At 46.1% G+C, this 70794-nt stretch overlaps 4 protein-coding genes and 1 long non-coding RNA gene across 6 annotated transcripts; 1 reads left to right on the top strand and 4 right to left on the bottom strand.

Moving 5' to 3' along the window:
• Window positions 1-38377: 38377 nt before the first annotated feature.
• On the bottom strand, window positions 38378-40588 carry LOC122014119. Its single transcript, XM_042570303.1, has 2 exons — window positions 40289-40588; window positions 38378-38488 (listed from the first exon to the last, which is right to left on the bottom strand). Exons 1-2 carry the CDS (start codon window positions 40586-40588, stop codon window positions 38378-38380), a joined length of 411 nt encoding a protein of 136 aa, XP_042426237.1.
• A 1029-nt stretch (window positions 40589-41617) lies between these two features.
• LOC122014118 lies at window positions 41618-45035 on the bottom strand. The gene is made up of 6 exons (XM_042570301.1): window positions 44227-45035; window positions 44073-44155; window positions 43573-43806; window positions 42762-42912; window positions 42340-42662; window positions 41618-42237 (listed from the first exon to the last, which is right to left on the bottom strand). The coding sequence occupies exons 1-6, from the start codon at window positions 45033-45035 to the stop codon at window positions 41618-41620; spliced, it is 2220 nt and encodes a 739-aa protein (XP_042426235.1).
• Window positions 45036-47228: 2193 nt separating this feature from the next.
• Window positions 47229-48825, top strand: LOC122014117 (transcription factor MYB10-like). The gene is made up of 5 exons (XM_042570300.1): window positions 47229-47494; window positions 47580-47841; window positions 47937-48139; window positions 48488-48604; window positions 48666-48825. The coding sequence occupies exons 1-5, from the start codon at window positions 47229-47231 to the stop codon at window positions 48823-48825; spliced, it is 1008 nt and encodes a 335-aa protein (XP_042426234.1).
• An 8518-nt stretch (window positions 48826-57343) lies between these two features.
• On the bottom strand, window positions 57344-62848 carry LOC122016211. Of its 2 annotated transcripts, XR_006121088.1 has the most exons (5): window positions 61055-62848; window positions 59252-59398; window positions 58562-58678; window positions 57691-58466; window positions 57344-57592 (listed from the first exon to the last, which is right to left on the bottom strand). XR_006121088.1 is itself a non-coding variant. In XM_042573441.1 (4 exons), exons 1-4 carry the CDS (start codon window positions 62564-62566, stop codon window positions 57828-57830), a joined length of 2415 nt encoding a protein of 804 aa, XP_042429375.1. In that variant the 5' UTR covers window positions 62567-62848; the 3' UTR covers window positions 57344-57827. The 2 variants fall into 2 exon arrangements, 1 of the variants encoding a protein (XP_042429375.1); XM_042573441.1 differs by having other exon boundaries at window positions 57344-58466.
• Window positions 62849-64930: 2082 nt separating this feature from the next.
• On the bottom strand, window positions 64931-66065 carry LOC122017434. The gene is made up of 2 exons (XR_006121349.1): window positions 65418-66065; window positions 64931-65355 (listed from the first exon to the last, which is right to left on the bottom strand). It is a non-coding gene; the product is annotated as an uncharacterized LOC122017434 (long non-coding RNA).
• Between the last annotated feature and the right edge of the window lie 4729 nt (window positions 66066-70794).

Here is a 70794-nt window from a genome sequence, read left to right as displayed (position 1 = left end):
ATTCCTCATGATGATGCACTGATCATCCGAGCGGTAATTTCCAATTATACAATTTATTGAGCTTTTGTTAATACATGGATCTCGGTGAACATCATATACAAGAAGGCATTCAATCAATTGCAAATCGACCAGAGTGAGCTGCTGCCAATGACAACTCCGCTTTACGATTTCATGGGCAACGAAGTGTTACCGATCGGCCAGACCAAGCTGGCCATCTCACTCGGCGAGGAGCTTCTGAAGAGGATAAGGACCACAAACTTCATTGTGGTAGACGCACCGTTGGCCTACAACGTTATATTAGGCCGATCGGCTCTTAATGGGTTCCGAGCGGTAGTGTCCACTTACTGTGAAAATATTAAATTCCCGGTGGACAACATGGTGGGAGAAGTCAAAGGTGACCAATTTGTCGCTCGGCGATGCTACGTCGAGATGGTGAGATCAGAAGCAAGGACCACTAGGAAAAACCCACGCCTGGAGGTGAACACCATCATTGAAAAGTCCCCTACGCTGGTTTATTAAGAAAAGGAGGAGGTCTAGATCCACCCGAGCCGGTCAGAAGTGACCACCTTCATTGCCGCCGATCTGGAGAACGAGAAAAAGGCAGAACTGTCTGTCTGCCTTAGGCAGAATCATGGCGTGTTCGCCTAGTCAACCCACGAGCTCCTCGGAATCTCACCGAGTGTGGCTCAGCATGAGCTTCATGTCCAACTGAACGCCCAGCCGGTGAAGCAAAAGAAAAGGGACTTCAGCGCGGAGCAAAACCTGATCATCCAGATGGTGACTTGAATAAGGCGTGCCCGAAGGATTTCTATCTGTTACCCCGGATAGACCATATGGTGAACTTTATGGTGGGCTGCGAGTTGATCTGCATGCTTGATGCGTATCAAGGCTACCACCAAGTGTCGTTCGCCAAAGAAGATCAGGAAAAGGTTAGCTTTATCACGAACGATGGAAAGTTCTGCTACAAAGTCATGCCGTTCGGACTAAAAAACGCCAGCGCCACTAACCAGAGGCTCATGAACAAGGTGTTTCAGAAGTAGATTGGCCGCAACTTGGAGGTATACATCAACGATATATTAATAAAGTCAGTCCAAGCTACTATTTTGTGTGCAGATATCGAAGAAATATGCCGAACCTTGAGGACATACGGGATGAAGCTAAACCTAAGCAAGTACATGTTCAACATGAAGAGCGGACGATTCTTAGGGTACATCGTCACCGAGTGGGGGATCAAGGCGAATCCGAGCAAGGTCAAGGCCCTGCAAGACATGCCACCGCTGTGCAGCTTGAAGGAGGCCCAATGAATGACCGGATGGATCACAACGTTGTCCAGATTCATATCCAAGTCATCCGACCAAAGCCTGTCGTTCTTCAAGGTGTTGCGCTGAGCGACAAAATTTCATTAGGATGCGGAGTGCGATCGGGCGTTCAAAGAACTCAAGGAGTATTTTAAGTCCTTGCCCATCTTAGCTAAACCCAGCGTTGGGGAGCCGCTCTGGATCTATCTGTCATCCACCGAATATGCGGTAGACTCGACATTAGTTAAGCAGAACGACCATGAGCAACAACCCTGTATTTTTTAAGCCATATATTGCAAGACATCGAGTCCCGCTACACCTGTCTTGAAAAGTTAGCTTACGCTTTGGTGCTTGCGCTCGGAGACTCCGTCCATACTTCCTCACTTATCCGATCATCGTGATGACCAACAGTGCCCTAGGAAGAGTCCTCATAAACCCGAAGCATCCGGACGGCTAATCAAATGGACAACTAAACTAAGCGAGTTTGATATTCAATATCAACCCCAAAAGGCGATCAAAGCTCAAGTCTGGGATAATTTCGTCACAGAGGTCCAAAATGCCTAGCCAGAAGCAACTTGGAGAATATATGTTGACGGCTCGTCCACCTGACAAGGTTGCGGGATTGATACACTCCTAATTTCTCAACGAGAAGATCGGATGCAACTCTCTGTTCAACTGGATTACCGGGCTACCAATAATGAAGATGAGTATAATGCGTTAATAGTTGACTTACAGGCAGCACGACATGTGGGAGACACAAAAATCTTCATTCACTCGAATTCTCAGTTGGACGCTCAACAATTATCAAGGACGTTCGAGATAAGCAGCTCTCGACTTTGTTGGAACCCCAAGGTATTTTGATGTGATCAAACAAGTTAAGTTAGGTTCTATTTTGTCTGACCCTTGTTTCTAAGTGTGCAGGAGCTTAGGAACACAGGAATTCGAGTGGAAGACGCGGCTAGCGAAAAGGACGACACGGGAGAGAGCCGACGGGCTCGGTGTGTCCGAGGGACAAGGTGCTGCGGAAGAGTACACTGGTGGACGAGAAGAACATACGCGAAGTTCGAGGGACGAGAAACCGGGGAGGAAGGCTGCTCGAGGAGAAGGCCGGAACTTGGGTTCGGGTGAGCCCTATTCCGGATGGACGAGATCACCCAAGCTAATGGAGCCGAAACGAAAGACCCGGACCGAGACATGCTGAACAGGAGCAAAAGTCGCGAACAGAAAAAGTCAACTTCTGTTGACTTTAGGGCTTGGGGTGCCCGGAACCCTTCCGGGCGCTCGGGGCGCCCGGAACCCTTCCGAGCGCCCGGAATGAAGATTTTGACCAGATTGATTCTAACGCGATCTGAACGTTGGGGGATAAAGTTTTTTCCCCCCTAAGGCACTCGGAACCCTTCGGGGCGCCCCGGCCAGTGCTATAAATATAGCACTAGTTTGCACAGATTATTAAAATCAACTTGTAATCCATTCTCTCTGTGCTTTAGTATTCTTTTGTGTTATCAACGCTGTAAGAGGCTACTCCGCCCAAAAAGATCATCGATAGTGCACCATCATTTCCTTAGATTAGCAATCCTCTGATTGCAAACCAAGTAAACCCTCTGTGTCTGTTTTAGCTGCTTTTAATTAATCTCTATTTTTTATTACAAGTTCGATTAGTAGTTGAAAATCTGAGAAAGGTCAGTTTTATTTTTTTAGGGCAATTCACCCCTCCCCTCTTGCCGGCCTCTGAAGGGACCAACAGACTTAAGTTATATGTGGAGGCCTTCAAAAAGCTAAAGGCAAATTTTCAAAAGGTCACTGTACAGAAGATCCCTTGATTGGACAATCAGGCAACAGATGAACTGGCTAAATTAGTTAGTTCATTATCACCGGTCGGAATTAGCCAGCCGATCGAACAGGTTTCATTGGTGTCACACGTCGACTGGATGGAGGAAGTGGTCTTTCCAAGTGATTGGAGAACGCCTCTGATTGAATTCCTGCTATCGAGTAGCACGTCGGTCGACCAGGAGGCAGCACGACTATTAAAGAAGAGGGTCGGGCACTTCACCCTGATCCAAGACCAGCTTTATAAGAGATCTTTTTCAAGGCCGCTGCTCAAATGTGTGGGCCAAAAGGGCGTGAAGTATATACTCCAAGAAGTACATCCTGGCTCCTGTGGAAGCCATCCTGGCAGCCGCTCGCTGGCTCAAAAGATTCTCCTGGCAGAATATTTTTGGCCAACTCTCCAAGAGGATATCACTCGGACGGTAGCCACATGTATGTCCTGCCAACGGTATCACAACATTCCGCACCGACCAACCGAGGAGATGAAGGCATCCACTGTATCTTGCCCGTTCGACCAATAGGGCATGGACATTCTGGGACCGTTTCCTATGGCAACTAGTCAACAGAGGTTCCTGCTCGTCGCGGTGGACTACTTCTCAAAGTGGGTGAAGGCCGAGCCACTAGCAAAGATAAGCGAACAAATGGTCATCAAATTCATCAGGCAAAACATCTTGTGTCGGTTCGGCATCCCTCACTGGCTCATCTCGGATAACGGGAGGTAGTTTGCGGGTCGAAAGCTCAGGGAGTGGTGCAAAGGCTATGACATCCAATAGGCCTTCACCTCAGTGGCCTACCCCCAAAGCAACAGCCAGGCAGAAGTCACAAACTGGAAGATCCTTAGAGGCTTACGAGCTCGACTCGACCATGCCGGGGGCAGCTAGGTTGACGAGCTCCCGAGTGTCTTGTGGGCACTTCGCATGACTCCAAAAGAGGCAACTGGTGTAACACCATTCTAGTTGGTGTATAAAGGGGAAGCGGTGGTCCCCGTGGAGGTTGAGTAGAATCTGACCGAGTGCGACTCTACGACGAGGGAAACACCGAGCGGAGGTTAATGGAGCTCAACTTGGTAAATGAAGCATGGGATAAAGCTTTCGTTTTGCTAATGGCATACCGAAAGCGGATGCGGCAGAATTACAATCGAAGGGTGATCCCAAGGTCTTTCCTGGTCAGCAATCTGGTCTGGAAGAAAATCAAGCCAGTCAGGGACGTCACCAAACTCGAGAGGCCATGGGTGGGACCTTACAAGGTAGTACAAAAACTTCGCTCGGGGGCCTACTACTTGGAGGACAAAGACAGAAGACGACCCAAGCGGCCATGGAGCACGAATCATCTCCAATCCTACAGGCCCGGGTGAGAGGTGCGTGAGCAAATATAGATGTACTTGTGAATATGCCTTCTAGATGCAAAACAAACATGAATAAAAACCAAAGTTTTCCAGACTCGTGAGCCGATCAGCCAAGTTAAAAGTCAAGTGGCGACTATGAACCCCAGTCTTCATCAACAGTCGAGCGACGACCTTAAACCCTAGTCATCATCAACGGTTGAGCGATGACCTTAAACCCTTGTCGTCATCAACGGTCAAGCAACGACCTTAAACCCTTGTCATCATCAATGCGAGTGGTGACCTTAAACCCTTGTCATTATCAATGGTTGAGTGGCGACCTTAAACCCTTGTCGTCATCAACAGTCAAGCGACGACCTTAAACCCTTGTCGTCATCAACGGTCGAGCGACAACCTTAAGCCATTGCCTACATCAATAGCCGAGCAGTGACTATAAACCCAAGACCGACGAAAAATAATTTATTCAAACAAGTAATATGACGCCAATCAGTGGGTCACGGAGCCACACTAATTTTTCACTTCATGGTAAGTGGTTCGCAATCCTGACCCTAGTAGTAGCAAGGAAACAAATCGACAAATATGAAAAGAAAAGGTCAAACGGCGCATGACGAAGGATCGACATTAAAAAGGTCTGCCGAGCGGGCGACCATTCATGGATACTTCACATACAATTTACAAGCACATGAAGGGCAATACAAAATAACTCAGCATTTGTTCGGGCAAGCTCACTCTAGATAATCCAAAGCATCATCGGGCAGTAACTCAGTCAGTTTATCCCGACTGATGACCTTGCTTGTCAGATCAGTGGGGATGTAGCCGTCTTCCTTCAGTTTGTCGAGCGTCCCGTCGATAGCCAGGTTGAATAGACGGAGGGCCCGATCGGCGACCTTGTCATTAAAAGCGTCCGAGCGGATGTAGGCCCGCTTCATGAGCTCGAACTTACTAGACTCGACCCCTTGATACGTTGCTAGGGCCGATCGGGAGGCTTCCAGCTCTGCCTTCAACGCCGACAACTCCTCATCTTTCGAGGCAAGTTCTCCATCTTTCGCAACGAGCTGGGTTTTCACAGCGGTCTGCTCGGCTGATCGTCCCTCCTGCTCGGCTTTCAGTGCAGCATCAGCCTCCTTTAAGTTCTGGGCCAACAGCCAAAACTGCTTATTTTTAATCTCCAGATCTTTGATGGCCCGGAGCTTCCTGGCATTGGCCGAATTGACCTTGGACTCAAAGGTGCTCGCCTGTTTATTGAGTCGAGCTAATTGTGTAGCATGCTCGGCGTTTTTGCTCTTCTTCGCCTCCAGTTGCTCGAAGCTCTTACTCAGGTTGGCTCTTAATTGAGTCATCTCTACGCTCATTTGCTCCAACTACGCCTGAGAAGCCGCTTCCGGGCCGCTCAGGGTGCGCAGCTGTTTAACCTCTTGTTTCAAAAATATGAGCCTTTGGCATATGACTAGGCTTTCTACCCAATACTGGGAGGAAAATAGGAATTTATTAGGGTCGAGCGACGATAAATAGGAACATATAAGTAAAATACTTACTCCAGTAGACATCTAGGTATGACAATCGGAGAGCGCCCTTAGAGGCATAACCTCCGCGCAAGTCCGGGCATCGACCCATATCTGTGCGAACGACCCCTAAATAATTATATGGTACTCGAGAACTCGGGATTCAGCACTGTCAGAGTCGCGCCACTCATCCGTAGCCAGATGAATGACTGTTGTTATGTGGTGTCGTCCACTTGGAGCCAACGGGGCTGAAGTTGCCTTGCCAGCCGACTGAGGTGCTGACGCCAATCGGATTTGGGACACTCATGCCGTCGGTAGAGAGAGTGGCATGAAGGCGACTGGTGGAGGGTTAGTATCCCCTTAGGCAACTTGGACAATGATGGTGTCCAATCGAAGGATATGGAGGCAGGAAGCGGAGCAACTTCCTGATCGGGAGCGGGCGCAGAAGTCTCACCCCGCTCAGAAGGGGGCCGAGAGACGACCGGTGTTGAAGTATGTAAGGCGGACGTCGCAGATCGGGATGAACCCCCATCCGCTCGGCGCCTCTTGTGTTCTAGCAGGGGCTCGCCGGAAGTTGTTGACTCTGAAGCGACCGTTATCGGGACCATGGATGGTCGTTCAAGTGGAAGATTCGCTGTTGCCGCTACTGCATCGCTTGTGGCTGTCCGGCTTCCCCCAGCACCACTCCCTAGCGCTTGAGGTCCCTCCTCTTCGCCGAGCGGATCTTCGTGGGAGCCGACCGACTGTAAGCCTCGACTCTCCGCTTGGCTGCGGGCGCAAAGTTGATCTCTGCATCTGCAAGTTTGAATTTGCCCACCAGACATGCTCGCAACATAACTCGAGCTGCAAGAGAAAGAGAGAAATCAGTTAGATTCAAATGATAGACTAAGAAAGAACATACCTAGGCTGGACGAAATCTTTGTATGGATCGGGCTCAGGCTAAACACATAGAGGACACCCTCCAACAGCAACTTGTGGATGTGGTACTTCTGACCGGCCATATGCGAAGCCGCATGGAGGTAGTCCGATCGGCTCTTATACTTCCCGAGTGATGGCAAATTTGCAACCTCTAGCTGCCAGCCGGTCGGGAAATCGTGTCGCTCGGGGAATTTAACAAAAACAATAGTAGTCCTTCCAATGCTTATTGGAGGATGACATTTTATCGAAGAAGACCGAGCCTACTCAGGCTTGGAATAGGAAGGTCCCCGGCTCGGACGGTTTAGGATAGTAGAAGTAGTGGAAGAGTCGAGGGGTCAAAGGAATGTCGTGCAAGCGAAAAAGAATGACGACCCCACACAGCAACCTAAAGGAGTTCGGGACTAATTGGTGAAGAAGAATACGAAAATATTTACAGATTGCGGAGAAGAAGGGATAGATAGGGAACCGCAGACCGGTGGTAAATTGGTCCCTAAAGAAGCATACAAAGCCCGGCGGTGGCTCATTCGGGCGGTCAAAACCCGAAGGAAGACCGATTTGATAATCGGATGGAATTTCAAAGGCAGCTCTCAAACTCTCAGCATCGCCTCCATCAAACTTGGACTCGATGGACGTGTACCAGAGCCTAGGGATGGAGACAGGAGGTTGAGAGGAGCTTGCCATTGGAAATAAAAGTCAACGGGAAATAACGAAGAAGTTCAATTGCAAGAGAAGACACTAAGAACAATGAACAGATTCGATTGAAGGGAAACGAAAGCTTACAAGAGAGATCGCTAAGATCACCGGAAAGGGAGAAGAACGTAGTGTCGCTGAAACGCTCGAAGATGACGATGCAAAGTGAGGAAGATGGCGACACACGCGAGGTTTATAAACCTCATGGCCGATTGACCTCAGTCGTCCGATCCAAAGTTACAGAAACCTAGAAGCAGATCCAACCGTTGATTTTGAAAAGGCGCACATCTCGTCGCAAGAGGATATCTGCCTGTCATATCGAGCATGCGGCGGCAGTGAGGGACACGTGTCCTTCGGTTACCGGATAACATTTAATGAGCTTAATTAAAAAGGTATGGATGCGCGCTCGCCCATAATTATCACGGATTTGCATGGTCTTCAAGAAATTTGGATGACGTCAGCCAAAACAGAACTCGCTCGAGGAAGCGCAAGGAAAGGAAGAAACTTTGCCAAGTGTTGCTGCTCATCTTCTTGATCGGCTCAAAGAATGGATCACAGGGCTGACTCGGCAATGGCAAAATGAAGTCGAGTGGTGTCGGCTTGTGGGTCGATCAGTGATTAAAGACCGAGCACATTTCGTTCGAACACTGAGCATGTGGACCGACCGGCCTTAGAATCGCCGAAGGCACATCTTGTCTAGTCAGTCAGACTTGCGGCCTCCTTCGACTAGACTTGAAGGGGAGGCTTATGATGCTGCGATAATTAAGGAGGAGCCTACCTGGCATGGGTCAATTGCTACAGTGTAGGTCAAAGTCAAGGCGGTCAACATCAGGACTTAAGCAAGACTCGTCCGCATAACCCGAGCGGGAAGTGGCTACACCCACCGATCGGAGGGACCACTGTCCGACCGATCGTCTGGATGAGCCAGGGTCTGGTTAGTCCGGCCGGCAGAAGAGGGTATGACATTGGCACTGTGCATAATAACAAACCGATAAAATAATAAAAGAGGAAAAAACTGAGATGCTTAATAAGGGGAAGAGAAAACAAAAGAGAACACTCTATCTCTCATTAAGAAGCTAAGATCAAGATATCTTCTGTCGGTAATTTATATTATTAAACAGGAGAAGATGAAGGGTCATTAAGAAAGATATAAAAGAGTATGTTAAGTATGAAGAAAGGTAAGATTCATCTCTCTCTCTTATTTTCGATTTCCCTTTTTATTATCATTTCTAACTTGAGCGTCGAAGTATCAACGTGAAAAACCCTTTCCCTGATTTAATTTATTTTATAGAGAAAAACAAGGTCTTTATTCAATTAACAGAGCCGTCATATTCCTGATTTTTTAATTTCATATTTTCAGATAGGATCAATATAGATTCCTCCATTCGACTAACCTTTCGGACAGACTGACCGATAATTAGTTTTAAGTCGAAGTGAATGGTTTTGAATTCTAGTTTTGGTTAGTAATATAAACTAACCTCGACACGCACGACCTCAAACTGAATCGACAAAAGCATAGTAGAGTAGCAGTTTGGATGTACGGACGGTCAGATGTATGGCACACATCAGATGTATGGCCCACATCAGATGCCTAATAAAGCATATGTTTTTAGATGTACAGACAGCAATCTCCTCAAAGTCTATGATGTCAGACTTTGAGGAGACATCATAGACTTTGAGGAGATGGGCTGATTGCATACTATTTGAGGAGATGGGCTGATTGCATGACGCTACTATTTGAGGAGATTGGCTGATATTTGAGGAGATTGGCTGATTGCATGACGCTATTATTTGAGGAGATTGCACGACGCTATTATTTGAGGAGATTGGTTGATTGCATGACGCTACTATTTCTGAGTGATTCCAGTGCAATAACGGTATTCACAGTGGTTAAAGTTCATTGAGTCTGTCCCATATTAAAAGTTAAAAATCTCATATCTTTTTTTACTATCAATAATTTTTTCAATAATTTTTTTATGGATTCTACATTTTTCACTATATATAATTTCTATTTTTCTTCCATATTTTACATTATATACCATTAATTTTTTATAAAATTTAAATTTATAAATTGCTAATGATCCGGTCCGGAAGCTGAGTCAAACGGACCGTCGGATGAGGTGGATGAGATGTTGACTGAATCGCGACGTCCCGGAGGGGGGTGTGCTGAGATGGCTCCCGTGTTGACCAAGTCTTCAAAAGTCCTCTGGTCAACGCTACCTGCAGCCAGCGACTGGATTGACCCGGCCCCCGGTACCCCGAGTCTCGAGGCAGATCCAACGAATATATGAGTAACCGGCTAATTAATATAATAATGAAATAAATAAGGGGTGAGTACGGAAAACGTACCCTGGCCCAGGGGGGCGCCCTCGGATGGGACGCGACTCGAGTTGTCACGACCCGGAAGAGCAGATAACTCCGATCAGGCTGGATAACTGGATCTGACGACGAAGAGCTGAACGCGGCACGAGCCCGAAAGAAGAGCTACAGACCGGGATAAGACACCAGCACGCAGGCCGGGACGCTGGGTCGGCACGCAGGCCGGGACGCCGGGTCGGCACGCAGGCCGGGACGCCGGGTCGGCACGCAGGCCGGGACGCTAGGTCGGCACGCAGGCCGGGATGCTGGGTCGGCACGCAGGCCGGAACGCTGGGTCGACACGCAGGCCGGGACGCTGGGTCGACACGCAGGCCGGGACGCTGGGTCGACACGCAGGCCGGGACGCTGGGTCGGCACGCAGGTCAGGAAACAAGACCGGCACGCAGACCGGAAAACAAGACCGACACGCAGACCGGGACACAATACACTATTGTCATACAAGCCAAGACGCGACACACCAATCAGATCAAGGCACATGTCAGAGCATAACACACACAAATTGACGCGAAGGCCAGTGCACAACGAAAAGGGAACGGCATTAGATCAGCCACCAAAGGACCTACGTCCATGGTAGTTGAACCTGTGCTTGGGAACAGCAGCCGGAGGGGAGGTTCCGGCTGTCCACGTGGAGGGCGTTGGGTGTGCATGAAGGAGGGAGGCGGCGCTGCGAGGAGGAGGGGAAGCAGAGAAAAGGCAGCGGGTTGCTCCAGTGGGGGCGTCACAAGGAGAAGAGGGAGCAGAGGAGATGTGGCGGTCTGCCGGCGGCAGCGCAGCGAGGAGGAGCAGCCGGTGGTGATGGCCGGCGCTGCGAGGATGGTGGCGAGAGAGAGGGAGAAGCCTCCTCTTCTCTGTTGGCGGCGGAAAACCAGAGCCGATGGCCGATTTCGATGCCGGCGAGGAGCACCGGAGAGAGGAAGAAGAAGTTGTTGCTCTCGTTCCTGTGGCGGCGACGCAGATCCAAGAAAGAGGAAGAGGAGAGGAGAGGAAGGAAAGGAGGTGGGTGTGATCGGAGAGAAGGAGGGGAGCTGCCGGCGGCCATCCTCGGCGCTGGTCCAGGAACCTCGGAGGAAGGAGGAAGCTCCCTTCCTTTTGGTCCCTGGCGGCGGAAAAACAGCCACCAAGAAGCCTCCTCGCTACAGTGGCTCTCCTCTCTCCTTAAACCCTCCCCGGTGTAAAGACCACTTTACCCCTCTTCTTTCCTTTAACTTTTCCCATACCCCTAAAGCGCTATCCGTATCAGCTAACATGAAACTTCCTGATCTCATATTTTTAAAACCTCCAAATCATATATATTTTTTTCCTTAATTTAAAAATAATTTCTAATTAAAAAACTAAAAAAAAATGATGAAGAAGTAGTTCCATTTATTTCATACAGATGGAACCGCTTCTTGACAATGGGAAAAAGCTCCCTCTCACTATGGGAGAGAGCTTCTTCCATTTTGCCACGTCTGTATGGGAACTCTCACGATGGATGCTCTGACAGGTTCTAGTCCCTTCATGGGGAAAACGTACAAAGCTTTATATATAATTTAGAAGCGTAATGATGGTATGGAAAGCTAAGCACGTGCTGGACCGGGTATGGAAAGTTATTTAAAAATGGTGAATGAATTTATTCAAAACCGTCAGATTAAAGAGATTAAATATAGTTTGTTTGTCAATATAACATACATCTCTGATTCTTATTCTTCAAAAATGGTGATTACTAGAGTTCTTCAAAAGTCAAAACTGTGAGATTAAAGAGATTAAATATAATTTTCTTTTTGTCTATATGACATATGATACGGATATGATAGGGGGCAGATTAAAGAGATTAAATATAGTTTGTTTGTCAATATAACATACATCTCTGATTCTTATTCTTCAAAAATGGTGATTACTAGAGTTCTTCAAAAGTCAAAACTGTGAGATTAAAGAGATTAAATATAATTTTCTTTTTGTCTATATGACATATGATACGGATATGATAGGGGGTACAGAAGAAATATGGGGAAAGAAGGAGGGTATTTAGGTCTTTTTGTTAACTAAGGCTTTAAATGGGGAATACTGTAGCATGCAACGGGGATCTCGACTTCGTTCATGCGCCGCCACCAGTCGCCAACTCCTCCTTCCTCCTCATTCCTCATGCTTCTCGCCGGAGACGACGCCATCGCCGACCGCCGCACCCCCTCTCCTCCTCTCCCTGCTTACACGCGCCGTCACCTTCTCCTCTCTCCCTCTGCTCCTCACGTCGCCACCGCCGGAAAGGCCAGTGCTCCTGTCTCCCCATCCGCCCCGCGACGCCGGTGACGACCGACCACTGTTCCTCTCCCGCTCTTCCTCCCGTAGTCGTCGTGAATCGAAAGGGAAGGGGTTGTTTTTGGTTCCTGCTCGCCGTCGCCAGGAGGAACCCACAGAATTGGACCTTCTTCCTCACATGTATGACGCCGATGCCGTCGCCGGAGCTGAGACCGGCCACCACCTCTTCCCCTCTCCCTCTCCTCACCGTGCGGCCACTTCTCCTCCTCACGATGCCGGTCACAGAACTGCCTCTTCTTCTTCATCGTCACCGGCCACCACCTCTTCCCCTCTCCCTCTCCTCACCGTGCGGCCACTTCTCCTCCTCACGATGTCGGTCACAGAACTGCCTCTTCTTCTTCATCGTCACCAGCCACCGGCTTCGCCGCCTCCTCTCCTCCCTCGTCGCCACCGTTCCTCCTCTTCCTCCTTGCGACGTCGGCCGACAGCCACCAACGACCACTCCTCTCACCTGCAGCATACTCCAACGAGCCACCTCTCGCCAGTGACACACTCCGACGAGCCCAGGCTACGCCCGTCGGGACAGATGGCCCTCTCGCCGCCTTCGCTGCTCGTCGGATTGCCTTTGTTGCTCGCTGGACCACCCACGCCACGCGCACAGTGCACATCCGCCGCCTGATCCATGGCTTCGCGGACGGCATAGCTGCTGTCATGCTCCGAGCAGCACTGTCGTACAGTTTCGACGTCGATCCGGTATCCGATCCATGCCGCTATGTGCTTTCGATACTGATCGAGCCTTTGAGCCATCATCGTAGGTCGACCTTCGTGCGGTTGTTATGTTTCGGTTTGTGTGCTTATGTGGTATTCTTGTCTGTGTACTAATGTTGTATACCGACCTGTGTGTTGTCTCGTGTGACGGTATGTGTACTCATCCCGTGTCCCGGCCTGTGTGTCGACCTCGTGTCTAGGTCTGTGTGCTGATCTCGTGTCCCGGCCTATGTGCCGACCTAGTGTCCCGGTCTGTCTGTTGATCTCGTGTCCCGGCCTGCGTGCCGTTAGTACCTCCCGGCCTACGTGTCGGTGCCTTATCTTGACCTGCAACTCGTCTTCCGACTTCATGCCGCGTTCGACTCCGCATCATCAGATCCAGCGCTCTCCAGCCTGATCGAAGTCATCTATTCTTTCGGGTCGCGACAACTCGAGCCGCGTCCCATCCGAGGGCGCCCCCTGGGCCAGAGTACGTTCTCCGTTCATATTCTATGCATATTTCATTATTTTATGGCTTAATCTTGTGCTCATATATCCGTTGGATCTGCCTCGAGTATCGGGGTATCGGGGGTCAGGTCAACCCGGTCGCTGGCTGCAGGTAGCGTTGACCAGAGGACTTTTGAAGACTTGGTCAACACAGAAGCTATCTTAGCACACTCCCCTCTGGGACACCATGACTCGGTCAACATTCTCGCAACCTCACCTAGCGGTCCGTCTGACTGAGCTTCCGGACGGGATCAAATTTGGCGCCGTTTGTGGGAACACAACAACCTATTCTGGAATGTGAAGATGGACGACGTCGGGAGGTTCTCTGCTATTATCACAATCTCGGAGGATCTCAACGCAAATATTATCTTCTATCCTCACTCCACCGATATTCGGGAGTCAAGGGATCGAGTGGGCTTCAGCTGACTGATAGGTTAGTTTTTCCATTATGTTTTTTGTCTGACTCCACGGGTATTCGGGAGTTAAGGGACCGAGACAAACCCTCAGGCGGTTGGCACGGCTCCCCGATCAGGTATGCTAAAAGCTCTGCTCCCTTTTTACGATTATAGGAACTGATATAGCTCCCTGATAAGCGAGTAAAATCCTAGTTCCTTGATCAAAGACTAGGGCCTTCGATTTTTGATCGGATACTAGGGGCCTAGCTCCCCGCTCATACACTTGGGACACAACTCCCCGCTCATACACTAGGGACACAGCTCCCCAATCATTGACTCGCGGTACCACTTACCGATCAGGATCTAGGGGTCTCGCTCTTTGATTACAGGCTAGGAGCCTTACTCTCCAATCAGGGACCAAAGGCCCAGCTCCCCGGTCAGGTGTGCTACAGGCTCTGCACCCTTTACCATGAGGCTCTGCACCCTTTACCATGAGGCTCAGCATTCTCTTATTACTATATGCACTTCACTCTATTATTATTATATGCTCTGCATCCTTCAGTTGTTGTGCAGTCTCTTACATCTACAGGTGTTGCTCTCTTCACCCACGGTGCTCTGCTTCCTTCTATGGCTATAGGCTCTACTCCCTTATATCGGCTTCGCGCCCTTTATCTTCTCCACTCACTCCACGGGTATTTGGGAGTTGAGGAACCGAGATAGATCCTCAGTCGGCTGACACCACTCCGCGATCAGGTATGACAAAGGCTTTATTCCCTCATGTTGCTACAGTCTTTGCTTCTAGAGGCTTCTGGGCTTATCCTCCCCCGTTCGGGGTCGAGATATCACCACTGGTCTTGGACTAGAGTATCACCACTAGTCTCGGATCGGAATCTCGCTAATGATCTCTCGATCGGGCGGTCAGACCAATTCCCGATCGGGCCTCTAGATCAATTCCCGGTCGGCCCTTCAGATCAATTCTTGGTCGGGCCTCCAGATCAATTCCCGGTCGGGCCTCCAGATCAATTCCCGATCGGGTCTCCAGATCGAGTCCTGGTCAGATCTCCAAATCAATTCCAGGTCAGGCCTTCATATTGCTTTTTTGTCAGGCCTTAAGATTGTTTCCCGATCAGGTCTCTAGATCGAATCCTGGTCAGATCTCCAGATCAATTCCGGGTCAGGCCTTCAGATTACTTTTTGTCAAACCTTAAGAATATTTCCCGGTCAGGTCTCAGAATGTTTTTCGATCAGGTCTCCAGATTAGGTTCTGGTCAGACCTTCAGATTAATTCTTGGCCAGGTCTCCAGATCAAGTGCCGGTCAGGCCTCCGGATCACCTCCCTGTAAGATTCTAGACTCTCGCCCCAGTGCGAGTTATAAGTGAGCATTGCTCTCACGCTCAACCCCCCAATGACCTGCTCGGTCGGCTGTCCCAGACTCTCGCCCCAGTGCGAGTTATAAGTGAGAATGCTCTCACACCCAACGACCGAGCTGCTCGGTTGGCTGTCCCAGACTCTCGCCCCAGTGCAAGTTATAAGTGAGCATGCTCTCACGCCCAACGACCGAGCTGCTCGGTCGGTTGTCCCAGACTCTCGCCCCAGTGCGAGTTATAAGTGAGCATGCTCTCACACCCAACGACCGAGTTGCTCGGTCGGCTGTCCTAGACTCTCGCCCCAGTGCGAGTTATAAGTGAGCATGCTCTCACGCCCAACGACCGAGCTGCTCGGTCGGCTGTCCCAGACTCTCGCCCCAGTGCGAGTTATAAGTGAGCATGCTCTCACGCCCAACGACCGAGCTGCTCGGTCGGCTGTCCCAGACTCTCGCCCCAGTGCGAGTTATAAGTGAGAATGCTCTCACGCCCAACGACCGAGCTGCTCGGTCGGCTGTCCCAGACTCTCGCCCCAGTGCGAGTTATAAGTGAGCATTGCTCTCACGCTCAACCCCCCGACGACCTGCTCGGTCGGCTGTCCCAGACTCTCGCCCCAGTGCGAGTTATAAGTGAGCATGCTCTCACGCCCAACGACTGAGCTGCTCGGTCGACTGTCCCAGACTCTCGCCCCAGTGCGAGTTATAAGTGAGCATGCTCTCAGCCCAACGACCGAGCTGCTCGGTCGGCTGTCACATACTCTCGCCCCAGTGCGAGTTATAAGTGAGCTCTGCTCTCACGCCCAACGACCGAGCTGCTCGGTCAGCTGTCCCAGACTCTCGTCCCAGTGCGAGTTATAAGTGAGCATGTTCTCACGCCTAACGACCTCTTGGTCGGCGCTCATCACTCACTCGCAGCTCTGCATGACACTCGTCATACTCGCTTTACTCGCCGCTCTGCCCGGCACTCAGCTCCCACGTTCCGCTCACTGCTGTTGCTCGGTCGACATTCATCGCTTCACTCGCCGCTCTGCTCGACACTCATCGTGCACGCTTCGCCGCTCTGCTTGGCACTCATCGTGCACGCTTCGCCGCTCTGCCCAGCACTCAGCTCCCACGTTCCGCTCACTACTGTTGCTCGGTCGGCATTCATCGCTTCACTCGCCGCTCTGCTCGACACTCATCGTGCACGCTTCGCCGCTCTGCTTGGCACTCATCGTGCACGATTCGCCGCTCTGCTCGGCACTCGCTCGGTCGCGCTCTCGACTTTGCGCATCTATACTTCTCTTCATTGCCAGGTCGTGATTTATTGTCTCTTGGTCGGCGCTCACTCGGTCGGCACTCACTTGGTCGACACTCGCTCGGTCGACACTCGCTCGGTGGCACTCGCTCGGTCGACACCCGCTCGGTCGGCGCTCGCTCAGTCGGCACTCACTCGATCGGCACGTTCCCGGTCGCACTTATGGCTTTTACTCATCCTGGTCACGATTTATTTGGACGACATTTTCTCGGTCGTGCATTCAACATTGCTCGTCCATCGCCTCTCGCCTCGCTCAGTAATCGCTCGATCGTTCTGCTCGGCCTCGTCCGAGCGTCTTCACGATATCACTCGGTCTCCCTCAGCATCTGATTGATCGTTTGCTTGTCGTGCGCTTCGAATTATTTCTCGTCGCTCGCTCGATTCTATTTGAGTCACATGCTTAACATTGCCACAGCTACTCGTTCGACGTTATATGACAAACCTGAGATATGACTCTGCATTCCGTAGTGATTCTGTTTTTTGTTCGGATGGGTATAGTCAGTCGGACTTGCGCCTCCTTCGACTAGACTTGAGGGGGAGGCTTGTGATACAGATATGATAGGGGGTAGAGAAGAAATAAGGGGAAAGAAGGAGGGTATTTAGGTCTTTTCGCTAACTAGGGCTTTAAGTGGGGAATACTGTAGCATGCAAAGGGGGTCTCGGCTTCGTTTGTGCCCCGCCACCAAGTCGCCAACTCCTCCTTCCCCCTCATTCTTCTCGCCGGAGACGACGCCATCGCCGACCGCCGCACCCCCTCTCCTCCTCTCCCTGCTTACACGCGTCGTCACCTTCTCCTCTCTCCCTCTGCTCCTCACGTCGCCACCGCCGGAAAGGTCGGTGCTCCTCTCTCCCCATCCGCCCCGCGACACCGGTGACGACCGACTACCGTTCCTCTCCCGCTCCTCCTCCCGTAGTCGTCGTGAACCGAAAGGAAAGGGGCTGTTTTTGGTTCGTGCTCGCCGTTGCCAGGAGGAACCCATAGAATCGGACCTTCTTCCTCACATGTACGACGCCGACGTCGTCGCCGGAGCCGAGACCGGCCACCACCTCTTCCCCTCTCCCTCTCCTCATCGTGCGGCCACTTCTCCTCCTCACGATGCCGGTCACAGAACTGCCTCTTCTTCTTCATCATCACCGGCCACCACCTTTTCCCCTCTCCCTCTCCCTCTCCTCACCGTGCGGCCACTTCTCCTCCTCACGATGCCGGTCACAGAACTGCCTCTTCTTCTTCATCGTCACCAGCCACCGGCCTCGCCGCCTCCTCTCCTCCCTCGTCGCCGCCGTTCCTCCTCTTCCTCCTTGCGACGTCGGCCGACAGCCACCAACGACCACTCCTCTCACCTGCAGCATACTCCAACGAGCCACCTCTCACCAGTGACACACTCCGACGAGCCCAGGCTACGCCCGTCGGGACAGATGGCCCTCTCGCCGCCTTCGCTGCTCGTCGGATTGCCTTTGCTGCTCGCTGGACCACCCACGCCACGCGCACAGTGCACATCCGCCGCCCGATCCATGGCTTCGCGGATGGCATAGCTGTTGTCATGCTCCGAGCAGCACTGTCGTACAGTTTCGACGTCGATCCGGTATTCGATCCATGCCGCTATGTGCTTTCGACACTGATCGAGCCTTTGAGCCATCGTCGTAGGTCGGCCTTCGTGCGGTTGTTATGTTTCAGTTTGTGCGCTCAAGTCAGATACTTTCTCCCCAGAAGAACAGTAAACAGAAGGAAAAAATAAAGGACCGGTGCAAAAAGGTGAGTGAGAGTACTTGCACAAGGGAGAGGTCCTCCCTTTTTATATGAGATGGTGTACTTCTATAATCTGACACGTGTCAAGGAATGTCGGGTGTCAAGCTTTGTTCGGCGGTGAATGGCACGTGGTATCCTTCTATAGGTCGAAAGAAGAATCAATGTTCCAAGAAACCCCAGACCGTTAGCATATTCTCTGACACATGGGGATTATTCTCTGACAGGTGGTTACGATTCCCTAACTTGATTGTCATGTAGTGCATGACCGACCTGATCAGTCTCGCCCTAACTTGGGTGTCCAACCCTATAAACCCTGACCTCCTAACCTGTATGTGCAGCCCTGTAAATCCTGATCGGTACGTGCAGTCTTGTAAATTTTGACCTGTATGTGCAGCCCTATAAAATCTGACCTATATGTGCAGCCCTGTAAAATCTGACCTGTAGGTGCGGTCCTGTAAATCCTGACCCATATGTGCAGCCCTGTAAATCCTGATCGGTACGTGCAGCCCTATAAATCCTGACCCGTACGTGCAACTATGTAAATCCTGACATGTGCGTGCAGTCCTGTAAATCCCGACCTGTGTGTGCAACCCTGTAAATCCTGCCCTGTACGTGCAGTCCTGTAAATCCTGACATGTGTGTGCAACCCTGTAAATCCTGCCCTGTACGTGTAGCCCTGTAAATCCTGACCTATGCGTGCAGTCCTGTAAACCCTGACTTGTGCGTGCAGTCTTGTAAATCCCGACCTGTGTGTGCATCCCTGTAAATCCTGACCTATACATGCAACCCTGTAAATCTTGACCTGTGCGTACAGTCCTGTAAATCCTGACCTGTACATGCAGCCCTGTAAATCCTGACTTGTGGGTGTGGCCCTATCCTTTTAATCTTTAATTGTCCTGCCCTCTTAACTTCTGACCGCCATGTCACCTTGACTTCCGATCGCCACGTCCCCTTGACATTTGACCGCCACGTCCCCTTGATTTCTGACCACCACATCACCTTAACTTCTGACTGCAATCCCTTTTCCTGAGGCCCCACTATCATGCACCGTATTACAAGCCTCCCCCTCAAGTCCAGTCGAAGGAGGCTCGAGTCCGACTGACTAGACCCTAATCTCCATTTTGTCGCCTCAGCTGCCAATTCTCCTTTTGTCTTCCCAGACCTCGATTAACCACCCCATTTAATTAGCCCATCATGCTGGGGAACCGTGTCTTACTAACTGCGGCAATATCTTCTTTCCTCCTTAAAAGGAGGTTGAATCTTCAGCTGTAAGGCCGTATTCTCTTCCTCCTTATATTTTGAGATCATGAATTCAAAGCCTGATGTAGACGTGTGGCAGCACCTCCAGCAACAGTTGGATCACCTCAAGGCCCTGTTAGCCCAAAGAGACCAGGAGTTAGCTTCGCTGATGCGCGACCGAGATCTTCAAATTTTCCTCTGTCAAGAGATTGAAGCACTATGGTTGTCTGCCAAGTCTTGAGTTTAGCTGAAATGGCGTTAAAGCACAAGGCCTACTCTGACCTGGAGAGTCAGACTCACTTCCAAATCTATCTGAAAGATTAGCATGCCGATGCCTTATCTCTTCATCAAGAAGAAATCAGTATTAAAGACGCAACCATTACTCAGCAGCAGAACCTGATCAAGCTCATCAAAGTTGAACTAGAGAAAACCCGGACTCCTCCTGGACCAGCAGCAAATTGATGTACGAAAGGGTGTTCTTAGAAACCCTATTTGTGCCTTTGTGCAAAATAAAAATGGACCTGTAAGGAGTATCTCATGTATTGCTTGCCTATTTTGGTCATGACCTGTACTTCTTCGTTTTCATTCGAATGTGCCTTCCTGTGGAGAGCTTAGTAGCTATTTTCTAAGAAAGTTAATTTACTTACCGGGCATTTCCCATATCGCAAGGGATGAGGTGTAACAGCGTGCCTAAGCCGGCTCGATGGTAATTCTTGGTAGGACAAAATTCTGGAGTGCCAACCTGAGTGGTCTTTGGGCATGAGAGCATGCTCACTTATAACTCACACTGGGGTGAGAGTTTGGGACACTGACCTGGACGGTCGTTGGACGTGAGAGCATGCTCACTTATAACTCACTTATAACTCGTACTGAGGGAAGAGTTTGGGACACCGACTTGGACGGTCGTTGGGCGTGAGAGCATGCTCACTTATAACTCGTACTGAGGGAAGAGTTTGGGACACCGACCTGAACGATCATTGGTGTGAGATCATGCTCACTTATAACTCACACTGGGGCGAGAGTCTGGGACCGGGAAGGTCGTTGGGCATGAGAGCATACTCACTTATAACTCGCACTGGGGCGAGAGTCTGGGATACCGACCGGGAAGGTCGTTGGCCATGATAGCATGCTCACTTATAACTCGTATTGGGGCGAGAGTCTGGGATACCGACCGAGAAGGTCGTTGAGCGTGAGAGCATGCTCACTTATAACTCGCACTAGGGTGAGAGTCTGGGATACTGACCAGGACGGTCGTTGGGCGTGAGAGCATGCTCACTTATAACTCGTGCTAGTGAGAGAGTTTGGGACACTTACAGGGAAGGTCGTTGGGTGTGAGAGCATGCTCACTTATAACTCGCACTGGGGCGAGAGTCTGGGATACTGACTGGGACGGTCGTTAGGCGTGAGAGCATGCTCACTTATAACTCGCATTGGGGCGAGAGTTTGGGACACCGACCGAGAAGGTCGTTGGGAGTGAGAGCATGCTCACTTATAACTCGCACTGGGGCGAGAGTCTGGGATACTGACTGGGACGGTCGTTGGGCGTGAGAGCATGCTCACTTATAACTCGCATTGGGGCGAGAGTTTGGGACACCGACCGAGAAGGTCGTTGGGAGTGAGAGCATGCTCACTTATAACTCGTACTGGGGTAAGAGTCTGGGACACCGACCGGGAAGGTTGTTGGGCGTGAGAGCATGCTCACTTATAACTCACGCTGGGGCGAGAGCCTGGGACACCGACTTGGACGGTTTTTGGGCGTGAGAGCATGCTCACATATAACTCGCACAAGGGCGAGAGTCTGGGATACCGACCGGGAAGGTCGTTGGACGTGAGAGCATGCTTACTTATAACTCGCACTAGGGGAGAGTCTGGGACACCGACCGGGATGGTCATTGGGCGTGAGAGCATGCTCACTTATAACTCACACTGGGGCGAGAGTCTGGGACACCGACCGGGAAGGTCGTTGGGCGTGAGAGCATGCTCACTTATAACTCGCACTGGAGCGAGAGCCTGGCACACCGACATGGACGGTCGTTGGACGTGAGAGCATGCTCACTTATAACTCGCACTGGGATGAGAGTCTGGGACACCGACAGGACGGTCGTTGGGCATGAGAGCATGCTCACTTATAACTCGCACTGGGGCGAGAGTCTGGGATATCGACCGGGAAGGTCGTTGGGCATGAGAGTATGCTCCCTTATAACTCGCACTGGGGCGAGAGTCCGGGACACCGACCGGGACGGTCGTTGGGCGTGAGAGCATACTCACTTATAACTCGCACTGAGACGAGAGTCTGGGACACCGACCGGGACGGTTGTTGGGCGTGAGAGCATGCTCACTTGTAACTCGCACTGGGGCGAGAGTCTGGGACACCGACCGGGAAGGTCGTTGGGCGTGAGAGCATGCTCACTTATAACTCATATTGGAGCGAGAGTCTGGGACACTGGACGGTCGTTGGGGTGTGAGAGCATGCTCACTTATAACTCGCACTAGGGCGAGAGTCTGGGACACCGACCGAGAAGGTCGTTGGGCATGAGAGCATACTCACTTATAACTTGCACTGGAGCGAGAGTCTGGGACACCGACCTGGACGATCGTTGGGCATGAGAGCATGCTCACTTATAACTCGCACTAGGGTGAGAGTCTGGGACACCGACCGTAACGGTCGTTAGGCGTGAGAGCATGTTCACTTATAACTCGCACTGGGGCGAGAGTCTGGGACACCGACCGAGACGGTCATTGGGTGTGAGAGCATGCTCACTTATAACTCGCACTAGGGCGAGAGTCTGGGACACCGACCGGGAAGGTCGTTGGGCGTGAGAACTGTAGGACCGTTGGGCCGGCTAGGAGGGGGTTGTTGGATATCCTGCTAACACAAAAACAAACAAACCCTCATCGAACTCTTTAAGCTAACACTTGCATAAATAAACTAAGCAGTAAATAAAAAGCATAAAGAATAAGCGAGGCAAAAGTATTTACTTGGTTACAACCGATGTGGTTGTTAATCAAAGGAAAATTAAGCTCAATAAAAATCTCCTTCAGGCGGAGAAGCCTCGTACAGCAATGTAGCGCAGAAAACAGAAGCTTAGACTAAAAGAGAGCGTGCAAGCACTGGATTTACAATAAGTGAGTTCATTGAAAAGCTTCTGGACCAAGGCTATATTTATAGCCTTGGTCGGGGCGCCTGGAAGGGTTCCGGGCGCCCTGGGGGGATAAAACTTATCCCCCAACGTTCAGATCGATTCAAAACTCGATCTGGTAAATTTCACTGCTCAGGGCACCCCGGAGGGCTCCGGGCGCCCCGGAGGGCTCCGGGCGCCCCGGAGGGCTCCGGGCCCCCGGACTGCTCCGAGCGCCCCGGAGCCCAAAGTCAACAACGTTGACTTTTTTACCTCCGGTTCAGCTCGTCTCGGTCCGGGTCTTGTTCGCTCCGGCTCCGCTAGCTTGGGTGATCTCGGCCATCCGGAATAGGGCTCACCCGAACCCAACTTCCGGTCTTCTCGAGCAGCCTTCCGCTCCGGCTTCTCGTCCCTCGGAATCGCTGCGTGTTCCCTTCTCGTCCACCAGCGTACTCATCCGCAGTCTTCGTCCCTCGGTCGCACTGTGTGCCGACCTTCTCGCTAGCTGCGTCTCTTGCTCCCCGAGCAATCTTCCGCTCCGGCTTTCATCCCTCGGAACCACCGCACGCTTCCTTCTCGTCCACCGGGGTACTCTTCCGCAGCACCTCGTCCCTCGGACGCACCGCGTGCCGTCCTTCTCGCTAACTGCGTCTTCCGCTCGAGTACCTGTGCTCCTAAGCTCCTGCACACTTAGACACAAGGTTAAACAAACGCAGGACCTAACTTAACTTGTTTGATCACATCAAAACACCTTGGGGTTCCAACAATCTCCCCCTTTTTGATGTGAGCAACCCAAGTTAAGTTAGGGTAAACATATGTGATCCGGCAGTAAGATCGTGGGACCCCCTTTGGAGGAGAGTCAACGCCATGCGACGGTCAAAAATCAAAAGGGGCAGCATGAGACCCGGCCGAACGGAGTGCCCAAGTGGGTCGACCGGCCGAATGGGTCCGAGCGGAATCAAAGACAGTCCGACGAGGGAGTCGGGTTTCCGACGCTTATCGTAAACAAGGTCAACGGACCGAGCGGGAGGCCCGCTCGGCCGAGGCTAAAGCAGCAATGGTGAATGAACTGTCTCAGCCGAGCACGCAATGGAGTGATACCTATGCCCGGTCGGAAAAGGGCTCCTATGCCCGGTCGGATCGATGTATGCCGAGCGGATGGGCGCTCGGCATAGAGTAAGAAAAGAGAACAGAATAGGACAATGGGACAGTGGGGAATACCTTCTGACAGCAGGCCATACGCAGAATCAGAATACGGAAGATCTTTCTGTCCCATCAAGGACGTGCTCGGACTGTAGCAGTATGGGGTCAGGCATGGTAGAGGACACGTGTACACCTCGGCAGGTGTGCATGAGCTTTCCTGGAGCTCTATAAGAGCCCGCAAACTTTAAAAACGCAGGAGGGGCCATGGTACGCATTCTACGAGCTTAGCAGCATCATCTTCATATCTTCTTCTTGCCTGACTTGAGCGTCGGAGGGTCGTCGCCAGGGACCCCTCCCCGGCCCCGCTTCCTTGCAGGTTCACCGGAGATCCATTAGCGCTTCGGAGCGCGTGAGGAGCCAGTGGAGAGCGTCACGTCCCCAGCGTCCGTCGAATTCAGCATTCGGACAGGATCAATTTGGCGCCGTCTGTGGGAACGCGCCTAAATCCGAGTGGAAGAGATGGACGAAGCTGGATGACCACACACCGTGGCACTCTCTCAAGAGGGAGTGGACGCTCAAATCAAGGCAAGAGTAGCTAAGCTCGTGGAGTAGCAGAAACAAAAAGCGCAAGCCGAACGCCTCGAGCAACAGGCGACGACAGCATCATTAGGCCGAGCGGCATTAGATCTCCGACCGGAAAATATATCAACATGGAGCCGGGAAAAAGGTCCGGTCGGCAGTCGAGGGGGAGGCACCACTTGCCCAAGGGCATTGATGGTCGGTAACCTATTATGGAAAAAGGTAAAGCCGGATGGAAGAGATGGGCAAGTTGAAGGCTCCTTGAGCGGGCCCCTCTGAAGTCATCGAGAAGCTTCGCTCGGGTTCCTATTATTTGGAACGCGAAGACGGGCGACCTGGAAAATTCTGCCATCCTCATGGCCTTGATGGGTTTCGACGAGTATATTGTATCCTCACTCCACGGGTATTCGGGAGTCGAGAAATTGGGTTAGATCCACTGCTGGTCAGCAGGTCAGTTCTTCAATTATGTTCTCTGTAGCTCATAAAATTTATTATGGTTTCACGAGCGAGAACCCCCGTGCCGCTCGGCCGGGAGTATGGTAACCGAGCCAAAGGCTCGATGAGAAGGCCCCGTGCCGCTCGGCCGGGAGTATGGTAACCGAGCCAAAGGCTCGATGGGAAGGCCCCGTGCCGCTCGGCCGGGAGTATGGTAACCGAGTCAAAGGCTCGAAACGAAGGCCCCGTGCCGTTCGGCCGGAGGTAAATTAGCCGAGCTAGAGGCTCGAGATCGAAGGCCCCGTGCCGTTCGGCCGGAGGTAAATTAGCCGAGCTAGAGGCTCGAGATCGAAGGCCTCGTGCCGTTCGGCCGGTGGTAAATTAGCCAAGCTAAAGGCTCGAACATGAAGGCCCCAAGCCAATCGGCCGGAGGTATATTATTCGAGCCGCACGCGCGATGACGAAGGCCCCGTGCCGTTCGGCCGAAGGTAAATTAGCCGAGCTAGATGCTCGAGATCGAAGGTCCCGTGCCGTTCGGCCGGTGGTAAATTAGCCGAGCTAAAGGCTCGAGGACGAAGGCCCCGAGCCAATCGGCCGGAGGTATATTATACGAGCCGCACGCTCGATAACGAAGGACCCGTGTCGTTCGGCCGGAGGTAAACTATCCGAGCCAAGCGCTCGAAAACGAAGGCCCCGAGCCGCTCGGCCGGAGGTATATTGTATGAGTCCCACGCTCGAAACTGAAGACCCCTGTCCAAATTAGGCTAAAAAGCCCGTCGAGCTCCGACGTTAAAAATCGAGAGACGAGCCGGCGTCTATAAACCCCCCGAGCGGAAGATCGTCTAGCCCAGACGTTAAACCGTAGAGACGAGTCTGCGTCTATAAACCCCCCGAGCGGAAGACCGTCTAGCCCAGACGTTAAACCGTAGAGACGAGCCGGCGTCTATAAACCCTCCAAGCGGAAGACCGTCGAGCTCCGACGTTAAAAATCGAGAGACGAGCCGGCGTCTATAAACCCTCCGAGCGGAAGACCGTCGAGCTCCGACGTTAAAAATCGAGAGACGAGCCGACGTCTATAAACCCCCCGAGCGGAAGACCGTCTAGCCCAGACGTTAAACTGTAGAGACGAGCCGGCGTCTATAAACCCTCCGAGCGGAAGACCGTTGAGCTCCGACGTTAAAAATTGAGAGACGAGCCGGCGTCTATAAACCCCCCGAGCGGAAGATCGTTGAGCTCCAACGTTAAAAATCGAGAGACGACCCGGCGTCTATAAAACCCCCGAGCGGAAGACCGTCTAGCCCAGACGTTAAACCGTAGAGACGAGCCGGCGTCTATAAACCCTCCGAGCGGAAGACCGTCTAGCCCAGACGTTAAACCGTAGAGATGAGCCGACGTCTATAAACCCTCCGAGCGGAAGACCATCGAGCTCCGACGTTAAAAATCGAGAGACGAGCCGGTGTCTATAAAGCCTCCGAGCGGAAGATCGTCTAGCCCAGACGTTAAACCGTAGAGACGAGCCGGCGTCTATAAACCCTCCGAGCGGAAGACCGTCGAGCTCCGACGTTAAAAATCGAGAGACGAGCCGGCGTCTACAAACCCCCCGAGCGGAAGACCGTCTAGCCCAGACGTTAAACCGTAGAGACGAGCCGGCGTCTATAAACCCTCCTAGCGGAAGATCGTCGAGCTCCGACGTTAAAAATCGAGAGACGAGCCGGCGTCTATAAACCCTCCAAGCGGAAGACCGTCTAGCCCAGACGTTAAACCGTAGAGACGAGCCAGCGTCTATAAACCCTCCGAGCGGAAGATCGTATAGCCCAGACGTTAAACCGTAGAGACGAGCCGGCGTCTATAAACCCTCCGAGCGGAAGACCGTCGAGCTCCGACGTTAAAAATCGAGAGACGAGCCAGCGTCTATAAACCCGCCGAGCGGAAGGGCAACGCCAAATACTTCGTAAAAATCCCTTTCGAATACCAGAGGCGTGATAATAGGCGAACGGGCAACACACATATTCGCTAGCAAAAGGACGGAGTACGCGAAAGAAAAGCATTGCATTAAAATTAAAACTTTAGGCCGAGCGGCCTAAGTACAAAAAGGATCATTTTTTGGCCGAGCGGCCTGACTACATTTAAAGACGTCTACTCAATATAGTCATAAAGGTCCTTGGGGATGTTGTCCAAGAGCGCCACTTGATCGCCGGCCGGAATAGTGGTGGGCTCCGGGAGAAGACCCTTAGACTTCAGATACGTGGTGGTGGCGATCATAGCCAAGTCGAAGGCTGTGTACATCCGCTCGCAGATTTTCTCCGAGAATTCCGGCGAGCGGATATAGCTCTATCTTAGGGCAGCGACCCGACTCGGCTCGGCTTCTTGATATGCTTGGAAGGCCAATTGAGACGCGACGAGGGATTCCTGCAGAGTTTTCAGCTCGTCCTTCTGCTTTTCCGCGTCCGCCGAGCGGCCCGCCTTCTCTCTGTCAAGCTGCTCCATCAGCTCCTTTACCTTCACCTCCAGGCCCCAAGCCTCCACGTTCTTCTTCTCCAAGTCGGAAATGACCGTATTTTTTCGAGTGGTGGCCAAGGTTATTTTTGTGTCGAGCGACTTGACTTGCCGCTCGAGCTCGGCCAGATGGTGAGCCTGGTCGGCTGTCTTCTTCTGTTCGGCCGCCAGTAAATCCTGAGCCTTCTTAAGCTCCTTCTGCAGCTCGGAGTACGACGGGCCTGTAGAGCCGGACGGACCGCTGGCACCCTTCAGTTGTCTCAATTCTGCGTCCACCATCGCCAGACAGCTGCAAACGGTGATCTCCTCCACCCATCTCTGTCACAAGCAAGGTGTTAGAAGCCGATCGGAAATAATGCGTAATGGACTATATGAAATAAACTTACCCCCGTGGCCTGTTGCATATGGTTGTTGGCTAGATTACTGAGGGGGATCAGGGCGACTCGCGCCCGAGCGTCGGCCCACATTTCGGCTAAGGGCCCTTTCAAGGTAATGGTGTGCTCGGGCGCGGTGGGTCAGTCGGCTTCTGGCAGCAGCTCTTCAGTCGGGAGATGAAGAGTGACTCGTACGGTGCGGCCACGACCGGGGGTCGTCCGACCGGCGGTCGGAAGAGGATCAGAAGTCGGCGCCGAAAATTGAGAATGAATGGTTGAGCGCTGGACTGATTGGCGAGTGGGCGAAAGGGTGCTGACCGGAATAGCCTCAATAGGGGCTGTCAGCTCGTCCCATTCAGAAGGCGTCCGGTCGGACGAAATAGCCTCGACCTCTAGAGCCTTACCGCGAGCATGTGCAATAGCTCGGGCGGACGGTTGAACAGCAGACGTGGTTGAGCGGATGGGAGTCTCCACCCGGCGCCTTTTTTGTGCAGGCCGTTCTTCTCCAGGATCTGAGCCTTCATCCCGAGCGGAAGGCTCTTGGCTTACAGTCGCTCCAGCCGCCGGCTCTGGGAGAGAAGCTTAAGCGGCCGACTCCCCGGCATGTGTCCCGCTCTCTTCTTCGTTCGTGACGACCGGCTGGATGCCGAGCGTTTCCATTTCCTTTGCTGCAGCGGCTTCGAGCGCTGCCACCTTTTTCTTCAAAATGTCGGCCATTACCGACTCCATGACGATGTCCGCTGCAAAGGAAAGAAGAGAAATCAGTTGGCAATTAAAGCATATGCCCAAGTGAAATTCTTACCGAAGCCGCTTGGAAGAGGAGTCCGTATTGGACTCAGGCCGAAGATGTACATCACTCCTTCGTGAAGAAGCTTATTGATGTCAAGCCGCAGACCGGCCAGCAGGTTCGCAGCCTCAAGGTATTCCGGCCGGGTCTTGAATCTTTTGAGCTCTGGGGAGGTTGGTGGTGTGATCTGTCACTTCGTCAGGAAAGGGGCCCGCTCGGGCATGCGGAGGTAGAAATAAAATTCTTTCCAATGCTTATTGGAAGAAGGAAGTTTATTGAAGAAAACTAGGCCGGGCCGAGCCTGGAACATATAGGTGCCCAGCTCGGACTGTTTAGGGTAATAAAAATAATGGAAACCTCCGGTCGGAGGGTGATAGTGTGGATTTTGAACAGGACAACGACGCCGCATAAAAGGCGGAAGCTATTGAGGACTAGGCTTCCGAGCAGAAGGCCGAAAAAGTTGCAGACATCAACAATGAAGGGATGAATGGGAAATCGTAGACCGGCTGTAAACTGGTCGCGAAAAATACAAAAGGCTCCGCGCGGCGGTTTATGAGGCCGAGCGGAAGGACCGGGTAAAATGACTTCGAAATCAGAAGGGATGTCAAAGTTTTCGATCAAAAGATCGGCGTCGCGCTGATCGAAGCGCGACTCCATGGTAGTGTACCATGGGCCTAGGGTTTGGTCTCCGGGTTGAGACGATTGGGCCATTATCCGATCGGACGAAATCAAAAAAGACGATGGCAGAGGATAAAAGCAAAATGCCAACGGAAGAGTACCTTGTGAGCGAAAACTGGGGAAAGAAGTGTAAAGAAAGCACCGGAAACAAGAAACAAAGGAGGAGAACCTTACGAGGAAAAGGAGGATCGAAGGAAGAACACCGGGGATCGCCGGAAGCAGGGGAACACGATCGTTGGAACGCGAGGGATAACCGGGGGCACGCGAAAGAAGAAGTGAGACGAAGGAGGAGAAAATGAAGATTTTATAGTGTGGAGGCCGGTCGGCCTCCACCGTTGGATCCAGGTCATCGGAATCAAAGCACGCATCTCGCCGTCCACTTCGAACCGCCTCTATCCCATCAAAGCACCATGTCGCCGCTGCCGTACAATGACGGGAGGGCGCCACGTGGCAGTCAGCCGTTCGATGCATTTAATGAGCGCATGCTCAGCCTTAATGTCTGAGATTGGCGCAGATCACGAGGAGATTCGAGGAATGTTGCTGTTGACTAACTTTAAGGCCATCCCTGCGGGATGCCGAGCGGAGGATACTGGCATAAAGGAGCCGCCCGGCTAAACTCGCAGTCCAGTCAGTCGGACTAATCGCCTCCTTCGACTAGACTTGAAGGGGAGGCAAGTGATCCGGCAGTAAGATCGTGGGACCCCCTTTGGAGGAGAGTCAACGCCATGCGACGGTCAAAAATCAAAAGGGGCAGCATGAGACCCGGCCGAACGGAGTGCCCAGGTGGGTCGACCCGCCGAATGGGTCCGAGCGGGATCAAAGACAGCCCGACGAGGGAGTCGGGTTTCCGACGCTCATCGTAAACAAGGTCAACGGACCGAGCGGGAGGCTCGCTCGGCCGAGGCTAAAGCAGCAATGGTGAATTAACTGTCTCAGCCGAGCACGCAATGGAGTGATACCTATGCCCGGTCGGAAAAGGGCTCCTATGCCCGGTCGGATCGATGTATGCTGAGCGGATGGGCGCTCGGCATAGAGTAAGAAAAGAGAACAGAATAGGACAATGGGACAGTGGGGAATACCTTCTGACAGCAGGCCATACGCAGAATCAGAATACGGAAGATCTTTCTGTCCCATCAAGGACGTGCTCGGACTGTAGCAGTATGGGGTCAGGCATGGTAGAGGATACGTGTACACCTCGGCAGGTGTGCATGAGCTCTCCTGGAGCTATATAAGAGCCCGCAAACTTCAGAAACGCAGGAGGGGCCATGGTACGCATTCTACGAGCTTAGCAGCATCATCTTCATATCTTCTTCTTGCCTGACTTGAGCGTCGGAGGGCCGTTGCCGGGGACCCCTCCCCGGCCCGGCTTCCTTGCAGGTTCGCCGGAGATCCATTAACGCTTCGGAGCGCGTGAGGAGCCAGTGGAGAGCGCCACGTCCCCAGCGTCCGTCGAATTCAGCATTCGGACAGGATCAATATGCAATAAAAACAATTTATATTCAAATAAGTCCAAATATTTTTCAATTGAAAAAAAAAATTATATTACCTTCCCCTAGACTAGACTTAACATACTTCTCCCCCTTTGATCACATAAAAATTGGGGTTTAAAAAAAACAATCTAAGGGTTTGACACTTAGAAAAATTATAGAAATCTATTTCAATGTTTTTTGGAGAAAAAATATTTACAAGTTAAACAAAATTTCTAAGTCAAGGAATGACTCTTGAAAAAATTCTAAGTTTTTACCAGAAATAAATCTTTCTAAGCCCAAAAATTTATACAAGAAAGTTTAAAAAATTGATAGCATTAAAATAAATTTTCTATACATTTATTTATTTATTTTATACTGATACTTATATCAGCAAGTTTTAAATTTCCATTTCAATTTTTCATAACTTCTCAAATTATACTTTTTCAAATTTAAAGCCACAGATATTAAACATGCAATAATTTGTATCATGTTAATTTCTATTATTTTTTGAATTGCAACTTCACAAAAATATTCAAATAGCATAGATTCTAACTTGATAAAAATTTTCGACAGTATAAAAAATTCTTTCGGCAATGTGCAAAATTCGTTCGAAAGAATATTTTGTAATTTGCAAGAATTTTTTAACAACAAAAATTCTAATTTACAGGAATCTATTAACAATAGATTTCTTAATCCGAAACACCTTTTCGGTGACTCAATTTCTAGATCGAAAAATTCTTTCGAGAGAGTAATTTGTAATTCGAAAAATTCTTCTAATTTGCATAATTCTTTTGTCAAAATATTTTTAAATTTGTAAATTTCTTTTGATAATATTTCTAATTTGCAAGACAAATTTGACAATTGATTTTCTAATTCAAAAAACTTTTTCGATAATTCAATTTTTAATTCGCAAAAATCTTCAAGCAGTTTTTCTATTGAATTAACCGGTTGTTCAAAAGGTAGAGACCATACCTTACTTACCTCGTTGGTCATTGGTTCTCCCCCTGTTGATTTATTTGCTTCCAAAGATTCTCCCCCTTCATCGATCTCGAGATGTACTTCGGTTGTTGGGGCTGTCTCGGTAACTTCTTCCGTCTCAGATTCTTCTGATGACAGCTCGATGTCTATTGAGGGGACGGCTTCAATCGGTTCTTCGTCGAGTTTTAAGAACTTTTCTCAAAGTTCTTTTGCGCTGTTGTATTCGCCAACTCTATCAAAGTCTTCGTTTGGTATTGCGGTTAAAATGTGAAACTCTGCTCGACCGTTTGCCATTGAGTCGTCACGTTGCTTCTTGTTCCATAAGCGTAGATCGAGTTCTTCTCCATTCGTTGTCTTTGGTACTTCATAACCTGTTTTCATTATTAGAGAAATACTAATATCAGAGTTAAGAAATACCGTCATTTGTTGCTTCCAAGAAGCAAGCTCCCCCTCGAATGCTGGTGGGTAGTCGCTAGCTTCGGCCATCGTTTTGTTGCTTCAGACGACGGTTAGTCCTTCTGAGGCGTACTCGGCTCTGATACCACTTGTAGGACCGTTGGGACGGCTAGGAGGGGGTTGTTGGATATCCTGCTAACACAAAAACAAACAAACCCTCCTCGAACTCTTTAAGATAACACTTGCATAAATAAACTAAGCAGTAAATAAAAAGTATAAAGAATAAGCGAGGAAAAAGTATTTACTTGGTTACAACTGATGTGGTTGTTAATCCAAGGAAGATTAAGCTCAATAAAAATCTCCTTCAGGCGGAGAAGCCTCGTACAACAATGTAGCGCAGAAAACAGAAGCTTAGACTAAAAGAGAGCGTGCAAGCACTGGATTTACAATAAGTGAGTTCATTGAAAAGCTTCTGGACCAAGGCTATATTTATAGCCTTGGTCGGGGCGCCTTAAAACTTATCCCCCAACGTTCAGATCGAGTCAAAACTCGATCTGGTAAATTTCACTGCTCAGGGTGCCCCGGAGGGTTCCGGGCGCCCTGGAGGGCTCCGGGCGCCCCGGACTGCTCCGGGCGCCCCGGAGCCCAAAGTCAACAACGTTGACTTTTTCGCCTCCGGTTCAGTTCGTCTCGGTCCGGGTCTTGTTCGCTCCGGCTCCGCTAGCTTGGGTGATCTCGGCCATCCGGAATAGGGCTCACCCGAACCCAACTTCCGGTCTTCTCGAGCAGCCTTCCGCTCCGGCTTCTCGTCCCTCGGAATCGCTGCGTGTTTCCTTCTCGTCCACCAGCGTACTCATCCGCAGTCTTCGTCCCTCGGTCGCACCGCGTGCCGACCTTCTCGCTAGCTGCGTCTCTTGCACCCCGAGCAATCTTCCGCTCCGGCTTTCGTCTCTCGGAACCACCGTACGCTTCCTTCTCGTCCACCGGGGTACTCTTCCGCAGCACCTCGTCCCTCGGACGCACCGACCGGGAAGGTTGTTAAGCGTAAGAGCATGCTCACTTATAACTCGCACTAGGGCGAGAGTCTGGGACACCGACCTGGATGGTCGTTGGGTGTGAGAGTATGCTCACTTATAACTCACACTGGGGCGAGAGTCTGAGGCACCAACCGGGAAGGTCGTTAAGCGTGAGAGCATGGTCACTTATAACTCGCACTAGGGCGAGAGTTTGGGGCACCGACCGGGACGGTCGTTGGGCGTGAGAGCATGCTCACTTTTAACTCGTACCGGGGCGAGAGTCTGGGATACCGACCGAGAAGGTCGTTGGGCATGAGAGCATGCTCACTTATAACTCGCACTGGGACGAGAGTCTGGGACACCGACCGGGAAGGTCGTTGGGCGTGAGAGCATGCTCACTTATAACTTGCACTGGGGCGAGAGTCTGAGACACTGATCATGAATGATTCTAAGACCTAACCAGGAAGGAATGATTTTAAGACCTGACCAGGAAGACTTTTAGGAGTCTATATTGATGACTTGACCAGGCACGAGCAATCAATATTATTTTGAGGTTTTGTTACAGTCAGAAAATACCTTATGTTAGAAATGAAATTAATGGTATTTAAATCTTACTATGATTTTGAGGTCGGAGAGAGAAATGAAGATGCAAGATTCAAAACAATGCTTCTCGCCATCTTTCTCTCTATTTCCCAAGGTAACCGCATGACTTTCCCAGTCATTGACGTATGGTTTCCAAAGACCAGATGACTCCGTACGTATATCCTTCCTTATGATTTTCTTATCACGTCCATCATAAATACCCTTCATCGAGAAGCGACACGTGTCCTATAACTTTATGGCTTATGCCATATGATAATCACTTTTTATGCACGCTCCCCGATGTCTTTCCCTTTTCCGATCTGACGACCAGTGTGCACCTTGCTCCCTAAGTAATCCGTCTCATTTTTTGATATTTCCTAGGAGCTCTTGTTTATAAACCCTAAAGGTTGTCCGCTGTCTCCTTCTTACCGTTTCATTTGCCTTCAACTCCCCAAGTTCTCATTGCTCTTGCGTATTCGTCTTCTTCTTCGTTTTCACCCTTCGTAAGTGACTTCTTTTCTTCTTCCTCTTCATTTTCATTCATCCCATGGTTGAAGGACAAGAAGAACGAGAGAAACCCTGGTACTCATATTATATTTCTAGACTGGATCAAAGCGACCTTGCGTCGATCAGAGCAAATTTGCATCTTTCTGATGACTATCAGCTTCGGCCTCCAAAGCCAATTGAACATCTTTCTACTCCTCAGGGGGTTTGTAACCTTTTTCAATGATCAGCTCCTGGAAGGTCTTCGTTTCCCTATCCATCCCTTCTTTTCCGCTCTTAGTCAATATTTTAGAATCCCGCTTTCTCAATTCGCCTCCAACGCCTTTCGCTCTATATGCGGAATGGTGATTTTATGTTGCCTGTACCAAATTCCCCTATCCACCCAACTTTTCCACCTTTTTTACTCCTTTAAGCGATCTGAACTTGGGGTGTTCATGGTACAATCCAAGGTTGGGTTCAAATTCTTCCCTGATATGTCTTCCTCCCACAAAGGTTGGAAATCTCGCTTCTTCTTCGTTAGGATACTTGAGCCGATATCCTGGCCAACCACATGGCATGGCAACCTCCCCTCGGCTTCCAAGTTACTCGATATAAACACCTACCCATTTGCAGTGTACCTTCAGAGAAACTGGGCGGAGTGCGCCTCCTCTTATCCATGCGAGAAGGCTTTTTGCATTTTTTTAGGCTCGGCCCCATTTCTGCTTCCATAGGCGCTCCTTTTGGTAAGGCTTGATATCTTCCTCTCATAGTCTTTGCTAACTGAGATATTTTCTTCTTGTTTTACAGAGGTCGCCATGCTTCGCGCTTATTCAGTAGATTCCACCAAGCTGCCCAGCGGTGTTCTAAAGGCTGTAGGAGAAGATATTGCCAAGGGTTTGGCTTCTTCGACAACCCACGCAAGTGGATGGGTGGGGCCTTCAACCAAACTTCCTATAGAGCTTGCTCCTGCTGACACCAGCTCTTTACCCGTGGAGCTGCCCGAGGAGGAAGAGCAACATTCCCCTCTTCCAGATAAACGCCTCCATATTCAACGCAAGAGGAAAAGAGTTACTCCTTCCGTCCAGACCTCTCCATCTCTCCCTCCAACTAGACGAACTTCCTCCAAGGTTTCCAAGGTCAGGGCCAAAATGCCCGCTAGGTCACCCACTCCCCTTACTGTAGAAGTTGTTGCCTCTGCTTAACCACATGTTGCAACTCCCGACTAGACTGCCCCCTCCGCTCCAGTACCTATTGTGACTCCCGGGCAGGCCAGCCGCCCAGTTGGGGACTAGCCCGGACCATCTTCAACCCCCTTTGCTCCTGCTCCTTCAACTGTCTTTACCCCAGCTCCCTCTCGTACCAAGGAGCGATCCAGGAGCAGGTACACTTTCTCTTCCTCTTTCCACCTGCCCTCCATTGCAGGGCTGAATTCCCAGCCTTCCGATGACACGCCCTCTATCTGTGGGCAAGTGCAGCTTCATGGAGCTCGGGTCACTTCCTGGCAGACGGCTAATGAACAATTTTGGGAAGGCCCTGTTTTCCCAGCGCATGCTATCAGTAAGTCCCTCTTTCTCCCGCCAGGGCTTCTATAGCTGATTCTAATTTATCATTGCTTTATACAGGCTTGCTTCATGGGTATAAATCTCTCTTGCCTCACGGCCAGACTGCTAAGAGAGAATGAGTCGTTGAAGGCTCGCGTTCAAGAGTTAGAACTTCCTGTGACCCTACGGGATGTGTTAGCCTTGGACTCTCCTGTCGATCCCCTTCAATCTTGTATGCAGGCCGTTGAGGCATCCACTCAGTCTGCCCGAAGCTTAGCTCGGGTAGAATCAGAAAAGATGAAGGATTTTGAGGCTGCTCTGAAAACCTGTAAATCCAAGCTAAAATCAGAAGGGCAGCGTCGTATCTCCATTGTGGCTGAGCTGGATGAGAAAGAGGCGAAAATGACCGCTCTTTCTGAGGAGATGCAAGTTTTGCGAGAGTCCTATGAGGCCCTCAAAGAGGAGCTGGACATCGCCCAGGCCGACTTGGCTGCGAGCGCTGAATGAGAGAAAGCTTTCAAGAGCCAATGGGAGGATGACAAAGCTAGTATTAACATGCTACAAGCAGACCTCCTCCAGGCCAAAGAGGTCGTTTCCCAGGGCAAGCAAGAGTTGGCATTGGTGCGGGGGGACACAGACAAAGTCCAGGGGGAGCTGACTTCTTTCAAAGCAGGGGAGACTGACTGCCTGAAGGCGTACAAGTTGGCCTACGTCAAGTCCCCCACTTTTGGGAAGAAGGTCGATTGCCTGGTTGACGCAATGATATGTTATGGTGGCGCCAGCGCTGTACGTCAGCTATTCGAGCAAGGTCTCCTGCGATTTGCTCCTCCCGACAACTTCTTGAACAGGACCTGTCTTGTGGAGGAGCTCCCTGATGCAACCTTCCCCTCCTTCAAAGAAGACGAGAACTTTGAACTTCCCTCTGTCTCTTAACCATAAATTGAATCTGGATATAGAAACCTCCTTATGAACACATCTTTATTAATGCATGTTTTATGCTTACCTTTACCCTGATTTACTTAGCAAATCTATTGAGCCTTTTTCTTGAACATTTCCTGCTCCAACGTTCTTTTCATACTTATGACTTCAAGCAACTATTACATGCTCCTTGTCCAAGGATTTGCTGAGACCTTGCTGCTATTCCGACCAGTGCTATAGACCGGGCTTTATAACTTCATGCTTTAGGTTTTGCTGTGCCCCCTTTAATGTCCCGATTAGTACGACAGACATGGATTTCTACCTGTATGTCCGGAGCTTTGCCCTGACCTTGTTGATGTCCCGACCAGGATTCCAGGCATGGGTTTCCACCTGTACGCTCTTCCCTGGTATGTTCTTCAGTTCTGCTCGTGGATGTCCTGACCGGTACCACAAACATGGATTTCTACCTGCGTCTGCCTTTCCCTAGTTTGTTCTTCAATTTGGCTTTTAAGAGGAGAGAGAGAACGCCATGAGAGGGAGAGCAAATGCCGGCTCCCTAGAGCTTCAACTGTAGCCACGTTCCTTCCCGAGGCTCCCATCTCTCATGATTACTCTCGTACTTTGCGCCGTTACTTTTTCTAACACATTCCCCTAGCTCCATTTTCTATGTTGATCCTATGGCTCCTTTTGCTTTGATACCTGAACCGCCTTTATTATAGGTCGTTGGATGGTGGTTGACCATAATGCCCCTCTGGATGACGGCTATAAATGTACCCCCTTTTCCTTTCCTCTAAACTTTTTTACTTGCATTCTCCTCTTGCTTTCGCCCTCTCTTGCGCTTAGCTTCTCGCCTTTTGCTTCATCTCACCCTCTGCTTCATACTTAAATCCTTCCTATGGCTTTTCCTACCATCATTTACCCCCTGAAATTTCTTCTTTCACTGGTGTGGATCTGGACGATCTTCGTTTCAACTATGGGATCTCTGAAGACATGCATATCATCATTCCTAATACACTTTACCGGGCCTCCTCTCCTCCAGAGGGATACGTCACCTTCTACAAGGAACAATTCGTCGCTGGGCTCTGCTTTCCCATTCACCCTCTATTCTCTTCTGTGAGCCAATACTTTAGGATTCCTCTCAGCCAACTAACCCCCAATTTCATAAAAATCTTATGTGGATTCGTTGTTCTATGTGAAGTATGCGACATACCCTGGTCTGCCCGCCTATTCCATTACTTCTTTACCCCTCGCCAGCAGACTGAGGGTGTATTTCGCCTTCAAGCACACATCCACACCACTTTCTTTTGTCATATTCCTTCCTCTGACGCGAACTGGAAGGACAAATATTTTTTCCTTCGATTTCCTTTTGACATGGAATGACCCACTCGGTGGCAACGATCGCTTCTTGCAGCGCCTCACTTAGGGGACTTTAATACTGATCCCCTCTTCACAGAGGCTTCGGCTCAACTAATAGCTTGGAGACTAGACTTGATGAGATTGCTGACCGAGGATGTGCTGTGCTTTTTCAGGCTGAGCCGTATCTCTTCTGAGCTGCCTCTCTCCCTGGGTAAGTCTTACTCAACTTTAACTTAAGCCGCTCTATTTTTCATACTGCAATCACAATCCTAAGTTTACCATGTGTAGCCAACACATTGAATCGTGCATCAGATGTTCAGCCCCTCCCTCTAAGTGACCAAGAAATAATGCGTAGAGGTCGAATCATACTAGAGAGAAGACCACTTCCACACTCTGCTCCTGCCCGGCTTGGAGCCACTACTGCTACAAGTTCCCCATCCGCCCCCAGCACAATCCCTCCATCAGCTTCCCGAGCGGCCCCTGGACCTACTTCCCGATCCGCTCCTCGATCAACCTCCAGGTCGTCTAATATACCCCCTGCTAGTCCAGCTTCCCGGGCGACTTCTTGCACAGCCCTTCGTGTGCATTTTGCTGCTGCTCCAGCACTGCAAAGTGCTTCCTCTCTCCTGGCTCGTCGATCCTGATCTCCCCCTGAAGATTCAGACTTTGACAACCAACCTATAATACACAGATCTCGACACAGGATTGTTGATCCTGCCCCAACCTTTGACCATCACCCTACTGCTCAATCTGTCCTGCCCCATCCAGATGCTGCCTTATGTCCGGGATTTCCAGGTGCTTCTATGACTCCTTCAGAGGTCCCAGCGGAGACTTCATGAGGGGTGCCCCCAGTTATCCCGGAAGAAGCCGTTGACGAATCTCGCACGACCCCCTTGGGTCCTGATTCCTCCCATGCACCTCGGGCTGCCTCTCCGCCCTCTACTTACCATCCCCCTGACTTCCCGAGCACTGCTGCAGGGCCTTCAACTCACCCTCCTCCCTCCGGAACTGAAGATGGACCGTCTAGAACGTGGCGCCCTCCTTATTATCGTTTCAGAGCAACTCTGCCCTCAGAATGGAACCTGCAGAATCAAGTATATGTGACCACTAGTTGTATCACTCTCCGAGGCTTATTAGCTACTCGGTGGTGAGAAAACTTAGAGCAGGCACACGCCTTTCCGATGCCCGTCCAGCTGGACCTAATTGCTGAGGGAGCTATAGCCGTAAGCTTCCTTCCTTATCTCTCCTCCTTATTTTTCATTCTCATTTCTTTTATTCCCTTATAAGTACCTATTCTTGTCTAGAGCTTTGCCGAGTCTATGACAACAAGCCAGACACTCTCCTTCCCGTATCAAGAAAAGAAAGCTATGAAGGATAGAGTGGCTGAGGTGGAACTTCAGTTAAATGACCCAGCGGTAGCTGGCTATGTACTGAGGGCTGAAATACACACCTTGAAGAGGGCGAATGCTCAGCATAAGCAATCCCCTGAGGGAAGCAGACCAAGAAATCAAAGGTCTTCGTGAGGAGAAGAGCAAAGCCGAGATGCTTCACCAATAGGCTTTGGAGCAGCTGACCCAAGAGCTGCAATCTAAGGAGGCACTTCTACAAGAACAGCGTCAAACCTTGGAATCTCAAGCAGCGGAGTTGCGCGCAGCACAAACTAAACTATCTCAATCCCGCTCCTCCCTCCCAGGAGTGTCCACAACTTTGGACATCTATAAGGCAAGAGAGGACGAGCGATGTCGACTGAGCAGGGAAGCATATCTGCAATCCCTAGAGTTCTGCCAGTAGGTGGGAGATCGTCTCGTTACTTCTGTAGCCTACGGAGCTGTAGGGACATTGAAGCAACTTTATGAACAGGGGTATCTGAACGCTGCTCCTCCTGAGGATTTTCTGGACCACCGTCGGATTCTAAGGGAGATGCCGGATGATGTTTTCGCCGCTCTCAAGTAATCTTACACCAAGGTGTATAAACTTATGATAGCTATGTTGTGTTAATACGCTATGTTATTATTTGACTGATAAGTTCTATCGTGTCTAAGCCCAAATGGGCCAATACACGTGTATGCCTTGAGTGAGATTAACCACTTAAAGAAGGGGTACAGTACAATAATCCCGACCAGGCTAACACCCCCGACTGATCGGTTGGTTGAGCGCTAACGACCTAGCTCATCTATGACCTAGCTCATCTTACCCCATCATCTCTGCTATTACACCTACCCACTGTAGAGAGGGAAAAACTGGCTAAATGTGGTAGGGCCGAAGGTAATTAGCGCTTCAGGGCCGATCTAACTTCCTACCCCAAGCGTCTTGCAAGTAATAGACACCTGATGCTAACTTCTTAATAACCTTGTAAGGTCCATCCCATTGAGGTCCTAACTTGGTTACTTCACCCACGGGCTTAATTTGCTTCTAGACCAGGTCTCCTTCTCCAAAGAATAGAGGAATTACCCGCCTGTCGTAATTTTGTCTCATCCTTTGTCGATAAGCCGATAGTCTAGCTGTTGTTCGATCACGAATTTCGCTGATAAAATCTAGTTTTGATAGTCGCTGCTCTACATTCCCTTCATCGTACAACATCCTTCTAACTGAAGACACCCCCACCTCTATGGGCACCACCGCCTCGTTATCATAGACCAGATGAAACGGAGTGAGTCCCGTGCTTTTCCGAGGAGTTGTACGATAAGCCCAGAGGATACTTGGTAACTCTTCTACCCAATCTCCTCCGGCATAGTCTAACTTCACTTTCATCCCTCGAACAATCTTCCGATTGACAACTTCAGTCTGTCCATTACTCTTTGGATACGCCACGGACGTGAAGGCTTGGATAATGCCGAACCCTTGGCACCAGGCTTGAATCTTTCGACCTTAAAATTGTCTGTCATTGTCTGAGATCAATTTATGTGGTATGCCAAATCTGCAGAGAATACTTTTCCATAAAAACTGAATGACAGGTCCTTCCGTGATCCTGGCCAGGGCCTTGGCCTCAACTCATTTGGAAAAATAATCCACAGCCACCAACAGGAAACACTTCTGATCGAGCGTCATGGGGAATGATCCTATAATATCCATGCCCCATTGATCAAAGGGACATGAAACTATGGATGTTTTCAATAGCGCGGTTGGACGATGCGTCAGATTATGATGTTTCTGACAAGACAGGCAAATATTCACTAGCCGCTGAGCATCCTTCTCTAAGGTAGGCCAGAAATAACCGGCCAGCAATACTTTTCGAGCCAGCGTCTTGCCTCCTGCATGATTACCACAACATCCCAAATGTATTTCCTGTAAAGCATGCCCTGCTTCCTCCATTACTAAACATTTGAGCAACGACCTAGAAAATGCTCGCTTGTACAATTGATTCCTGATCATGGTGTAAGCATGAGCTTTTTTTTTTATCAGTCGTGCTTCCTCAAGGTCAGGTGGTAGAGTACCTTGCTGAAGATAGCTAATTATTGGGGCCCTCCAATCAATCGGCTCTTCCCTGTTATTTTGTAGGTCTATCTAAGCTATGAGGAAGGTATGCACTATTGACCCGTCTAATACCCAAGTAGTCAAAGAACTGGCCATCTTGGCTAATTCATCCGCTCTTTCATTTTCTGACCTGGGGATCTTGGCGACTGTGATCTCCTTAAATCCCTCCTTCATCTTTTCATATGTTTCTTGATATATTTGTAACTTGTCGCTATTCACCTCGAAATTGCCGGCTACTTGCTGAGTCACTAATTGAGAGTCTGAGTAAATTATTACCCGGGCAACCCCCACATGCCGAGCTGCCTGTTATTCTGCCAACAAGGCTTCATACTCTGCTTCATTATTAGTAGCTCTAAAATTCAACCGGACAGCTAACTGTAGTATATCTCCTTGAGGGGATATTAGAAGGATTCCTACACCGCTTCCTTGCTGAGTAGCTGACCCATCTATATAAATTTTCCAAGTTTCATCAGAGTCTGTCTGATGAACCTCCATCAAGAAATCAGCCAGTGCTTGAGCTTTGATTGTCGTACAGGGCTGATATTGTATATCATATTCTCCCAACTCGGTTGCCCACTTGATGAGATGACCTACCACTTCCACATTAGTTAGGGCTTTGCCCATGGTACTGTTAGTTAAAACTGTGATGGGGTGCGCTAGGAAATATGGTCTCAAGCGGCGAGCCATGAGCACCAATCTGTAAACTAACTTCTCCAGGGTTGTATATCGAGACTCAGCCCCCTTCAATAAATGGATAAAAAAGTACACAGGTCGTTGTACATTATCCTGCTCCTTCACCAGCACCACCCCCATGGCCTTGGGGGTTGCTGACAGATAAACCCAGAGCGGTTCTCCTGTAATAGGCTTAAATAGAGAAGGTAAGGTTTCTAGGTACTTCTTCAATTCTTCAATGGCTTGAGTGCACTCTTCATCCCATTAAAATTTGGCAGCTTTCCTGAGCAATTTGAAGAAGGGAGCTACTCGATCCGCCAATCGGGAAATGAATCTAGACAGAGTTGTTATTCTACCCACCAACTTCTGCATCTCCTTTAGATTCTGCGGGACTTGTATATCTCGAAGTACCCTAACCTTCTTTGGATTGACTTCGATTCCTCGTTCAGTTACCAGATATTCCAAGAACTTCCCTCCTCTGACCTCGAACAAGCACTTCAATGGATTCAACTTTAATTCATACTGCTGGAGGGTTCCATAAGTTTCCTCCACATCAGTAATCAGGTTTACGGCTAAAGGGGACTTGATGAGTATATCGTCGACATAGACTTCCACGTTACGTCCAATCTGCTCCCTGAAGATCTTATCCATCATCCTCTGATAGGTAGCTCTTGCATTTCTAAGTCCAAAAGGCATGACAGTATAACAGAAAGTACCATCAGCCGTGATGAAACTGACCTTCTCCTGGTCTTCCTTTGCCAAAGGGATTTGGTGATACCCTTGATAAGCATCCAGCATGCATATTCTCTCACAGCCAGTAGTTGAGTCTACCATCTGGTCAATCCTGGGAAGAGGATAACAATCTTTGGGGCTGGCACGATTAAGATCCCGGAAGTCAATGCGCACCCTCCATTTATTGTTGGGCTTTGCTACCAAGACCACATTGGAAAGCCAGGACGAAAACTGTACTTCTCTAACGTGTCCTGCCTTACTGAGCTGGTCTACTTCAGCTCGGATGATTTTATTTTGATCGGCAGAGAAATTCATTTTCTTTTGCTTGACCGGCCGGGCATCAGGTAGGAGGTGCAGTTTATGCTCTGCTATTTCGGGTCTGACCCATGGTAATTCCTTCGTAGACCAAGCAAACACGTCTCGGTTGCGGACCAAGCAATGGATCAGTTCTTCCTTAAGCTCGGTCGGTAGATCACTGGCTATACGAGTGAGGCTCTCTGGCCGTTCGGGATGCAATTGAACCTCCTCCCAGGGGATGGGTTCTTCAGCTAGGGATATAGGCTCCTCTTGAATAGTGTGGACGCCTCTATCCTGAATCCTTTGTGCTTTACGGGCTTCTACTTTGACCATATCCACATAGCATCTTCGAGAGACCAGCTGCTCTCCTTTAACTTCTCCAACTTGATCTCATTTAACTTCTCCCACTTGATCTCCCACTGGGAACTTGATTTTCTGATGAAATGTAGAAACGACAGCTCGGAACTCGTGTAGTGTTGGTCTGCCCAGAATGACATTGTAAGACGAAGGAGAATCTACTACGATGAAGGTGCTTCTCCTAGTATGCACCAGTGGCTCACTGCCCAAGGATATAGCTAATTTAATCTGGCCCATGGGCTTTATCTCATTGCCAGTGAATCCATACAGAGATGTAACAACTGGTTGAAGTTCACTGACGTCGATTTGCATTTCCTCAAATGCAGTCCTGAATAGTACATTGATCGAGTTGTCGGTGTCGATGAAAACCCTGGCTACGCGGCTGTTGGCGATGACAGCTTTGATGATAAGGGCATCATCATGAGGCAGCTCCAATCCTTCAAGATCTTACGACCCGAAGCTGATAACCGGGCTAACAGCCTGCTCTCGACTGCATCTGATAGCATGGATCTCCAGGCGATGCTCATGGGACTTGCGTGCCCTGCCAGAATCTCCATCTGTAGGCCTCCCAGAGATCATGCATATCTCCCGGATGGCTGCATTGCTCCGATTTTCTACTTCGCGGGCTTCCCCTTCTGCCCACTATGGCCTTGTTGCTGAATACTTGGCCCCGTCGGGTCTGACCAATGTCGGGCCGCCTAACCTGCCGCCATGTGCTGGTCCTCTATCATTTTTTGCACTTGGGGAGCTAGCTCAGGAGGTGGTAAGCCCAGCTCAGCAGCACGCCTAGAATCACGAGTGAATTGAAAACAATCGTTAGTATAGCGTGTGTATGGGACCGATGGTAAGTGTAGTACCGCGGACCCCAAGGGCCAGGCCGGGGAGCATGGACTGCTGCGACTCGTGGAGCTGGCCTGGCCTCCTGACCGAGCGGGAAAAAAGGTCTGACTTCCCGAGCGTAAGGAAGTGGTTGGGCCGGTTGTTGAGGCACACACTTCTCCAGCTTGTTAACGGTAGAGGGCCCCCGGTCAGCTTTCCTTCGTGCTGCTTGGGTCTCTTCTACGTTGATATAACTAGCGGCCCTTTCCAACATCCCATCAAAATTCTTTACCGGATCTCGGATGAGATCCCTGAAGAACTCTCCTTCTACTAACCCGTGAGAGAAGACACTCATTAATATTTCGGAGGTAGCTGATGGGACATCCTGAGCTACCTGATTGAAACGTTTAATATAACTCTTTAATGGTTCGGCTGGCCCCTGTTTGAGGGCGAAAAGACAGTGGTCTGTTTTTTGATATTTCCTGCTGCTAGCGAAGTGATGCAGGAAAGCAGTCTTGAAATCCTGAAAACATGTGATGGATCCGTGCGGCAATCCATCAAACCATATTTGCACCGAGCCAGATAGGGTGTTCAGAAAGACTCGGCATTTGACGGCATCGTTGTATTGATGTAATAGTGCAACGTTCCTAAATTTGCGAAGATGGTCCTCAGGGTCTTTGCTGCCATCATACTCTCCGATAGCCGGTGGTCTGTACCCTTTGGGTAGCTTCTCTTCTAGTACCCTTGAGGAGAAGGGCACTTTTTCATCAGCCTTAGTGCGGGGTTCTTTCCGAAGAACTATAGCCTTCCCTTTCCTTGAATTTCGAGGAAGAGAGCTTTTGGCCATGGAGAATGGAGGTTGCTCCTTCTTGAGACTATGGTCGTGGGGACCTGGTTGATAATATCCCAGGTCGGGCTCTCAGTAGAAGGCCGGGGGGAACTCCTCAAGCTACTTCCTTTGAGACCCTCGATCCAAAACGTGGACTGACTCTTTAGAGGTTTCAGGTAGCTTGTGCGGTCGAGAAGCGTTGGTTTGTTTTTCAGAAGCTGCCTGCCTCTTAGCTTCCTTGAACAGTTAGTATTCTCATGCGGTCATGGTTACGTTGATTCTACCGGAATCCTCCATCCTCACGTTCTAGAACAGGTAGATGTGTTCCCACAGACGCCGCCAAATTGATCCTGTCCGGAATCTGAGTCAGACGAAGGCCGACTCTGCTGTTCTTTGTGTTGACGGAGGGTGACCAAGACCCTCTTCTGATGCGGTACCTTTAAGGTAGTGTCCCCGTCGGCTGCTGACGGTGGCGATGACGAAGAAGACCTCGTGGAAAGTCCTCTGCGCACACTCAAACGAGCATACGGAGTGTTAGAGACCAAGAACCAGGGAAAAAGTCCCCGGAGCAGGCCCGTCGATGCTCAAGTCAAGTACTTTCTTCTCAGAAGAACAGTAAACAGAAGGAAAAAGTAAAGGACGGGTGCGAAAAGGTAAGTGAGCGTACCTGCACAAGGGAGAGGTTCTCCCTTTTTATATGACATGGTGTACTTCTGGAATCTGACAAATGTTAGGGAATGTCGGGTGTCAGGCTTTGTTCGGCGGTGAATGACACGTGGTATCCTCCTATAGGTCGGAAGAAGAATCAGTGTGCAAAGAAACCCCAGACCGTTAGCATATTCTCTGACGCATGGGGATTATTCCCTGACAGGTGGTTACGATTCCTTGACTTGATTCTCATGAAGTGCATGACCGACCTGGTCAGTCTCGCCCTGACTTGGGTGTCCAACCCTGTAAACCCTGACCTCCTAACCTGTATATGCAGCCCTGTAAATCCTGACTGATACGTGCAGCCTTGTAAATCCTGATCTGTATGTGCAGCCCTGTAAAATATGACCTGTATGTACAGCCCTGTAAAATCTGACCCGTGGGCGCGGCCATGTAAATCCTGACCGGTACGTGTAGCCTTGTAAATCCTGACCGGTACGTGTAGCCCTGTAAATCCTAACCTGTGCATTCAATCCTGTAAATCCCGACCTATGTGTGCAGCCTTGTAAATCCTGCCCTGTACGTGCAATCCTGTAAATCCCGTCCTGTGTGTGCAACCCTGTAAATCCTGCCCTGTATGTGCAGCCTTGTAAATCCTGACCTGTGCGTGCAGTCCTGTAAATCCCGACCTGTGCGTGCAGTCCTGTAAATCTCGACCTGTGTGTGCAGCCCTGTAAATCTTGGCCTGTACGTGCAACCCTATAAATCCTGACCTGTGCGTGCAGTCCTGTAAATCTTGACCTGTACGTGTAGCCCTGTAAATCCTGACCTGTGTGTGTGGCCCTATCCTTTTAATCTTTAATTGCCCCGACCTCTTAACTTCTAACCACCATGTCCTCTTGATTTCTGACCGCCACGTCACCTTGACTTCCGGCCGCCACATCCCCTTAACTTCTGACCGCCATGTGTCCTGGACTTCTGAACATCACGTCCCCTTGACTATTGAACGTCACGTCACGTCACGTCAATAATAAATTCGACATGTATATATAGTTTAAACATTTTTAATTTGTAATGGGACAGTTTTTGTGATTCACTTTCGTGTGATTCATCTTCAGCAATTATGCAAAAATTAAAACCCAAAGTAAAATAAATAATTATTGTCTTGTTTTCATTACAGTTTGCAACCGAGGCATGCAGTTATTTCAATTCTGCTCATTGACGATATGATTAAGCTTAATTATCAAAGCTGAGTGTGAAAACGAAGATGATTAAATCATTGTGACGATTAAATCTCGTAGTTTTTGTTGCAGTTTTAAGTCACGGCGTCACAGTTAGAAACTCCGTTTAGTTTTCTTTCAATTTATTAAGCTACGATTTTTTGCTGGAATGCGCTATGACAAAATTTACAGATAATACTCCATTGGGACTCCCTGTTCACTTGGTCGTCCCGTGGACTGGTGCTTTTGCCCTTGACCTTGAGGGCTCCACTATCAGTCTATATAATCTATTCGGCGCTCTCTGCCCAGCTCATTCAAGACGTGTATTTGATTTTATTTCACCATGCAGAGTAGACTGATGCACTTAAACGGCGCCGGCGGCCGCGACAGAGGCCAAAGCAGCAGGGCAAGCGGCGGCGGCCGCGAAAGAGGCAGCAGCGAGTTGAGGAAGGGGCGGTGGACAGAGAACGAGGACAAGATCCTGTTGGAGTACGTGCGAAAGAACGGCGCCCGCAACTGGAGCTCCATTCAATGCCAAGGCTTGCTCCTCCGCGACAGCAAGTCCTGCCGCTTCCGCTGGGTCAACCAACTGCGGGACGATCTCCCGAGGTACGTACGCTCATAAAGATATATATTCTGCGTATCGTCGTCTCGATGTTTCTATTGTACCGTACGTGTTTGGAATAATATGCAGGGTTAGGGGCAAGTTATCGGAGGAGGAAGTGCGGCTGGTGATGGAACTGCAGGAGCAGTGGGGGAATAAGTGGGCGAGGATAGCCACCCAGTTGCCCGGCCGAACAGAGAATGATGTCAAGAACTTCTGGGGTAGCACCAGGTGGAAGCAACTCACCGGGATTGCGAGCGATCTGAACCATCGCCAGAATTCTGCGCACTCCCAACCCCTTCCTCCTCCTCCGCAGGCTCAAAATGCATACGCTTCGCACATTCTAATCCAGGTTAATCAATTAACTTTACACGTACCAGACTATAATTTTGGAATTGATTCAAACTCTCTCTCTCTCTCTCTCACTCGATCTTTCTTGACAATTAGGATTCTTTTACGGATGATCCTCTCCCCCAGTTTGATGGCGTCGTCGACGAGTATTTAGGGCCCCGCTTCATGAACTACAGTCCTCCGAGGCTCAAACTCGACGAGTTGCCATGGTCACTGGACAACTGCAGTCCTCCGATGCTCGAACTCGACGAGTTGGCATGTTTACTGGATAACTTCGACGAGCCGCCACCACCGCCGACGTGCTAGAATGTGATGGCCGCCACCTTGTTTACCCTAACCATGCAGTCACAAGGTCACGCCACAATGGAATTTGCGTAATGGACTTGCCTTAGTTTTTCATATAAAATAATAATTTAAGAGCGTGTGGTAGAGAATATTGTAATTTTTTTTAAGTCGTGTGTTGCATAAAGGAGATGCGCTCAGCTCAAGCGTTTCTTTATTGAGGGATTCTAAAGTTTTCATCAGGATTCTAAAGCGTGAAGTAAGAATGCATGCGGTAAAAAAAAAAATTGTAAAAATTTATAGTTATCTCTCGAAGCAAAGTGATATTCATCAGTGCGCTCATCTCAAGCCTCTGGTGAACGTAGGAAGCAGCTGCATTGCGGCGGATCCGAGTCCGACGACTATCGACTCATTAATTGCAAGTGGCTCCGTTTCTGGGACCGCAGGGATCTGATCACCTGCGGGGCCGCCTATCACGCGAGGCCAGTCGATCGACCTCCCGCCCGACCTCGATCTCTGGCAGTTCCATCACCCACATTTCAGCCATCGGCTCCTCCCTGAGGAGCCACGCTTCTTCGGCGTGATGAGGTCGGTGCAGGAGACGGCGTTGCCATGGCCACTGGACAACTTCGACGAGTTACCGCACGACATGTTCGATTTCATGGAGCAGCCACCGCCGCCACCCACCACCCACTCGTACTAGATACTGTTTGGCCAGGACCGCCACTTGCTTGCCCTACCTCACCAACAACGTACGGACGTCAAGAACTTCTGGAGCACCAACAAGGTCTCGTTGGGCAGTTGGAATTTGGAATGTACTGGGTTAATATGATGTTGGAATTTGGAATGTACTGGGTTAATATGATATAAAAAAAGAGAAAATAAATTACGTTTGTAGTATGGTAAGTGGTAACTTGTATTTTTTTTTTAATTTTACTCAACCTACAAGTCAATTTATATTTTTAGTTCTGTAATTTATAATATTTTTTAAATTCAATCCTTTTTCTTTTAAAATTAAAATTTTTCAACTAAAATATATAATTTATAGTTGGAAAAAAGACTGAAATTAGAAAATATTATAAGTTATAGAATTAAGAATGTAAATTGACTCATAACAGGATAAAATTGAAAAAAGTACAAATTATAAGACTGAAAATATAATTTTCTCTATAAAAAAGCATTGCCCTATTTAGCTCATGTATATATTTTTATTTTTTTAAGATTTAAAATTTATGATTTAACCTTTAAGATTAAGTGTTTGAATTATAATATTAAAGTTAAAGAATTTTTTTTAAAAAAAATACACATGATCCTCATAAATATGATATCAAATTTTTTATATTTACACTTGTCATTGCATGAGTACATGTAAACGAGTGTTTTAGATATATAAATTGGGATGCACTAAGCCACTCTCCCTAGTAAAAAAAAATTAAAAATTAATTTAATTTTTATATAAAATATTAAACTGATACAAATAAATATATCTTAGCTAAAAGATTGAAAAAAAATATACTTTACAACGTCCTACTCACGGTGTCGTCAATCTTAAGATATGAGACTAAAGAAAAAATATATTTTTAAATAAATAATAACTAGAAAAAATTATTAATAAACTTAAAATTATTTTCAACGTTAAAATAAAAAAAATGACATTAACCTAATTAAATTTTAGGATCCACTAAATATTAATTATTAAGGATCGAAATTCTTAATTAAATAATAATAATAATAATAATAATAATAATAATAATAATAAAATAGCTTGTGGTTGGAAAAACCTTCCAGGCAGGGAAGGTTATATTTTAAAGTGGTCAGATTAATTATGGTGAGGAGTGTAGGTGAGTAAAATTTAAATCCAATTGAAATAATCAATGAATCAAATTAATTTAAAAGTTTAATTCGATTGATTCAGAAATTCAGTTTTATTTGTTTTTAAATATCGATTTTTATTTAATTTTGGTTTTGAATTTCAGAGATCAATTTAATCAATTAAACTGATTAAATTTTTAATTAAAACATTTTTTATTAAAGTATTAATTTAAATTTTTAAATTTTATTTTAATATATTTGTTATTTAAAAAAAAATTGATTACCTGAGGAGGAAGATAAGGAGGATTTAGAATCTTAGAGTTATTTATTTATTTATTTATTTTTGCTAAAAAGGATAAGGAAAAAAAAGAAAAAAAAAAAGGGAAATAAGGGTACTTGTCGTTAGACCCGACCCTGGGGCGGGTCTGGCCCGGACCCGGCCTGGGCCCGTAACCGGGTCGAACCGGAACTGGCCCGGCAAGTTGCCGGGCCGGTTCCGGTTCATTGGGTGTAAAAACCGGTGAACCGCCGATTAACCGGCGGGTTGAACCGGCGGTTCAGCCGTTGGGAGGGTTTTTTAGGTATTTTTTTTCAACGGTTAGGATCATTTGACCGTTTTTTGATCAATGGCTATGATTTAATGTCCGTTACTATCAAAACTCTATAAATAGAGAGCTTATTTCATCATTTTTCACACACATCTTCTCTACTCTTAATCTCATTTTCGTATTCTCTAATCTCTACACGCTTTCATTTTCAATTTTCAATTACAATGGAAGGAGGTCGCGGAGGTGCATCATCTCGAGCTCGGAAGGGAAAGCAAATAATGAATCCGCGGGAGGAGGACCCCAACATTCAATCCACCGATGATGAGATCGAATATCTTCCGAATCCGACACCCGACACACAAGGAAGTACCAATGCAATTACTTCTAAGGTTCGGGAACTTCCTCCTCTAAAGTCTTCTATTTTTACTAAACATTTTGAGAAGGTCACTCTTCCGTCGGGAGAAATGTGTGCAAAATATAAGCACTGCAATGCTTCCTACAAATTCCAAAGTGCCTATGGGTCGTTGAAACGACATGTAGAAACGAAGCACCCGACGGAATATGGACTCGACCGTTCTCAAACACAATTATCAAGATTTTCTTCAACTAGCGGTAGTACCTATTCCAGTTTATTTTTATATTCGGATAATAAATTAAGAGAATCATTAGCTAAATTTGTTTCCGTAGAACATCTTTCTTTTAATTTTGGATCTAAATGCACATTTGAAGATTTTTGTAAAGAATCTCTTAATCCATGTGCTAAACGTGTTGCTAGGACTACACTTACTCGTACAATTAAAAAATTAATAAAACAAGGAAAAAAGAATTTAATTGATGAATTTAGTAAATTAGATAATAAAGTTACTTTATGTTCCGATATTTGGAGTGATCATTGGCAAACACATTCGTATATGAGTGTGACTTGCCATTGGATCGATAACTCTTGGAACCTCCAAAAAAGATTATTAGTTTATAGAGTTTTTGATGAATCACATAATGCTCATAATATCGCACAATTATTATGTTTAATTTTAGAAGAATATGGTTTAACTCATAAAATATTTTCAATATCATTAGATAATGCTAGTTCTAATACCGCTTGTATAGATGATCTAAAATTTGTTTGTCAACCTATTATTGGAGGTTTATTTTTTCATATTCGTTGTGTATGTCATGTTTTAAATTTATGTGTTCAAGATGGTTTAAAAATTTTAGAAAGTTATATTAAACCAATTAGAATTGCAATTTCTTATTTATGGTCTCATCCATCTATAATGAAACAATGGGGTAGGTTTTGTAAAATTAATGGAATGAGACCTAAAAATTTCCGTGATGTACCAACACGTTGGAATTCAACATACCAATTATTACAAGATTCATTTCAATATAAAGAATTATTATGTTCATTTTTTGCACAAAACACTAATACTAATATATATTTATTTTCACAACAATGGAATATTTGTAGTAGTATTTGTGAAATTTTAAAAGTATTTAATGATGCAACTGAACAACTTTCCGGTGTTTATTATCCCTGCTCAATTAGTTTTAGAAAATTTTTCTAATATAGTATTAGTTTTAAATGAACATATTAATAATGAATCTTTATCTCCTTGCATCTTAGTTATGAAAACTAAATGGGAAAAATATTTTTATTTAATTCCTGAAATTTATTTAATTGCATTTGCTTTAGATCCTAGATTTAAATTAGAAGTTTTACAAGAAATGTTAACTTTATATGATGATGCTTTAATTCCAATTAAAGATTCTTCTTCCCCTGATCCAGCTAATATTATATATAATGTTATAATTTATTTATATGATATTTATAATCAATATTATGCAAAATATGGAACACAAATTAATATTTCTGAAATTCAACAAACTACTAGTAGTAATTTAAAACTTACAAAAGCACAACTCTTATTAAAAGAACGGACAAAACGTCCACGGGGATCCTCAAGTTCCACACAGGAACTTGAGAATTATTTTACGACTTCTTTTGATTTTAATGAAGCAGATAGCGAAAACTTGATATCTTAAAGTCTCAAAGCTTTCCCGTTCTCTCCGTGATCGCAAAAGAAATTTTAGTTTGTCCAGTGCCAACTGTTGCTGTGGAGCAGACGTTCAGTGCCGGCGGCAACATATTAGATGAACGACTATCAACTTTGTCTCCCGACTCATTGGAAGCCCAAGCATTACTGGACGATTGGACCAGAGCGGAGAAAAGAATCCAAGGAATGCAACTTTCAGATGGCGAAGTTGAAGTTTTTGATACTGAAGGAACAAATACGACAGGAACAGGAAATGGAACTGAATGAAAATGTAAAAGGATAAAAATGTAAAAGAACTATGTGGGCTTTGATTCCCCTAAAGGAATACGTAGGCAACTTAAATAAGTGCAAGCCCTTTTTTTAATAAATTTTAATTTCTAATTTTTAATATTTAATTTTTTTTAACATATTAATCTTGAACCGTGACGAACCGTGAACCGAACCGTGAACCGGCGGTTCTGAACCGTGAACCGTAACCATCTTGGGCGGTTAAGGTTAAGGGTCGACCTCCCTGGAACCGTTGAACCGGCGGTTCCGAACCGTCGAACCGTCGAACCGTCGAACCGTCAAACCGTCGATTCCGAACCGTGGTCAGGTCTACTTGTCGTGGCTCCCACCAAGTAAGAAGTGAGAATCTTTTACGTTATCTATGAAGTGGATTTTTTCCGAGCTTCTTTATTGTCTCTTTCCTATGTGTCACGAATAATAAGAAGCTGAGTCCGGATCTAGGATCTAGTGGTTAGTATATGATGTATTATCATAATGAGATCTGAGATTCGAATCTCGACAAAGTTGAGATAAATATCTCCTTTATGTGTTAGTCACTATTCCAAAGACTAGTAGTCGTCCGTGATTTACCTCCTCCGTATTAGTTCTGGGATAAATTGATGAGAACGCTAGAGACAAACGTATTCATCTTTTATCGCAACGAATAATAAGAAGCTGGATTTGAAATTTCAACCCAGCTTCTTAGTCTCTTTCATCTTCTTTTCCAAAAAAAAAAATCTTCAAACCATTGGAGATGAGAAAGTTGAAACAGCTAATAGATAACAATTAAAAATTACGATCATCATAATAGTGTTTTGTTTGATTCCTGTCCTGTTTGATTCATTGATGGGCCTTGGATGTGTTTATATACCTGGAGCAATCTGATTTTTATATTGTTGATAGGTAACCCGCCGTTGATTTTTGTTCACCATTTCTTCGGTGGTCCCATTGCCAAGTGTATATTTTTATTGCCCAACTGTTATTTCGCATGATACGTAACCCTATTCAACCAAACAGGACAGGGAATGTGCAGTCTAGTCCAACTTCTATACAGGTTAGCATGAGTGGTCCTGGTTGTTGATTATCACTTCATTGACAAAATCATAAAACATTGATGGGTGCTTAAATGCTTTCTTTCCCAAACTGACATCTCGATTGTATAATGATGCGGTGATAAGAAGAAACCGTCAAGTACAAGTCAACTGTTAAGGTAGAAGTTAAAATTAAGATGGTCAATGTCAGGATGGCAAAGGGCTCACCTATGGTGGCTGAGCGGAAGTCGACTACAATAGTCGATCGGTGCAAGCAATGTCCGATCGACACGAGGCTTGTCCGAGCCGACCACCCGTCCAGCTCGAAACAATATGGTAAGATCGCTAGACGTTTAGACCGGATCGGCAAAACGCTAAGAAAACGAGAGCAATTGTCCGATCGAGAGAGGACAAGCTACTATACCTAGTCACCACAAGGAAGAACATCCGAGTCCGACCGAGCGGAGGAGTTCCCGGCCAAGTGGCTATCTTGCTTGGCCGAGTAGAGGGATCATTGACGTATCTCTTAATATCCTTATAGGAGATAGTGCCGCTAGCACGAGGCATGGTCAACAAACAGATCTTACAATGGAAGCTTCTACTGTCTTCTCAGGAATATAAATGCCTTGTTAAGGTATGGTGTCAGAGGCACTCTTTTAATAGGTCTTTTTATAAGACAAATTGAAGAGCGTGCACATGTCTCGAGAAGCGTGCACGTCGCCGTTGGGATGCTATATAAAGAGGGTGCATGCACTAGCGGAGGTACGTGCGCGCATTATTCACTATTCATTCTTGCTTTCACTGTCGCTCCATTTTCTTCTATAGTTCCGGTGACTAACTTGAGCGTCGGAGGGTTAACACCAGAGACCCCTTTCCTAACTCGGCACTAACGTTTCTTCTTTTTGCAGAGCGGAGTTCATTCCACATTCAGTCAACGCAGTAGCCACATCCCCAGCTTACCATCTCCATGATTTTCGGATAGGATCATATTGGCGCCGTCTATGGGAGCGTAGCCTACATCCAAAATGCGAAGATGGAGGACACTGGACAACTCACCACGGTGACGTTGACAGAAGAGGAGCTCGATATGTTAATACAAGTCCGAGCAGCAAAGATGGTGGAGCAATAACAACAACATGTTCTGACTGAGCACCAAGTGTATGAGCCATGGCATTAGCAGCGAGTCATCAGGCCGGATACGGAGACTGAGCGGATCACATATCCATTCGGGGCCAGAACAAAAAGTCAACCGACACATACGGGGAGGCACCCAATGCCCCGATCCCCTTTCATCACGCATTGTTCAAGACTCCATCAGAGGAACGGTGCCGAGCGAACAAAAAACCAAGATCATCCTCGAACAACGCGTCCATTTGGGACGAGCGGAAAGGGAAAGCACCAAAGAACGGTCATTTACCCGAGCGAATCAATCAACAATTCTCTTAGGGGATCTTAGACGACCCTCTACCAAGGCATTACACCCCTCTGGCGATCGGGGAGTACAATGGAACGACTAATCTAAATGACCACTTGGCCAAGTTCGACAACGCAGCTACGCTCTATCAATATACCGATGGAGTGAAGTGTCGGATATTGAACTTCAAGCCGCCCAGCATGTTAGCAGTATGGAGGTACTCTGGCCGGGTCTTGTACCTCTTCAAGTCCGGTGGAGGTGGAAGTCTGACCTGCCATTGAGTGCGAAAGTGTGGTCGCTCGGGGAGCCTCAGGAAGAAGAAGTACTCCTTCCAATGTTTGTTGGAGGTAGGCATGTTATCAAAAAAGACAAGCCCGATCCAAGACTGAAAGAGGTAGGTACCCAGCTTAGACTGCTTGGGATAATAGAAGAAATGGAAGGTCTGAGGAGTTAGCGGGATGTCGTGCACTCGGAAGAGTACGACCACCCTGCACAAAAGGTGAAAAGAGTTGGGGACAAGCTCGGCGAGCAGGACGCAGAAGTAATTACATACTTCAGTTATAAACGGATGGATGGAAAATCGGAGACCGACCATGAATTGGTCTCGGAAGAAACAGACAGTGCCGGTCGGCGGGTCATTGGGCCAATCGGACAGGGTGGCCAAGATAATTTCGTGGTCAGACGGAATGTCAAAGGTATTAATAAGGCTCGCCGCGTCGCTCACATCAAATTTGGTCTTCATGGTGGTATACCATAAACCAGGGGCGGGATCGACCCACTGAAAGGAACTCGCCATGATCGGAAAATGAAAAAGCAGAAGGTTTGACGGAAAAGACAACCGGAGAACACTAAATGGGTACTGGGAAAAACCACAAACGGACGAGAAGGATTGCGAAAGATCGAAAACGGGAAAGGAGAAGCTTACGGGAGAAGGGAGTGCAGTCGCCGACAGAGAAAGCCGAGAATCGCCGGAGCAGTGGACACGAGCAGAATCGCCGGAGCACACGAAGAAGACAACAGCGATGGAACAAAAGCCACCACTGAGGCTTTATAAAGATCGGGCTCGGCCAAGCGGAGTCGTTCGATCTAGGTCACGGGAATCAACGAGCACATCCAGCTGTTGAATTCAAACGGCCAAACGTCACATCAACAGCTGTCACTTCGGACGTGCGACGACTGCGGCGGTGACACGTGGCGCGCTCCTACAAGACAACATTTAATGAGCATCATTATTAGGCGTGGGCGCATGCTCTGCCTTAATGAGGGTGATTTGTACGAATTTCGAGGAGATTCTGGTGACGTCAGCTTTGACCGCGCAACTCACGCCCATCCAAAGACACCGAAGGAAAAAGAAACTCCCAAGTGCAAATCTCCAGGTTGCCGAGCGACTTAGAAGGTCAGCTCTACATAGTCCGATCGGGACTCAACCAGCACACTGGCCGATCGGCCAATCAGTCACCAGACTACTTGTCCAGTCAGTCAGACTTTTAGCCTCCTTCAACTAAACTTGAGGGGGAGGCACGTGATCAGGCTGTAAGAAGGGGCTCCCGCCCCGAGGAAGGTCAAGGGCACGTGGAAGGTCAAAGTCAAGGTGGTCAACGCCCCGGGAGTTCGTCCGAGCGGGCGACTCACCTCCCCGATCGAACCGGTGAGTGCTTAACTCGGTACGATGACAACTCAAACAAATACCGAGCTTCCGATGCTCAGAAGGCTCGGGCATGGAGTGAGGACGGCCGAGCGGCCGTCCCGCTCAGCCGAACAGCGGACACAACCTCGACTAAGCAGGCATGGCTCTCTCGCTCGACAGGACGGAGCTGAGACAGTGGACAATTGGCCGAGCGGACGCCCCGCTCGACCTTGCCACGATATCATCTGGACGACAGGATGGACGAGCGACTCTCTCGCTCGGTCCAGTAACGGACAAAAGGAGCAGTTAAGAATATCTTCCTAAGAACAAGTGTCGTCGACGGGCAACATGGCTAGCTGCATGGTTAGACAGAGAATCGTACGGTAAAAACTTCTACTGCCAAGGAGGAAAACATCGATTAGAGAATCATCAATGAGAGAGGAGAAAACGGGATGATGAAGCAGCATGGATCTATTAATGCTCACCAATTATAGATTTTGTGAAAATAATAGCAGCTTTTCAAAAATTTTGTAAAATAATAGACCCAATTTTATTAAAGCCCTAGGTACACGCCTTAATGATCTATCACAAGCCAGGTCTGTCCTTCACCTCGTCGACGACGTCCAAGCCTCGTCAGCTTCTGCAGGACCATCGGCGGCGGCAGCCTCATCAGCTTCTGCAGTACAAGCGGCGGCGGCACATTACAGGCGGTGAGGACTTGGATATGCATTTTATCATCAACACAACACCATTTCAGTGAGTACTGAACAAATGAAACACCAGAGTTCAATTCAGAAAACTGAAATGACACAAACCTCGTGTGAACTTTTCATGATATTTTAAGTAGGTATGCATGTATCATGTATGTGTATGACTGTACACATTTAGTTTACTTCCGTGATGCGTCAAAGGCTACATTAACCGTGTGAGATGGATTTCATGGAGAAGTGTCTCAAGGGTTGGCTACAAAAACCGCAGAGAAGAGCTTCTTCAGCAGACAGAAAATAAAATATAGCAGCAGCAGCATTGCGAATTTCTTGGAGGCCAACACCCTCAAGTTGATCCTCATCTTATGTGATCTCAAGAACTTCACTATTACATTACCAAACAGACTGAACAACGAACCGACGAGCTCCAACAACATGGTTATTGCTTCCTTTGGTCCCTCCAAGTTACGCACTTCATTGCTACTTAAATGCACAATGGTTGGGCTGGTTGTGCTGGTCAAGTTGCCCTCATCGACATGGTTAAGACCAAGAAGCTCGTTCAACCAATTAGAGAATCTGATCAACAGGTTTGCTAACCATGCCACTTCAGTGTCAGAGATTGGCCGCCGCATCCAATCGCCTTTATATTTTAAATTGGACCAGGAACGTTCTCCGACACCTGGGTGCTTGGGAGTGAATAACTCATTTCGTGCATGATGGATATCATGAGTCTGAGAGGTCGTAAGTGTAAGCGAGGCAGATTTCCTAGCTGAGATGCCGAAAAGAACAAACATCTTTGATCTAATTGCATCCAAAGCCTGCATGTTACTGGATACGTCCCCAGAAGACATTTGGATCTCATGTTCAGCCCGTAGCATGAATAACTGAAGAGACAATAATGATAGTCATCAGACAAATTGTTTTTGACACGACCAAAATAACAGAAAAGGAACAAAATTCCAAATACAATAAAATATACCTGAAGTAGGTTATGTGCTCCATCTTCACTGTCACTGAAAAGTTTCAATTCATGGTTCCAGTTCTCATGTAAGAAAGATCCATCTGCTTCAGTCTCATAAAGGCCATCCTCCCAATCCTTAACAAAAACCAACATGTACATTCAATTTTCGTATGACAACAAAGGTGGAATAAGAATAAAGTTAGAGTTAAAACTAGAAGACCACTATAAACTGCTGGGCGAAGTCAAAATATAGTGACAATCAAAATTTTTACTATCAGCGTCCCTTGGTTATTGAAATATTTCTGTAACAAAGAATTCCACATCTCAACGTTCTGTTGATCATAAATTTATTTACCAAGCTTCTTTCTAGTTGAACCAAAATCAGTGTGAACATTTACAACAAAGCTCAAAGAATCATGTCAAGACACCAATAACCAAAAATTGGTGAGCAAATTTTACAACCAAGCTTAAAGATTCATGCAAAGACACCAAATATTCACTAACTTGTACCAAGTAGGAGACTGGGTGGTATGTATTACTGATATAGTATATAAATTAAAAGGCTAGAAATAACTGAAAACAGAATGGGAATTTAAAATACAGATGTCATTTAAATGGCCTTTATTGTTGCTATTATTTCTGAAATGCAGTTTATGTGATATTTCATCCTCCATGACAAGAAACAACTCAGGAAGGATAAAATGTTACCTGCAATTGTTCATGGATGGATGATACATATTTCTGCATGTCATTAGAAGAATATACAGCAGCACCGACTGGTTTGGAATGGTAAGCAACACTAACTTTCTGAAGAAGGTCCAGCAGTAGTTTGGATGCAGTCATAATGTCTAATACCTGTCAATGCAGTGACTATTAATAAAAATAAAATTGAGTAAGACTACTTTAGCCAGAGAATTGCAGTATCACGGAAAATTAAGAAGAAAAGGCAGAAAACTAACCTAAGACGTGTAATTAAAAGTTTTGAATCCATCATAGTAAAAAAGATCAATATGCCCATGCTAACTCAAGTTATCCATATTATAACATTAGCTATTATTTACACATCCATTTGCCAAATCAGTGTTGTTAATATGATTAATTCCACAAGAGGCACTGAAGCTATATTTTCCTGGTTCACAGTTACCATATTTGCTACATTTGCACCAATATACATATGAATTTGAAAAAAAAAACTAAGGGGACGTTTGGTTTGCGTTTTCCACGCTGTTTTCTATTTTCATTTTTCTGAGAAAATGGAAAACGCGTTTGGTTTGCGTTTTCCACGTTCATTTTTAAGAAAATAAGAGAGCGTTTTCTAAGAAAACGAAAAACGCGGAAAAGTCATTTTCTAAAAAACGAAAAACGTGCGTTTTTCAAAAAATGAAAATGAAAATGGGGCAAACCAAACGCACCCTAATTTTGATTATTGTTTCTTGCATCAGATAAGACAATATGTGAATCGTTGAAGTACTTGGTTTTCCTTTTATGCATGTAGAAAGATTGTCTTGGGAACACGAACACTTTTCATGAAGTAAGCGTTCAGTGTTTGATATATGAGGTACTAGCATGCAAAAATTGTAGGTCCAGTAAAAGCATGACTTTCAGATTCTTCTTCTCGAGAAATCTATATGTAATTTACTTTATTCAATAAGTGCAATATTTTAGAAGTGCTCAGGCCTAGTTACCCAGATAAAAACATGTACGAGATTCCGCCAGGTAAATAAAATTTATACTGGTCAACCTTTTCAATAGGCTTCAAGATAAACAAGATGAGTTGACTCAATACATTAGTAAAAATGTTTTTCTTCCATACTCTTAGCATTACGAAAAAGCAAGAATTCAGTGCATCACCAATCAGCAAAAAAATTTTTGGTACACGAATGCCTATATAACAACAACAATCAAGCCTTAACTAAGTCTTTTTTTAATCTTCCTCTTCCTCCATACATTCCTTTTTTTGGTACACAAATGCATATAAATCTACTAAATACATGTTGCTATTCAAGATATCTAGCATATAGGAGATAAATGGCATTCCAGTGTAGGTACTAAATAGAACATTAATTTTTTTAAAAAAAAACATATGATAAAATTAAATACAGAAAAAGGCAGAAAGCAACAATAGGATAACATAAGACTTCTTTATGTTAATTTTGTTTACTTGGATGGATGAAGTGTTGAAGGGGAAACACTAAGAGACATGAGAAGCATCTAATACTGTGCTAACTCTTGTTCTTTTCCTTTCATAGAGCGGATAGTAATGTCTCTCCCAAATACATCTTAATGTCTATCATTGTTGGGTCACAGAATCACACCAAAACTACTCTCTCTAACAGATAAACATCAAGCAAATAGCAATCCTAATAAATATGATATTCTCAACTATAAATACAAAATGAAATATGTATGCAAATAATTCCAAGCACCAACCATATAGATGTTAACAAGAAGCAGACAGAGAATTGAAATTGTATACATTAAGAAATTTGGGGTTTTCAGAGTAATTCAGACCTTCAGCACCATCTGGATAACTGAATCTGGATTTGTATGGAGAAACTTGTGGGCAAACCCAAGAAAGTGAACAACCAATGAACTGTAGAACAGATAATTTGATAAAACATAACTTTCAAAACCTGGTGAATAGTGTAATTCCATACAGTTCGCATCCTTGCCACTGGTTTTTTTGTCCATGTTTTCTTTGCCTTTATTTTCTAAATCCTTTCTTTCTCCAAATTCAAATTCAGAAAAATCATCTGGACTAATCTTCCATGGCTCAAGATATGCCATCCACAAATAGAACACTTGTGAAGCATTCTTTATGAAAGACCCAATTGGACCAAAAAGAAAACTCCTCAGTATAAACCTATATAAAGGTCTCTGTATCATTTCATTCCAAGAAACAACTGAATTCTTGCAATAAAGCATCATATTCTTTGAGTTAACAACATTCTGCGATCTCTTTAGGATAGGACTTTCACCAGACGCACTGTTCTCGTTGCCTCCACCAGCATCAGTTGGATTGTAGTTCAAATACTTCACAATCAACTTCAGCGAATCTCCTAGACCAGGGGTAGGAGGAGTGCCCCTTAGCAGTGCCCTGAATGGAAAGGTCAAACCAAAAGAGCGGCAGAACTTCAATTGGAGGGGTGAAAAATCATTATCAAGCATCCAAAAGTGAGCAAAAGTATCAACCATAAATTCAGCCTGCAGGAAAGTGGTGTCATCATGGCTAAAAGAATAGTGAAGTAGAGAACTGCGATAGGGCTGGCTGGAATCTGGCTGATCTTTTGGCACGAAGGCTCTAAGATACGCATAGAGAAGCTGGAGATACAAATTACCACCCGACTTCTGGCCAGGTCTCCTAGTAGCACCAGATAGAACGGAAAGCGACGAGGTCCAATTCTCCAACCTGAACGTCCGGCTCTTCTGAATCACATCGGGGCTAGAGTTCTCACTGTTACCTCTACAAACAGGGTAGTAGGCAAACCAAAATAAATAATACTCAAAAGCATTGAGCTCAATATGGTACGGAGAACCATGGACTGGGTCCTCCTTAACTCTACCACTGAGAAGTGGGCATAGATCACAGATTTCGGAGCACGGTCGATCGGTCTGAAGGACAAACCGAATCCACTCCGGCAACCGCTCGAGGGGGAACACGTACCGGACAAGTTTTTGTTGGTCAATCGCGGCGATGGAGGAGAACAACACGCCGTCGGGAGAGAGAAGTGAGAAGAGGTGTCTAGAGAGAGTAAGATCGGCCGCAGCCTGGTCGATCCAGGCAGTGGAAGCAGGGCGGGTGGGTTGGGCGGCAGCAACGGAGGAAGGTGGAGGGACGTCGTCGAAGCCGAAGAGGCGGCAGATGAGGGAGGGGAAGGCAATGGAGAAGAAGGCACGACTCTGGTCGGAGGCGTGGCGGCGGAGGAAGGCATCCACGGCGGAGCAGGCGGCGTCGATTTGGGGCGGGGCGGAGGCGGAGAGGATGGACGCGGCGATGTCCTGCGCCCTGTTCTGGGAGTCCATGGCAGGGAGCGGGTGCTGTGTTCCTCTCTAGGGTTTTGAAGGGGAGGGGAGTTGGTAACATTTAAATGGTGGAAGGGTGCGTTGCTCTCATCTCGAGAACGAACTAGAAGATGAGAGAGAGAAAGATGACCTGGCAGGAAACAACTATGGAGACCCGCTTCCACGTGGCATCTGATCAATTAAGTTCAACAACATGGGTTGGGCCGGGCTGGTCGATAATGGGCCGGAGATCTAATAAAAAAAATAAAACAAGAAAATTCTAATTTTTTAACCGTTTGGGAAAACGGAAACATAAAGGGGCGTTTGGTACACGCGTTTTCCATTTTCATTTTCTGGAAAACGCGCGTTTTCTGAAAAACGGTGTTTGGTTTGCTGAAAATTGGCTATCATTTTCTAGAAAAACAGAGAATGACAAAAAGTCGTTTTCTGTTTTCTAGAAAACGCGCGTTTTCCAGAAAATGAAAATGAAAACGGTGTAAACCAAACGCACCCTAACTTTCCTTTGGTCTGGTCCGAATCCTACCTTCTTTTTTTGAACCCATATATAAGGAAATAATAAAAAATATTCAAAAAGTGAAAAAGAATTATTTTCTACCTTAGAAATAAAAGTTTGAAAACCGTGGGTTATTCAAATTTTTTCAGTTCTAAAACGAATAATGAATAAATTTGAAAAAGTAAACCCAATTTATTTATTTGAATTTAAGAAAGTGAAAGTATATGAACCAAATGAAAATACAAAAGATTCAAAAGATAATAATAAGATTAATCCTGAATCGACCATGCAAATTCAATCTATGAATTGGACTGACCGTATTTCTGGATTCTATTGTTATAAGTGACATTCTTCTCATATATCAATTTTATTAAATTTAAAAAATTATTTTTTACTATACATTACATTAACTATTTTAAAATTTATCTTTTTACTACACACTATATTAACTATTATAAAAATTTTATTATCTTTATTTATTTTTTTTTTTTTTCTCTTTTATTTTTTTATTATTTTTTCTCTCTCCTATATAACATCTATTCTTCATTACCCAATTCATTCTCTTTAATTTTTCTCTCTCTCATTAAATGATATTTTAATATTTTGAGAATAAATTTTATTTTTTAAATTTAAAAAAATACTATTCATCATGAAATCTAAATTTAGAAAATGAATAGGATATTTTTTTTATATAAAATATAAATTTTACAATAAATTCTATGTTTATAGAAGTTGATATAAATATTCTAAATAAGTGTTATGTTGTTTTCTTCCTAATCTTATAGAGCCTCAGTAGGCCATTAAGATGCTCAATGAAACAATATTTTGTTTGTTGTGATTTTTTACACATTGAGATGCTAAATGAAGCAATTGTTGCTTGCCTATTTTTGTTTAAAAACATATTTGGCACAAAATTACAAATACTAAAAATAAGTTGTAAAAATTTGTTTACAGCTCACTCAGGTAAAATAAGAAATACTCTGGTGCGTTTGATTCGAGATTATTCTTAATAATCTTGGTTATCCATCTAAGGTTATCAACAAAAATCTTATTTGATTTAGGTATTCGATGATTCCTGAGTAATGTTTCATGCTCGACACGTCAACAAAAGGGTCATACAGCCCGGAATCGGAAAACCTCATAAAACTAAAAATTTTCTTGATTCCGGAGTTAACGAATTTTTTTTACCAAAAATACCCTCCGATAAGAAAAAATATGAAAAAAAAGAAAAACTATTAAAAAATGTCAAAAAAAAAAATTTGTTTAAAAAAATTTAAAATTTATAAATTTATTTTTTTAAAAAAATAAATAATTTTAAAAATTAAAAAATATAAATTTTAAATTTTTTTTTAAAAAAAATAAAAAAATAATTTTTTTAAAAAATTTAAAAATTTTAAAAATAAAAAAAAATTATAAATAAAATAAATAAATAATTATAAAAATGTAAAAAAATATAAATAATATAAAAAATATAAAAACATTAAAAAATAAAAAAACACATAAAAAAGTAAAAAAATATACCGGAAAAAAGAGTAAAAAAACATTAAAAAATAAATAAACAAATAATAATAATAATAATAATATTATATATAATTGATTTTGTAACTAAGAGTAATACGGTAAAATATTAAACTAAGGTATTTATTAAAACCTTCAAACAAATAAATTTTTGTTACATTACCTAGGTTGAACCAAACAACATTTGATTATGTTTTATTTCGCATAACCTTGATTATGTGATTACCTGATAATCACATAATCAAAATTATATACATGATGACTTGAACCAAACGGACCCTTAAAGTCATCGAGCCCGCCATGAGCAAAGTCAAGATCATACAGGTAATTCTGTAATTGAACAGTCAAGATCATGCGAAGTAAAATCACTTTATAGGAATTGTTCATCATCTCACAAACAATAAGATAATAATAATAATAATTTTTTAAAAAAAAATCAACCCAATAAGATTTATAGTGTACTAGTAAAAATCCCGCAGGTTAAAAGTTTGAAAAAAAATGAAAATGAAAGAATTTAACTTATCAAACGAGAAATAAATTCTTCTTCCATAATATTTATGATCTTCATATAATGGGCCATATACTTTTGCTGAACCATCTTTACATTTGTGTTTATCTACTACCTTTGAGTAGGCAGGGTAAAGTCTCCTTCCACAAGGTTAGCTTGGATTGCTTCGTTATCATCATCCAATACCAACAACAGTTCTTGCGCAAGCTACCGACTGCCTGAAGCCTTGTCTCAATATTCCTCCAACCGTAGACCGCCATATCGACCATCCTAAACACAATGCAATAGCAGTGACTACAAGAACTACATCAACCCAAGCACAGCAAACGAACCTCAGGATGGGATGGCTACAAATGTATAATTTCATGCTCCCAGGGCGTAGCACAGACGGTGGGCGCATGGTATTTCTGACGTAATGGTCAGGGGTTGATTCTCAGGAACTGACGACCTGAGGTTTATCCTGTCATGCGCCTATGGCCTGTGTACCTGCATGAATCTCCCTCCATATCCGTGGAGCCGACACTAGGGGGGCCGCTAAGGTAACGGATCTACCTTACAAATGTATAATTTCATGATGGCCAACATCAAATGCCTGCACACAAACAATTATAACATGCTATCTGTATCACGCACAAAAGAAGCAAGCTGCTAATGAAAAATTCTGGGCAATCTCTTGGAAATGCAATGCTCCTGCCATAACGTGACACTGAGTATTTTTGCAAGCACTAAGCCTAAAGATGTACGTGAATGCATCACGTGGAGGAGACTACCCCTCAGCATCAACCATAGGATGCAACCATAGGACTCACAATGTAAAATGTTTCAGGTGGCGAAGATGGTAAAGGGTGCATTTGGTTCAAATTATTATGTATAATCTTGATTATGTGATTATCTAGTAATCACATAATCAAGGTTAAGGAATAAAACATAACTAAATATTGTTGGTTCAACCTAGGTAATATAACAAAAATTTATTTGTTTAAAGATTTTAATGAATAACCTAATTTAATATTTTATTATTATTATTTAAACTCTATGTTTTTTTTTGTTTTTTTTACTTTTTATTTTTTTCTCATTTTTCTCTATTTTTTATGTTTTTTTATATTTTTTATATTTTTTACATTTTTAATTTTAATTTTTATTATTATTATTTTTACATTTTATTTTTTTTTAATTTTAAATTTTAATTATTTTTATATTTTAATTTTAATTATTTTTTTATATTTTTATATTTTTTTTATTACATTTTCCCAATTTTTTAACCCTAGAATTAAAAAAAAAACTTTAGTTTTCCGATTTAAGGTTGCATGCAACAGTTTTTCGACATATCGAGCATGGAACATTATTCGAGAATCATCAATTGCATAAATCGAACAAGATTTTTATTGATAATCATGTATGGATAATCAAGATTATCAAGGATAACCTTAACCAAACGCACCCTAGACGTTTTCCGCACAATTATGGTATCAGAGCTAGCTCAAGTTATGGTTGAGTAAAAACCTTGTCAAGGTATTCAACAGGGGAAAGGGTGGGGTAATATTTCCTAAGGTTCTTTTCTCTTAAGCAATAAAGGATATCTTTTAGTTAAAACTTTGAGGCAAACGAATTGCAACTGTGGATCAGTTATAGCAAACCTCTGAGGCATGTCTAGCGAATTGCAATTGTGGATCAATTATAGCAAACCTCTGAGGCATGTCTAGCGAATTGCAACTGTTGATCAGTTATAGCAAAAACATGAACTAATATAGTATCTGAATAACCAAACCCTGGAAGCAAGTTACTTAAGAATTTGTTGTTATAAGGCGACCGGAGAACGACGGGTGGATTGCAAAAGAACAGGTCCTAACTTGGTAGCAAGGCAAGGGATGCCGTTTAGAAACCAAGGGCACACCTGTGTGAGCAAGAAAGCCTTTAGAACTCCCTAAGCTGTAAGCAACAACTTTTTAAGAAAATGGTAGAAAGGGTAAAGTTGTAATTGTGTCTATCTAGACGATGGGAAGAAAGCATTCAGGAATGGTATACTAAATCCCACACCTCGAACCTAGAATATCTTGATTTAGCAAAAACAGAAAAACAACCTACCAAAAGAGAGTTAGCTCACAATATTTCAGTCATCTACGATCGAGTTTGTCTTTCCTGTAGAGTGCACCTAAAAAATTTCAAGCAAATAGAGAAACAGCTAGAGGAAGTAAAAGTAGAAAATCAGAACCTTAGTAAAGCCTTGAGAAACCTTACTAAGGAAATTCTTGAAAACAAACCATTAACAAAGAGGCAGTTGGAAGATCTTATCATAAAAATAACAGAACAACCAAAATTAATTGAACAACAAGCTTTACAACTGTCAGAAGAATTAAAAAGAAAGGTAGACAGGGTAGAAACCCTACTACACAAAGTAGAAAAGTGGGTGTCTTCATGAGCTACATTAACGCTAAAGTCACAAGCTCATATAAAGAAGCACTTCAGGCTACAGAAGAAATTGAAGCTCCGGCGCTTGGCTTTTGTAGGCCTTCTGAATATAAGGGAGACATTAGTAGCAATATTGCTCTTATTAAACAGGCGAATACTCAAATCCAGCTACTGGTAACTATTCTTGAAAAATTTGAAGCCTTAGAAGAAAGGATTAAGAAGCTTGAAGCAAGAGAAGCTCCACAGTAACAAACCCTTCCAGAAGCTGTGATTCAAAGCATAACTAATAAAATTCAAGCTTTATCTATTAAAGAAAAACCCAAAGAATCAAAAGGAAAGCTAAGGGTTTTTAGAGATCCTTTCCAGATCTTAAAGGAAGAACAAGCAAAAATAAAGAGGTGATGCCCCTACGAAATCAAGATCCTCCTGTTACAACTATAACAAGAACAGAAGGAGCATCCTTATTTGAAGACCAAGTAAGAGAATACCGCCAGAACCAGAGGCGAAGGTACAACGCTAGAAGAGCAATACAGCGAGTTGCCAGAAGAATTACGGGAGGAACCTACAACAACTCTTTGGAACAACAGCTGGATCCTCAGACTCAGCTTAGACTCTCCATGCAAGAGAGAGCTGCTATTGTCCCAGCTGAAGTCCTATACCACTCCAGGAGAGATGATGTACACCACAGAGTGTATGTTCACAGATCTGAAGAAGTCATGCTGGTCACAAGCAACCAAATAGATCGGGCTTTCATACAACCAGAAAGCTATACCCAACTACAAAGAAGTGGGATGCGCTTTCTGCATATGGGTGTAATACAAGTACGAGTTCAGATCCTACATCGTCAAGAAGAAGGAACTCTGGCTTTAATTGTCTTCAGAGATAACCGATGACAAGGAGATCAAGCCATCTTTGCTACTATGGAAATTGACTTAACCCATGGAAGTCAATTAGTGTACGTTATCCCTGACACAATGCTTACAATTTCTGACTTCTACAGAAATATACAGGTATCAATTCTTACAAGAGGATATGAAAACTGGAGAAATGGTGAAGCCAATTTACTGGTCACTCGTGGGCTAGTAGGACGTCTATCAAATACATCAAACGTAGGCTTTGCTTATGAAGTCCAGAATGTTGTCGATTATTTAGCCAGCCATGGTGTTAGAGCTCTCCCAGGAAGAAGCTATAACACCAAAGATGTTCTTGGGCATAACTGGGTTATAAGACAATCAGTAATCAACATTCCAATGCAACCCACTGAAGTCAACACAAGAAATATGCTGGATGGAAGTGTTTCCCTACAATTTGATAATTATCAAGCTGCAAACTCAGCAGCCCCTCCTAAATTTAATTCCAGAGATGAGGAGGTACAGTCAGATGAAGAAGAAATTAATGGCCATATTGTTGCAGTACTTATTGAGGAAAGAAGAACTGAGGAGGAATTGTTAGTTAAAATAATATCATCACTAGTTAAGCTCCCTATTAAAAGAACACCAGGAGCAGCCGGGTATGATATTTCTATTACACATGCACAGGATATACCTGCTAGAAATAGATCTTTATTATCAACAGGTATTTGTATACAAATTCCTCAAAATACTTACGCCAGAATAGCCCCCAGATCAAGTGCAGCATTACAAGGCATCATTATCATGGGAGGTGTTATAGACTCCGATTACAGGGGCGAGGTAAAAATTATGGCTTTTAATACAACAAATGATGACATATTTCTGGAAAAACAAGAGTGTATTGCTCAGCTCATTTTGGAGCAAATATCCACACCTAGTGTACGAGAAGTTGAAGTGTTAAGCTCCACTTCCAGAGGAATGTTAGGATTCGGTTCTACCACAATCAGGCAGGTTTGCTCCAGCACTAAAGCTAATCCTAGATATAATGGTTGTCATTATTGTTGTAGTGATGAAGAATATGCTGCGGAATATGATGAATATGTAGCTGCTCGTCCCTCACTTCAGGAAGACCATAAATTAAAACAGAAAGAGGTTATTTCACCTTTAACCATTAAACCTTTTCCTGAAGAAAAGTTATTAGCTATGCAGAAGGAGGCCAGAAAATATGCAGTGGAACAACATAAATTCTATGAAGAAGAAGCCTACCTTAATTTGTTAGATGGTATTCCAACAATGGAACGAAGTTTTGCTATTGCAACTAGACAACTAAGAAGTTCCAGAGAATACAGACAACAGCTACAAGCAGAACTTGATTCCCTACCTCAATCAAAAACATCCTCGCAAGATTCATCCTCCACTTCTACACAGTTTCTGTGCATGCTTACAAATAGTGATACTGACAATAATGATGATGATTATTTTACCTATTTACAGTATCTAGCTTTACAGGAAGTACCTACATATCCCACTTCAGATGACGAATTCGTTAATCCGTTCGCGGAAACTGGTGGGAATTCTGAATATATATTTACAGCAACAACTTCAGCAACAACTTCTGTTGGAGGTGGTGTTTCTTCTGAAATCACAAAAGAATGGGTAACAGATTATCCAAGACTACAGCAGTTGCAGGAACAGATTTATTCTCAAGAGGCATCTTCCTACAGGCCACCTGCTGATATTACAATGAATCCTGTTGGGTATCCTCCCAACATACCTTTAAAGGAGGAACCAGTAAGCATGACTACCCTCTCAGGCAAAGATAAATTCAAAAGAAGAGAGGATTCTGAGTGGTGGAATTTACCATCAGCTCAACAACAAACTGGAGCTATTCTTACACTTCCTACCCAGTTGCATCGAATAGAAGATGTGTTTTTAAGATGGGAAGCTATAATTAAAAATGTGGTAGCTTTGCAAAACTTCACAGATCCTCTAGACAAGGCTGAATATATTGAGAACTTACTAGGTGAAACAGAAAGACTAACTTGAATTCAATGGCGAATGGCTTATCCCAATGAATACCAAGAGTTAGTCAATGCTAGTGATGGAAGGAATGGCACTCAAAACATTATTTCTCAAATACGACGAGTATTCTTGTTAGAAGATCCATTTCAGGGATCTACAGATATGCAAGACAAAGCTTACAGAGATCTGGAAAGACTAACTTGTCCGCAGGTAAAAGATTTAATTCCTTTCCTAACGGATTATATGAATCTTGCTGCAAAAACAGGAAGACTTTTTACTGGGCCAGAGTTATCAGAAAAATTTTGGCTAAAACTTCCTGGGGAATTAGGGCGCAGAATAAAAGTAGCGTTCGAGGAAAAATATCAAGGAAATACCACAGGGGTACATCCTAGAGTAATCTTTACTTATAAATACCTCGAGGAAGAAT

The sequence above is a fragment of the Zingiber officinale genome, chromosome 8B (assembly GCF_018446385.1).
Source record: "Zingiber officinale cultivar Zhangliang chromosome 8B, Zo_v1.1, whole genome shotgun sequence".
Taxonomy (NCBI): domain Eukaryota; kingdom Viridiplantae; phylum Streptophyta; class Magnoliopsida; order Zingiberales; family Zingiberaceae; genus Zingiber; species Zingiber officinale.
This window is presented reverse-complemented; position numbering and strand designations above follow the sequence as displayed.

Excerpts from the sequence above, each read along its gene's own strand:
- LOC122014119 (XM_042570303.1), bottom strand. The coding sequence starts at position 40,588 with ATGAAAGTGAAGTTAGACTATGCCGGAGGAGATTGGGTAGAAGAGTTA. Across the intron at positions 38,489-40,288 it reads GACAAAATTACGACAGGCGG|GGGGAGATCAGGATCGACGA; the intron begins GTAATTCCTCTA and ends CTGAATCTTCAG.
- LOC122014118 (XM_042570301.1), bottom strand. The coding sequence starts at position 45,035 with ATGGCCAAAAGCTCTCTTCCTCGAAATTCAAGGAAAGGGAAGGCTATA. Across the intron at positions 44,156-44,226 it reads CCTGGCCCTTGGGGTCCGCG|GCGTGCTGCTGAGCTGGGCT; the intron begins GTACTACACTTA and ends TCGTGATTCTAG. Across the intron at positions 42,913-43,572 it reads ATTAGCTATATCCTTGGGCA|CAAAGCCCAACAATAAATGG; the intron begins GTGAGCCACTGG and ends TGGTCTTGGTAG.
- LOC122014117 (XM_042570300.1), top strand. The coding sequence starts at position 47,229 with ATGCAGAGTAGACTGATGCACTTAAACGGCGCCGGCGGCCGCGACAGA. Across the intron at positions 47,495-47,579 it reads CTGCGGGACGATCTCCCGAG|GGTTAGGGGCAAGTTATCGG; the intron begins GTACGTACGCTC and ends AATAATATGCAG. Across the intron at positions 48,140-48,487 it reads GAGCCGCCACCACCGCCGAC|GAAGCAGCTGCATTGCGGCG; the intron begins GTGCTAGAATGT and ends TGGTGAACGTAG.
- LOC122016211 (XM_042573441.1), bottom strand. The coding sequence starts at position 62,566 with ATGGACTCCCAGAACAGGGCGCAGGACATCGCCGCGTCCATCCTCTCC. Across the intron at positions 59,399-61,054 it reads TTATCCAGATGGTGCTGAAG|GTATTAGACATTATGACTGC; the intron begins GTCTGAATTACT and ends CTGCATTGACAG. Across the intron at positions 58,679-59,251 it reads CCATCCATGAACAATTGCAG|GATTGGGAGGATGGCCTTTA; the intron begins GTAACATTTTAT and ends GTTTTTGTTAAG.